This window comes from Onychostruthus taczanowskii, unplaced genomic scaffold (assembly GCF_017590055.1).
Source record: "Onychostruthus taczanowskii isolate IOZ18803 unplaced genomic scaffold, ASM1759005v1 scaffold14, whole genome shotgun sequence".
NCBI classification, from domain to species: domain Eukaryota; kingdom Metazoa; phylum Chordata; class Aves; order Passeriformes; family Passeridae; genus Onychostruthus; species Onychostruthus taczanowskii.
This window is the reverse complement of record NW_024498573.1, coordinates 8,871,560-8,942,627: the sequence shown is the minus strand read 5'-3', so window position 1 is coordinate 8,942,627 and position 71,068 is coordinate 8,871,560. Positions and strand designations below refer to the sequence as shown.

General features: G+C 46.0%; 1 protein-coding gene across 1 annotated transcript; it reads left to right on the top strand.

Annotated features, from left to right (window-relative positions):
• Window positions 1-32,011: 32,011 nt before the first annotated feature.
• On the top strand, window positions 32,012-54,680 carry TGFBI (transforming growth factor beta induced). Its single transcript, XM_041397633.1, has 17 exons — window positions 32,012-32,168; window positions 36,341-36,439; window positions 43,634-43,698; window positions 44,682-44,839; window positions 45,786-45,950; window positions 46,624-46,770; window positions 47,461-47,602; window positions 48,159-48,371; window positions 48,513-48,650; window positions 48,890-49,035; window positions 49,199-49,335; window positions 49,847-49,977; window positions 51,936-52,060; window positions 53,009-53,111; window positions 53,310-53,389; window positions 53,758-53,782; window positions 53,949-54,680. The coding sequence occupies exons 1-17, from the start codon at window positions 32,059-32,061 to the stop codon at window positions 54,002-54,004; spliced, it is 2,040 nt and encodes a 679-aa protein (XP_041253567.1). The 5' UTR covers window positions 32,012-32,058; the 3' UTR covers window positions 54,005-54,680.
• The last annotated feature ends 16,388 nt before the right edge of the window (window positions 54,681-71,068 follow it).

Genomic DNA, 71,068 nt, shown 5'->3' with positions numbered 1-71,068 from the left:
ATTCTATGATTATAAATAGAATCATATTCTATTATTCTATTTATAATCATTATAAAATGAAATATATTTCAAAAATGACTGTAGAAGAATTTACCCCTGCCACTTGCAGCGCAGGCTTTTGTGGTGAAAATCCAGTGGGCACAAGGTAAAACAAATTGCACTGGCTAATAATTCCAGCTTCTGATCGTTGAAATGGGAGGAATTTTGCCCAGGGATCAGCTAAGCCCCGTGCACACGCGGAGGCTGCAGTTCTGGTGCAGTATCAGCAGGTTGTGCTCGCTGACCAGCAAAGGACAGGGCTAAGCAGATCTCGGGCTGTGGCAGATGCATCCTGCCCTTTTTGCCAAGTATGAGCTGAAGACAAAGCTGAAGTTGTGCACAATTCTGCACAATTCTGCTTGAAGGCTCCATCTCAAATGTATTTGCCCTCATTAACAAACATACCTCAGCCTGAGGTAAGCTGGTTTCAGGAGGGTGGACTAAAGAACACAAAATATCTTTTTGCTACCTGTGTTCTGTCTCCTGGGGAGGACAAATCTTTGGCTGAATCCTCCAGAAGTCCTTCAAGGCTTGAGGAAATGGAAGGGCATAGCTTAGATTTGGGTTGCAGCTTTAGGCAGTTAGTCTGGGACCTTGTGATACAAACTTAAAAGGATAGAAGGGAATGAATCTCTGCAGAACCTGTGCAGAAACAAAGCAAACCTGCATGGCTGAGTTTGCTAGCTCTCTACTCAAAAGCCTAATTGTCCCTGTTCCTTCCCCTCACCAAAAACATTTCTAGAACTGTGTATTTTACCAGCTCTTTATTTCCCTCCCAGAGTCAGCTGCACATTGCATTTTCCCTTCCTCTAGACCCAGTTAATTTTTAATAGACTGGGAAGAGAATACTGGATTTCCTTATACTGTTCACCCCAACTGGTCTGTAACCTGAAATAGAAAATTATATTTATTTGTTCTCTGCTGCCAGGTGGCAGCCCCTGCTAAAACTGTAAGGTTTTATGTAGGAGCATCCCTGTGCTGCTAGAAAAACCCTAATTAAATAATTAATTCCTGAAAATGCTTGGGAAACCAGTCTGTGGGACACACTGGAAAAGTGCTGAGCTGTGGCCATTAATGGTGAAAATCTTACTCTGGGAGGGGCAAAACTGGTGTTGCTGGAGGCTCAGAGCCCTGCTCAGTCACAAAAGTCATCTCAGTTCTCATTAGGGTTTGCATGGAAAGGTGGGGGTTTGAGTGGGTTCTTCTCTTCAAGTATAAGCTGATAACTGTGTTAGAACACGGAATTTTAAACAAGTGAATCGTAGGTGGGAGTCTTTCTTTCATAAGGGTAACCAAATTCCTGATATAAATTTTAAAATATTTGTCAACCTGGATAACATGGGAGACTTCTGCTGAAATATAAGCAAAAAAATGAGAAGAAGGAAAAGTGCTAGGGTTTTTTCACAACAAATTTTCTCAGCTCTGTTGTACTGACTTGTCTTCAATGTCTGGTCACTATCTGCCTCTGCAGGTGGGGCTGAACATTTATCTGGACATGCTGATTTTTCATTCATAGCAAAATTAAAGTGGTTCCTGGGAAGGTGAATAAGACACAGCAGGTTAAGCACCTCTCACAGGTGCAGCAAACACCTTTCTGCAGTCAGAAGAAATAAACATGCTGCCAGGACATACACAGCCCCCACAGAAGCACCTTCCCTGCTGCGCTAGGAAATACTTGAGCCTGCAGCACTTGCAGAGCACTTCAGCCCTTGACACTCCCAGTAGCATGTTGGCAGCCATGGTCTGGGAAGCCCTGTCCTGTTAACAAGAGCTTGTTGTCCCAGGAAAGTCTTCAGCTGATTTACTAATGGAAAGAAATGCCTCACTTGGACCAAAAGAAACCTGAGTGTGCCAAGGCAATCCTGAGGCAGGAGTCTGGGGAAAAGGAATGAGTTACTTCATCAGTGCTGTTTTATGGCTCTGGTGATGGGCCCCAGGGAAGATTTGGGTTTCAGCTTTATACAGGTTTTTTTCTCCCCAGCTGCCTTAAAAAAGCAGAACCTAGCCCAAACTCTATGACAGCACCAAAGAAATTCAAAGCAATTTGTAGTGAGGCAACCCTTTAATAATGTGATTTTCCATGTTTAAGCACAAGTGAAATTTCTGGCTTATTAAAGAAATCTTCACTTTTGGCTGAAAGAAAGCAGCAAAATCCAAGAGGAATGAGCTGCAGCAGGGCTCAGGCTGCTGAGCACCGAGGATCCATCCACTCCCACCATCCTCTGTCCCCTCTGCAAGAGCAGGGATGGACTGGACACAGTAACAGCTTCAAGACAGGCGTTGGACCTTACTCTGAGTCTGGTCTTGCTCAGATGAGCACCAGGATTTCGTTCATGGATACATCTGAGGCGGAACAACTGCTTGAGGCTCAGTGGTTTCACTCTGCTGGAGTGACTGCCTGTGCCCAAGCAGTGCCCCTCAGTGGGGGCTGGATGTTTGACCCTGATGTGCACCTCCTGCTCACAGGCTGGGACAGGATCTCTTGAGGCACAGTTCTGGATATGGAACATCCATATATCCATGGAATAGAACTCCTCAGACACCCTTTGCATGGCACCAGGACACTGATTTTCACTCCCTTCCTATGGGGCCACTGTACTCGATGGGTTTGATGTAAAACCTCTTCACACAGAATCCTGTCAACACAGGAGAGACACAGGGAGAAACTTCCTCCCATGAAATGGTTTCAAAACTTGCCAAAATTGTAACATTCAGTAGCAAAATACAAATGGCAATAAAATTATAAGAGATTTAGCACAAATGCTTTAAAAAGAAGCAAAGAGCTGACATTTGTGTGTGGGAAGAGCTCAGCAGGCATCATCCCCTTTGGGCTCTGGGAAGAGGAAGGGAAAATTACATGCTGGCACTGGAGGTCTGACCTAAAAGAGTGCAGGAAATCTCTAATGCCTTCCCTAAGTAAAAGAGCCCAGGTCCTAGGCAGTCCTCATTTATTTTATGAATTGTGTATTCTTTGTGAAGTCAAAGGTGCTTGCATTAAAGACAGAAACATCTCTGGACACACTCTACTGATCATCAAGTAAAAGGCTTTTAAGAAGTCAGACATGCTGGTAGTAATCAATACCAGCCTCAGCTGATTCTTGCTTATTCAATCAATATTATTTCTTCAAGAAAAATTTTCCACAACCCTTGACCAGCTGATGATGGGCTGGAATTGGCTTCAGAGTCTGATTCAGCTCCAGACAGCCCCCTGAGATCAGCAAGATGAGAGGGGGCATCGTGCTGGTCCTGTTACTTGAGGGGTTTTAAGCCCCCACTGTCTTTCCACTCCCTGCTCTCCCATTTGTATCCCTGAGTGATTTTTTCCTCAAGAAGAAACTGTCTTGGTGTACTGTTTTCCTGCTTGTCAGATGTCATACATAGAGAGGGGAAAATCTATTTGACAGTAAAATTTTGGAACAACATGTTTAGACAGACTATATAGACAAAAAAAAAATATGTAGTAGTTACTTCTGTGCACTGCTTCCCATGCTCAGGGCTCAGCTAAACCAGGCCAGATAATGTTGCACCATCCTAAATTAATTTTGTTAGTTACCAATTTCATTTGAGAGATCAAAGAGGAAAAAAGAATGAGTGAAGTAATTTTATGTTTTCTCAGGAAATTAGTAGTTTTTTTCCTAATTCTTCTAATAGACATCATGAGGGCTAAATCCTGTTGGTTTCTTGTTGCACACTCAGTTCAGAGCAGTGGAGGTGAATGCACGGTGGTGAGAGGCCACATGAAAACCCAGCAGCTTCAAGGGCATCCTTCAAACACAACAGCAAGGTCACCAGCCCATGACATCTCTGATGCTCCTCTGGCCCACAGGAGAGCAGCCACCACAGATGAATTCTGCTCTGTCCCCAGAGAGGGGGTCACCAACACACTGGGCTGCAGAAAAGTGTGCTCCAGCTCTTGTGCCACACTGGGATATCTAGGTTAAGAGCTCTATGGAAATCTGGATTTCCATTGGCAGATGGGTTTGTCTGGGGTCTTTAATTAAACTTCTGCCTGGCTGCCACTAGTGTGGGAGAGGAGAAGATGGTGAGGGTCTCCAAGGCATGGCTCCTGGCACCCCTCTGGGACAACTGTTGGCTTTGCTTTGATTTTGCTAGCTGAGAAGAGAGGTGTTTACACTGAGTGAATTAAACATGGAAAAGACCAAATTACTTGCTGACATTTTGCATTGTACCCTGAGATAAAGATCAGGGAGGTAAAGAGTGATTCACAGAGGTTTTGGGTGAGCTGTGCAAGAGCAGTGGATGCTTTGCTCACCTTCTCTGCCCCCACCATGCTGCATCTCAAGGGGGTTTGGCCTCATTGTGTACATGAACAACATCCCAAGGCTTGGAGCAATGCAGCTAACCAACCAATTTCTTCACATTTTGCTTATTCCTAACTGGGCCCAAAGGTGAGTTTTTTAAATTTCCAGAAAAAAATTTTGGCAGACAGGTGGCAGATCGGCAATTACTGAATTTTGCATTGATGGTAGGAGTGTGGAAGAGATAAAGCAGGACAAGGGGAGCAAAGCAAGGGTAGCGGTTGTGTGGTGGAGAAAGTGAAGGGTCTCACTGGCAAGGAGAGGGGGGAAATGTGTGGGAGGTGAGTGAGGCAGGATGGGATTTTCCTCATCTCTAACAGTGTTGGGAGACACTGGGCAAAGGGGAAGGTGTGTGTGAGGTACAGGCAGTTCTCTTTAGCTGTGGCTGCAGAGCCTACATAGTTTGTATGTCTGAAGGGGGAAAAAAGTCATAAAAACCCCAAACTCTGCAGCTCTGAAGGCTTTGCAGGTCGCCCTGTGGGGCAGGAGTGCCCACTGCTCTGTGTTTGGGGGTTGAGCAGGGAGGCTGGGTGCCTGGCTTGCAAAGGGGTGAAGAAGTAGCAAAATGGTGAACTGCTTATGTGCAAGTAAGCACCACAGAGCAATCAAATAAAATGTAATTCAAGTAAGATTAAATTTAAAAGACAATGGCATTAAATTCTAGCTCTCAAACTCATAAAACTCTCTAAAAGCAATTTCCAAAATCGTAACCATGCTGAGATCTAATAAAGTTTTCACTGAAGAGGAAGTGCTTGACTCAGTCTGTCACTTAGCAATAGGAGAGTTGTTTTCCCCTGTTATGGAAGGGATGCAAATAACTATAACAGTTTCCTTTCTGTTTTACCAAGTACCAAGGCATGACTAAAGTGGTTGGCAATGCTCTAAGGGATGTGAATCCCCAATTTATGCTAAAAATGCTCTTTTGGTAAGACAGGTGTCTGAAAACTCCCAGCCTGTTCTGGCCTTTGACCCAACAGACTAGATCATTGTTTTCTTCCATTCACCAGTCAGTACAACCTGACAAACCTCAATGTGCTTAAAGAGAGACCCAAAGAGAGAAAAATCCCTGGGTGTGGGGAGATGGCAGAGAGGGAGAGAGGGTGATTTGCCTTCCTGAATGTCAGGTCTTGGAAATATCCAGGTTTTGCAAGGTTCTATTTTAATTTCCTACACGAGATAAGCCCTGGGGCACAGCCCTGCAGATGCCTATTAGCCACGTCTTATTTTTCCTCAATTTTTTTTCTTACTGGTGATAAATGCCACATGAACCATATGAGATGACAAGCTGCAATCCCATGTGCCAGCACACTTTTCCTCTGAGTTGTGTCACTTCTATTTCCTAGATGCTGCAGACTGCATAAAAGTGGGCCTAAGTTACTGCAAAAAAGAGCTGGTTATGGGGATAATAACTTATTGTTCCTGTTGATTATGCTTATAAAAATAATAATTTGGATGAACTATAGGGCACTGTGATGTCCAAAGGCAGCTTTTGCCTTCCCTTCTCTGATAACAATTTAGACCTTCAAAAAAAATAGGATGTAGTTTAACATCAAAAAGTCTTTGTAAATTTTTTTTTTCCAAAGGAAATATTGTTGTTAGCATGTAATGGATTCCTGAAATGCAGCGTCCAACTTGTGTAATGGGCTCTGAGGGAAAGGATGGTAATGAAACCCAATTTAACTAATGAGTGTAATTTAGAAAGAGACTTTACTGCAGAGTTTCACAGGAAATCGTTTAGAAACATTCTGCCTGTGGAGAAGAAGGGGTTTGTGGTTCTTCAAAAAGCCTTGCTTCAGTCTGCAGAAACACATGGTGGTTTTTTATTAGTCAATGTGAGCAACGTAATTGCTGTGTGCAATCCTGGCATTGCCACTGTCCCCCAGTGCTGCCCTGGCTGAGGGCACTACTCACTATCACTATCAGTTTAAAATCAGTTACTCCACTATCAGTTTAAAATCCTGCAGTTTTCTGTGCACAGCTGGCTGTTGGTTCTTGCAGAAAGGAATTTCTTTGGGCTCCTGGGTCCCCATCAGCGTGGCAGGGATGAGCTGCACAGCCCCAGGATGTCCCTCATGTCCCAACATGTTAATGGTCACTCTCTGTGGTCCCCATCAGTGTTCTTGTCTCTGCTCTTGTCCTGTTGCTGGGTTGGGGACTATTTCTGGGCGCTTTTTTCTCCCAAAGTACTTGTTGAGCAAGAGCTCACCTTGGCACATCAAGGCTCATCCAGGACAAGCCTGTGGAAACCTGTCCCAGCCAGGACCTGGCTTTGGGCGCTGCAGGGATGGGCAGCTCCAGAGCAGGAAGGTGTTGGTGAGGTGAACTGGGCTGTGCAGGGGACAGTGGAAGTGGCAGGGCTGCCACTGCCCTCTGATGGAAGGCAGGTGAAGGCAGTTCCACTGAGCAGCCTGTCCTGACCTCCCTGGAACCTCCCTGGATCCTCGTGTCTGTGCATTGGCAGAGATAAAATGTTTCTGGTGTGTGTGTGTGTGTATGTGTATATATATGTGTGTATATATATGTGTATATCTCTATATATACATATATATGTATGTATATATTTGACACCTATCCTGCTCCTTCCCTGGTTGAGGGGAGCTCAGCCCCAGTGCTGGGGTTTATGGGGATGTTTTGTGTGTGCTGAAGGGCTGTGTAGTGCAGAAGTCCCTTTGCCTCCTCTGCTTTTTAATCTGACATGAAATGATGTCCTTGTGCCTGCTAATAGCAGATGTTTGTGGGCAAAATGGAAAAATTGCCTTTTTTCCCCTTCATTTCAACATCTGTTTATCCCTGCACCTCCTGGCATCCAAGGTCATGCTCTGGCACCTTTGTTTTCATCTGGAAGAAGGAAGATATATTTATCTCAGCTCAAGTAGTTTAAATCAAAATCATCAAACAGGTTTTATGTTGCCCAGGATCCCAAACCTCCCCTGTCTAGGTGCCTCAGCTTCTGGGATCAGTCCACAAACAACTTCTCAGAGCTTTGGCATTAACAGGGTGGAGAACTGCAATATACTGGATATCTAATTATGAAAACACATAAAGGAGACTGTAAAAATAAGCCATGCAGCTATTGTGGTGACTGCTACTCTTTTGTGTTCAGCAGATTTCTTTTACCCTTTAAGAGGAGCTGTTGATGGATTTAGAAAAGCTGCAGACAGAAATGTGGTGCTGCAGTGGGGCTGGTGTTGCTGACAGGCAAAGACAGATACCACCTCCCCCCTCACCTTCAGGCTGGCAGAGCCCTGTCCCCACTAAAATACAAACTGTGTGGGCATGGCCTCCCGGAAGGTCTCTGAACAGAAACCATGTCATTATAAACCACTGTCTAGCCTGCAGTACTGCTAAATGTTTGAGCTATCACATTTCCATGGCTCATTCAGGGGTATTTTTAGTGCTGGTGGAGAAAGTTGCTGACTCCAGGTCAAGTAATCCCTCCCAAGGTCTATGATCCTGATTCAGGGAAGATTTGGTTAAATGTTTGCTCTGGTGAAGCCTCTCTCCCTGCCCCTGCCCAAACCTTCCCATGGCAGGGGACTGGGCCTGGATTGCAGGCATGAAGAGAAAAGATCAGCTTGCATTGGCATTCAAAGCAGAAAAGTCTGATACTGCCAAAATCTAGATCTCTGTCTAAATGTCATTTCTCTTACCTATTCCCATTGCTCATGCCAGATTTTCCCAGAGTGGAGGCAAGCAGGGGGGAGCTGCCTCCATACCGAGTGCCTGGGGCTGTTTGGGGCTCATGAATCCAGCTGTGCAGCACAGCTGGCTCAAGAGCTTGGATCTGTTTGCTTTACACAGAAGTCTCTTGGTAAGACAATGGAGGGAAGGCATTGTTAATCTGTCACTCACACAGCAAAGCCAAGAGGCAGAAGCTGGAGCCTTGCATGGCATTTGTGGCCCTGTCTGTGCCCAGTGACTCCCGTGGCCACGGCTGATGGTCCCCAGGTGTCCCTCTGCTCCCTCGTGGAGGGATGGGTGAGAGCCACACCCAGAGGGGACTCACAGGGCTGAACCACAGGAGGGACAGAGCACAGGGACATAACGGTGGCCAGCAGCAAGGGAAGGGCTCAGCTGCCTTTTCCATGCAGGAGGGAACTTCCAGGGGACAGCTGAGGAGGGTTTCTGGGTGGAGGAGAGCTCTCCTGCACAGGAGAATAGCTGGATGATGGAAAGGAGCTCTCCTGCAGGCAGCCAAGCAGGGGACAGGCTGGAGTTTGCCTTTGGCAGTGGAGGTGAGTGGGGCTGGCAGCTTGCAGTGGGTGTTGATGGATTGACAGCACGTGGGAGAAGACCAGTGTTGGGATGAGCTGAGGAGCTGTGAGATGAAGATGAATCGACGTGTTTGACATTACAGGGGAGCCATGGAGAGAGAGGAGTGATGTGGTTGTGCTGACAAGCCAGAAAATGAGCCTGGGCTCCTCTGACTGAGGAGATATTCTACAGCAGAGCCACAAATGCTGGGACCAGAGTGCATTATTGAAATCATCCAAATTCTAGTTTAATAAAAAATAAATTCTAGAAAATACATACCATTCACTTTTAACCTGCCAATGAGTATTCAGCAGCAAGTCTTTTTTGTGGGCAACAATCCCCCAGAGTGGAGGACACGAGCAGGGTCTCCCTTGATACATTTGAGGGGTCACAGCTGCTTTGTGACACCTTAAATGCCACTTCCAGTGGTATCAGCTCCCTGCTGCTGAACACGTGCTCCAGGTTTGATAACTACAAGAGAGGGTTTGCTAATAACTCCTTGTTGTGCCATTAAATTCATTGATCATTCCCTGTGGTTTTATTACCTTTGTGCTGATAACTTTCCTCTATGAGTTCTCTCTGAAAACAGTATTTCCAGCTAAGAGTTTCCTTTCACTGGTGGGTGAGGATTAATAAAAACATCCCTAGGATTTGGTGCTTTGCTGCAATGAGGGATAGGCGAGGGGTTTTTCCCTTTTAAGAAATAATCAATTGTCTGCAGGTAGTCTGCATTCTCCTGTGTCTCTCATAAGAAATTTCGACATTTTTGCAAGGTCCTTCCTGGGCACACAGCTTTGGATTAGTTGATCATATTGTGAAATGGGGAAGAACTGTGGCTCTAGAAAACCTCATGGATTAATGGTTTGTAGTGGAAACTAGGAGTGCTCTGTCTCAGGCCATGGCTGTCCAGCTCTGGAGCTCGATGATGCCTCTGGTTTGTTCTGTTTCCCCTCAGAATTTGGCCATGCCCCTCCAAGAGAAATTGGATGTGATCAGGGGCTCACATGGGGCTGAGGACCCCCAAAACCTGTTCAGGTTTGGAGTATGCCCTGGGCTATTTCAGCTGATTTGTGGGTGCTCTTCACCCCAGCAGCAAGGGCTGCCTGGCCCTTCTCCAACATTTCTGACCCAGACATTCCCAAACCAGTAGTGTTGCATCTCCCCCATTTGCTCCTGGATGCTGCTGCAAGTCTGTCCCTGAGCACTTTGGGTACTCAGGCTAAAAAGAGGTTTAATTATTGCTGGAAGCAAAGCTGTCTGCTGCCCTATTACCTTGCAGGTGCGGCTGACACCGAATTTATAATCCCTCTAGCTAGAGCACAATTTGCACCACTGTTCATCCCTCACTGGGATGAGAGCTGCTGTGGGCCATGCTGTGCTTTCATCTGTGCTGTACAACTGGAAAGACACAGTCAGGAGAAATTGATTTCTCTTGTACAGCACAGCACACAATGTGTGCAGCTTTCCTGAAGTGTCTCAAGGAGTCCCCTCCAGGCTCCAGCAGAGGGTGCACTGGCTTTTTCTGTCTCCAGAGCCAGCTTTTAGGGAAGGTTGTCTTCCCTCACTTCTCTTGATCCTTTTTGTTTGATTGCAAGGTCCTTTTCCTTCCTGAAAACTGAAGTTGTCTAATGGCCATAACAAAAACAATCTCTACTTAATATTAGAGAAAAATATAGCAGTATTATAGTCCATTCAGCAAACACTGATATCCAGCTGTCTGAAACCTTTGTCAATAGGCAACAGATGGGAGGTTTATGAGTCCTTTTATATTTAATCTTACATTTTTTAATTAAGCCTTTATCTATCAAATTGTGTTGCAGCTGTTGCAATTTTGTAATACTCTTTGGGATGTGCTGATCAGTGTCTGTAGTGAGGGCAGGATATTTCTTTCCTCATATTACCAGTTCCCAGTATGACAGATGCCACAGGAGAGCATTATCTAGTGCATCATCTGAACTTTAGACTCTTGCTTCCAAAATGCAAATACTGTGCAAAATTAGCTTTCCTTTTCAGCAAGTATGAAACCTCTCCCAGTGCTCAAAGGCTGCTCCTTCCAGTGTCTCTATAGACTGATGTCAGCTTTTCCCCTCAGAATAGCAAGTTTTAAACGTGTCCATGCTCTAGGCACAGCTGGGTAGCAGGAGCCTGGTACCACAGTGTGAAGCCCTCCCTTGTGGTACTGGGTTCAGAAGTCACTTTGATGCTTTAAGATTTTAGCCTTTATATTTTTGAAATCCTGTACTGCATTAGTGCCTAAACTCCATACAGAGTGTTAGCTACTGTCTTCACATTTTGGGCAGACGAAACAATGCCTCTGAGCCTGAAGCTCAAGGACACCCTACAGCCTCAGGCCCTGAAATGTATAAACAAATGTGAATTGGGGGGAGTGAACTGCGGGAATATGACTTCATCACCTGAAGCTGTAACTGGAGGATTAACCCCTGAAATGCAAATAGACCAAACTTATAATTGTCTGAAAAACTCATGACCATTGTCCATCTTGGGTGTAGCCTCTGGGAGGTTTCTGAGTGCCCAAGGTGTACCTATTGAAGGTCTTTAATAAATTCCCACTTTATTCTCTTAATCTTGTCTAGCCTCTGTTCTAGGTAGCCACTCCAAGGCATCTGCTTCGTTATGATCCTTACATCAACCAGTTGTGAATAATTCCACTGCCAACAAGGGTCAGCCAAGCTATGCTAGAGAACTGCTGGGGGTCAGTTTTGGTCAGCAAAGTCTGGTTCCATGCTTTTTTAAATGGAAAAAAAATAAAGAAGAACAAAAGAGCAAAAATCTCCAAACACTGGTACTCCAAAGAGCCTGAAGGCCTTTTGGCCCTGGTGAGACAGGAACAGCCGTGGTGAGAGCTGGGCACACACTTGCCCGGGCGGGCTGTGGCCTCTGTGTGCTGGTGCTGAGAGGGGGCAGAGGATCATTTCCCTAGATTACAGACCAGAGTTTGAGGCTGCAGGCAGTGTTGATCAAGGCCTTGATATTCTCATAGCAAGGAGCTTCCTTGCCAAGTTCCCCCCACTGGCGAGCAGTGTGACATGAGTGCCAAGTCTCCAGAAGGTTCCCAACCTCTTTGCAGCGGTCTGGGGGCTTATTTATTTCACAGTGCCAGTTATGATTGACAGGAATTGGCATGGGGATAATGAGGACTGCTGCAGAAATGATCAGTGGGTTTGCAAAATCTGCTCTTTGAGCACCCAGCATGTAAACTGTACATCTCCAGTGGGGTGGGGCTTTTGTGGTCTCTGTAAGACCTGGAACATGGCAACTCAATGCAGCCTAATTGGATTCAGCCTCCTAATTTAAGTCTATATTCTCTTCATAATGAGCTACAGAGCTTACAAAGATTATTGATGGGATATCAGTGTGTGTGTTGTGAGCAATGCACCAGATTTTTTCTTCCTGCAAAGGCAGGGAGAGCCAAGACCTCAACAGTGCTGCGTGTGCTGGTGCACCCAGGCAGAGCCCCCTCGCTGCCTGGCTGATGCAGCAGCGTGGACATTGATCTAATGAGGGCCAAAGAGTGATCTAATTCCTGCAGGAGCCTCACTGAGCACTTCAGCTTCCATATTCAGACTTGCTGCTCCCATGGACAGCTCAGCTCAGGTCCAGGTACAGCCTGGGACCACATGCTCTTCGTGCTCTTTGACTGATCTCTTTATTCTGAGCTGTCTCTAGGCATAACTAAAGGGCTTGCTAATTTGTTTGAAAAGCCTATTATTTCTCTAAATTCCCTCATTTAAATGTGACATTTCTTTTTGTTTCTATGTGCCAAAATGATCCTTGTTTTTAAACCAGGCTTGGAAAGTTTCCACAGAACCTGCTCAGATGGGGTGGGGTCAGATGATTCAGCTGCAAGAAGAGGCACAAATTCAGCAGCTCCATGTCACTGTTCTCCTGGTAGAAAGAGAAAATAAGAAATTCCCCATCCCAGTGAATAGTCTGAGAAATTGGGTAAACTTCCTACATCTGTCAAAGAGGAAACCAGCCAGGTGCTGGTCAGGATTCCAGTTTCCCCATTACTTGTGCTGTGGGTCAAAGCTGACCTGTGTGAAGCTCGGCATTTTCATTTCTGGAGGTAATTTCTCTGTGGAAGGGCTGAGACCCCCCACCCCCCCCCCCACATTTGCTGTTGGGGCTGGCCTGGAATGCAGTAGCAGAGCAGAAGAGATCTCTGCAGGAGGGTGGTGTCTGTGCAGGTTGGGATGGATTGATATGGAGAGCAAGATGAGATCCTTTCACATATTTCTGAAATTAAACCATGGAATGGTTTGGGTTAGAAGAGACCTTAAAGCTCATCTTGTTCCAACATCCCTCCCACCTTCCACTAGATCAGGTTGCTCCAACCCATCCAGCCTGGCCTTGGACAGTTTCAGGGATGGGGCAACCTGTGAAGAAACCTGTGCCTCACCACCCTCACAGAGAAGAATTTCTTCCTAATATCTGATCTAACCCTCCCCTCTGGCAGTTCAAAGCTATTCCTCATTGTCTTCCATCTTCCAAGGGTCTCCAGTGGCCCCTTGGTTCAGGGTGGAGACATGGTGGGTGAGGGACTCAGCTACACTGTTTCAGCAAATTTACAATGGAAAAAAAGGAATAAGAAATGAAATAAAAGGAATAAAAAAAGAAATAAAAAAGGAATATAAAATCAAGTCCCCTGATACACCTTCCTGTGGCATTGCTTAAACCCTTGAGTAAATTCAAAGTCTTACTTGGACTTAGGGGGAAGAGAAGGGGAGTTGCTCAGGCTGCTCTGCAATGAGCAGGGCTTGTGAGCTTGCCCTGAGCAAACAGCTGCCCTGTTCTGGTGATAAACAGTCCTGGAAAGCTTTCAGCCAGCTCTTGCTGGCAATTAAGAGGTGACCAATTAATATGATTCCATAGTGGGTGTTTCCAACAGGGTATTGAGTTCAGTGCTCCATTAGGGTATTTCCCTGATGACCAAAGCAAGCTGAAGCCATGGTGTGCAAGCTGAGCTGCATCCTGTGCTCTGCATCCCTTCAGGGAAGGAAACTGTTCCCCCAGCTGGACATGCTTCCTAGCAAAAAGTTCAAATCCTAACCTAGCTGTATAAATGTTCTTCAAAAATGATGAAGCAGTATTTTCCTACTGAAAAGTTATTCCACCTCCCCTCTCCCTTCAAGTGAGCCTTCATTTTCACTCTCCTTGAAAAAAAGTACATCTTGTTTCAGCTTTGTCCTGGTCTCAATTTTTTTGCATTTGCAGTTAATTTCCTACTTCAAAGAAAAACAGAAATGTCTTTGATTTACTAAATTGTCTAAATTCAATATCTTTTCCAGAAACAGTGGCTCAGTGTTTCTTAAAAATAAGTTCAAACATTTGAGTGATACAATTTCCTCACTTCTGACACTCATCAAAATCAGCATATTGCATCCAGTATGGGCTCCTTCATCTCCCTGTGGCAAGCTTAGCATAAATTTTATCCACTTTAAACAATAGCTGTGTTTGCCACACAGTGTCCTAAAGCTGCAAGGTCTGATTCGTGATACAAATAACATGCACAGTTGGATACCTACATTAAGTATGTATGATGAGATCACTTCCAGTAAAATCCTGAAACGCAGTAATGTGAAAAACATCTGGTTGTTGTGCATTTGATTTAAAGCTGGAAGTCTTGGACAAAGAGACTATACATTTATTAATGAGTTCTCTATTTTATGGAGGTTTCCATGTAATTTACTCATTAGACTTCAAAAGCACGAAATTATACCACCTCTTGATTGAAATTAGCTTATTAGACATCAAAAGTAGGAAAATATATGACCTTGGTGGAAAATAATTATTGCACTGGTTTGGTTTTTAAAAAAAAAATATTTGAATTTAGCATAGCAATTCCTTCCTACGAACCCTCCACTGATGCAATATGTCTGTGTTTGTTTATGCATATGCCAAAAAAAAAAAAAAAAAAAGATGGGGAAAAATATTTGGATGCTGGCAGTTGGCCACCCTGAGCTGTGCTGATGCCTTGGCTGGAGGTGCTGCATGCACAAGGGGTAATCCCAGAGCAGGGACCTGAGGGTCAGACCTGTGGCCTTGCCAAATGTTTAAAGCCACAGCAAGCAGCCACATCATGTCTGTCCCCCAGAGCAAGGAGAAGCAAGGACAGAGCACCTTGTCCCCATCACCTGTGGCCTGGGTCAGTGCCTGCCACCCCCTCTGTGCCCTCACGGGGACTCAGCTGCACGCACTGCTCTGCCCTGGGTGTCTGCACCCCCAGCAAAAATGCACTGTGTGTTTGAGTGCTATCCACAGCAAGCTGTGGTAACCATGGAAATCCCACTGTTTAGCAAATTGTAGAGAGGAAAACTCAACAGAGATGGTTAGAGCTGCCCCTTGGCAAGCACAGCAGAGAAACTGGTGGGTTTGGGTTAAAAAAAAACAAAAAAACCCTCTGCGCATGTGACATTTCTAATTTTTCATTCACTGCTGACTTCCTGCTCTGAGAAGTGGAAAATACTTGCAGGGGCATTGCAAATTCTGCCACATTTCTCTTGTGGTCCTGCCCACCTTGCTGGATTGGCCTCTCCCTGAGTGCCTCTGGGCTGAGGTGTCCCTCTGCCCCCTGCGCCCTGCAGGAACGTGCTCTTGATGTCCCCAGAGTTACCTGTCCTGAGGGAAGGTCCCCAGATATGTGGGAAACATTGCTGGAAATGTTGCCAAGAGCCAAACTGGCAATCAGCTGGCCCTGTGTGACCTATTCATTTGCTCATCACCTCTCTTTCTATACATAAATCTTTGTATTGGACCTCTCTGTTGGTCTCCTGTTGTGCCCAGTTCCTCACAAGTACCCAGTTATGGTGGTTTTTTAATAGTTTGGGTTTTTTTTCAAAGATGGAAGCTGTGTTGGCAGATTGGAAAATTCTAAGAAATGTGTATTATGAGGTATCTGTACTTCTGGAATTGCTTTGTGATACAGTCTTTCTGATGCTGCTCAAAGATGCATTTGTTTCTGTATTTTATTTGCTGCTGCTGAGGATTTTGCTGCATTAATCTTCAGTTTCTAATAAACTTCTATGTATCTATAGAGAGAATTATTATTTTAGTCCCTACAACCTCTGGTGTAGGGAAACTGGGATGGCAAAGCAGTGTATCTCTGCAGCAGTCCCTGTGTTGCCCTTAGAAATATGGGCAGTAAGCCAAGCAGAATTTAAACAGTTTATTCAGAAAAACAGTTATTTAGATCTTGCCTCAGGCTGCATATTTGGGATGTGGATACACAAATCCTTTGGCTTGGGCACAGTGGAGATAAATACAACCAGTTTCCACCCTATGTGCAGTTCCCCATGAGAAAGAAAGATGGAAACCTCAAGACTTCACAATCTGTAAACAGTTTTTCTGACTGGTCATTTTTAACTCGTTTTGTTCTGGCTACTCATCTTTTGGGCCCAGCAGTGATTGAAACAAGACCATGCTTTGCTGCATGCCCCTGCATGGGCCAGGAAATGTCTGAGGAAACCTGTCTTCTGGATGTACAGACCATTACAAATGAGCAGTTACTGGAAATTACTCTTCTAATGAAACCATCTGCGTGCAGCCTGACTCATCTAGGAGCTGACCAAGCAGACAAGCCACCTCTCCTGTTTCAAAAACCAGGTTAGCCCCATGTATAAATGCTCTTTTCCAGTAGCACCATGACTTTATCCAGCAGGCATGCTCTGCTGAGCCTGCTGTGGGTCGGCTCCCAGGAAAGCACAACCAAGGCACGACAGCCCCACAGGCTCAGCACATCTGCTCTGTGTTTTCACATGATTTATGGCAACATGGTGAAAATATATGTGCAGATGCATGTGTGTATAGATATGAACAAATAATACCTTATCACTGATCAAAAATCCTGCTTACTACTCTAATGCCAACAAACACATTTTTTAGGCTTCTCGGATCACTTGCTGCCAAAATTCCCACATAGCATGCTTGCATAATAAAGTAAAATGAAAACAGCAACTGCATTGGTCTTGAAAACACACTGCACTTCATTTTTCCACATGAAAAGATAATGGAGAGATTTATGTATGATATTTCTATATTCCTGCAGTTAAGACTAAGGTACTTAGGAGTACGGTTCAGCTTTGGACTGTATGGAATCATTTATCTCCATGTAATACCACTGAAGGTCTCTAATTGTTTAACTGCTTACAGGGTTTATAACATTAGCTCAAATTCCTCACATTAGGCTCTTTATTGGCTTTTTATTCTGAAAAAATGTGATAGCCTTTGGAAGGAAGAGAAACAGGGTTTTTTTTCTAGATAAGCAGAAATTGGAGCTATGACTTGGCAGGAAATTTTCTTGATGACTTTTTTACAGACTAGATTTCACTCTTTCAATGCTTTTGTGTTTTCTTCTTCCCACTCTGCCTTTCTTTTCTTTTTTTTCCTTTAAATGGGAAGGACCCTTTCTTCCTTCTTTTCTGCTTTTTACAGACTGAGCACAACATGAGGCAATAGAACTGGGGACTAATGTTAGTGCCAGACATTTCCCTGTGGGCAGACAAAACAGGAAAGTCGAATTCTTACTTGAAAAATATGAAAAACCCTCAGTGCAGATGCCCAAGGGCTTAATGCAGTGCATGGGCCAGGTCTCAGCTATTAGATGTGTGGATCTGTGAGCAGCAGTGAGACATCCCTGGCTCCTTAGTGCTGGGATTACACCGGGATTTACAGCCTGGGGAGCACGGAGAGCTCAGGGCTTGCAGGTGACAGCTTGATGTGCCAGGTTAATTCCAGATGTGGCACAGCAATAAGCAGCTGTGCTGTTTTCCCCTGGCTCCTCTCGCTGCTCCTGCTGGTGAGTTCATCCTCCACAGGTAACAGCTGGAGCTGCAGCCCCAGGTCCCCTCTGCTGGCAGCTGGGAACACCAAGGAGCCCCCGTGGCAGCCAGGAGCCTTCTGCAGGCAGCAGGATGGGGTGGATCATGGCCTGTGATAATGTCAGACTCTGCAATCTATTTCTCATTTGCTGAACTGAGGCTTTTATGGGACAGTAGTGCAGTGTGTGCTCTGGAAAAGCCAAGGGAGTGAAGGACAGCAGGGAAACCAGAGGAACGAGAACAAAAAAGCCCATGGCAGGTATGGAGCCTGCTTCCTTCTCTGATTTTTGTTTTAAATTCAGTACTTAGATAGCATTGGACCTATCCTCTACTAAAATCAGTATTGCTCCATATCCTCCTTTCTTCCTTTACCTTACTTAGAGTCTTCCAAACTTTAGGGAAAAAAATTATTAATCATTATTAAAAAATAATAATTTAATGCAGTTGTTTATTAATCCACTGATCAGGATATATAGGAATATCAAGCTCTTCTTACCACAACCAAGCAATCTGAAACCTTTGCCTGGTGGATGTTACCAGCCCTGTTTTCAGTGTTGAGGTGTGGTGCAAATCAGGGGGGTTTGCTCAGGCTCCCCCCAGGGCTGCCATTCCTGGGGGCAGTGTCCCCATTTGGAGGCTGTCTCCAGGCCATGGAGCAATCACAGCCACTGCAGGACGCTGCACACATGAGTGCTCTGCCATAAACACTTCACATAAATCCTCCAGGGCTCATAATGCCATTTTTTTGTAATGACTATTTTGGCTGAGAGCAGTATAGACTTACTGGAAAATGAATAACCACTGTTACGAGTGTCAAAACTAAATACTTGCTTTGCTCCCCACTTTCATCCGTCTCCTTTTTCCCTCAAGGTCTCTGTTTCCATCCCACCTTGCTTCCCCACTGGCTGACAGTGCCTGGGGGTTCCTGGGTGTTCTGGACCAATCCTGTCACTCACTGGAAAATAATTGCCTGTTTTTGTCCTTCATGGGGGAGGAATGAGGTGGCACTTGTGCTTTCCAGCATCCTGTGTGCACCTCAGGAGAGTTGCAGTCAGGCTCCAGAGTCTCCATCACCGAGATGAGCTGTGGGAGGAGGAGGAGGAGGCAGCCTGAGGTGGGCAGGAGGGAGGTGCTGGCAGGCATTAGGTGGCAGGTCTGCTGGGTGCAGCCCTGGGGATGCACAGGGCTCAAGGGAAAAGGAGGCATGCTGTTATATTAGCACAAGAGACCCCAATTTTGTGGGTTTCTGGAGTTTTGGTGAGTTTTCCTTTATTTCCATTTGCTTTAAGGAAAAATTTCTATGAGGCAGCTCCCCAGGGCACTGGGGAAGGGAACAGAAAGCAGGGAAAGGGTGGGCAGATGGAAAGCAAAACCACCTTCCAGGTGGGGAGAGGAGGGACAGGGCTCTGGGAGACAGGTTTCCCTGAATTTCTTCAGAGAAAACCTGAAGCACCCAACTTATGTGATCCTGTTTTGGAGAGAGCCAGTGGTCTTCTCCTAGGGCCAAGGATCTGACAGCAGTAGAGGAAAAGGGAAATAAATCATCGCTGGGAGCTGTGTGAGAGGCAATGAGCTGAGTCAGCACTTGTGGGCTCAGTGTCACACAGACACATCTTCCAGTGGTTTCATGTCAGGAAATTTGGAGGACTGGTTCCAAGCAGTGTTGACCATGCTGGGCTCCCCTGGCTGATGTGAATCTGGGAAGGGTTCAGCCTCCAGCTGCTTTTGAAATGGATGTGATGTGAGCTATCCTCTGCAAAATTAGTGGATTTGAGTTAAAATGAGGCACTAATGTCTCTGAGGAGGTATCTGTGTTCTTTTACAGCACATGGTTGTGCTGTTTTGCAACCAAACCTCGTTGTTTGGGATTTTTGCTGAGTTGCTCTATTTTCTGCTTCACCCATTTATGATACATTGCTGTGGAAGTGATGCTGGTGGTGAAGCTGGTTTCACACCAGGCAGTACATCTCCACCCATGACATCTCTGCAGCACAAATAGGAGAGCAAGGGCTGATTTTTGGTTTATCTAGCAAGTGTCTGGTGCTTGTTCTGAGGCTGCACCCAGTCTCACACACTCAGAAGTGTTTGCCCACCTTCCCTGGTGCTTTGTGTGCCCCCATTGGGCACCTTGTACCCCACCACTGAGGGTCCTGTTGAGCTCCAACACAGGCTGTGGGCTGGGTCCTGCACAGGTCAGTGCTGAAGCCCATGGACAAGGAAAAAATCTCCAGGAGTTGAACATTTCATCCTGTCAACCTGGGAGAGATTTTCTCAGATGACTTACATTAAGTTTAATGGAAACTGTGTGCAGAAACCACAAGCTTAAATCAAGAAGATTATGTCAAAAGAGCAGACTTCATATTCATAAATCCAAATGACAGACTCCAAGTGGGTTTTTCTGTTCACTGCAAAGAACCCATCTCTATTTTCAGCTTCTTAGAGCTGACACAATGCCCAGCCTTCATGAGGATCAAGTTTTGGAATGGTTTTTGTAATTCAAAGGATAAAGGAAGAAATCTCCCCAAGTAGGGTCATGTTAATAAGCAGCTGCACTAAAGGAACAGTTCTCAGAGACTTCAGCCCAAGTTCTGGCTTGGCATCTCACTGCAGATTCTGTGCCAAGGTGGGATGGGCTGCTGAATTACATTTCCTTGTGGTGATGTGGTTGGGAGCATGGCAAAGGATGTTGCATCAGTCCTGCCTGCCTGCCCATCCCAGTAAGGAGACTGGCACTTTCCATGGAAGAAACAATCTTTCCTGTCCAGCTGTACTTCAAAAATTCTATCCATTAACTGCAATGAAAGGAAGGGAAAATATAACCTTCAGAAATCTACACAATGGATAGTATTGATTTTTTTTTTGAGGATAATTTAGCTTGACAAAGTACCTCTTGATCTTGTGTGGAAATGGACGTATAAGACAAATCCAACACAGCAGTCACAAACTGATCAAAATGCAATTGAAGAAAGGGATGACATTTGATGCATCACAACAGGTCAAGAAAACCATGACATGTCTTTGGTCAAAGAGAAGGACCTGGCAGGCAGGTTTGGAACCAAAATCCTCTTGTGTTCTGTGCCTGAGAGAGCCCCTTGTCACAGCCTTCTCCATGAACAAGACAATAACCCCAACACAGGGCTGTCCCTGCTTGTGTGGATGGAACAGTCAGAAGATTCCCCTCTCTTCTATCCTGAACTGCTCCCAGCCAGACCTCCCACCTGCTCCTTTTCTCCAAAGCCATCCTGACCTCAGTGCCTGCCTGGATCTCTGGGGCTGGCATTACCAACACAGAAGTCTAATGCCACCAAACTTTTGGAGAACCTCACAGCCTGGGGTTGTCAAACCCAGGCTGGAGACAGATCTGCTACTTGTTTCCCCTCTACAGATCCTAAAATGCCTGTGCAATGTGGTGCCCTGTGCCAGTGCTCCAGGAGCAGCTCTAGGGCAGGCCTCAAGACCAGCTGGGATGGAGATCTCCTCACAACCCATCAGACAGCAGCCCTGTTTCTGGGGAAGAAAGAAAAAAACCCTCCCTGCAAACCCTTCCCTGCTTTTGGAGGCAGGGCAGAGAAAGCTTTTCTGCCAGGAAACAGTAGCCATCACTAATGAACAGGGAGCCACTTGTCATTAGGCTCCTGTCAGTGACTGACATGTTTGTGGCTCTGGACATCTGGAAGGGATTTAGCAGAAAGGTCTGGATCCTGTGACACTGCTAATCTCCCTGGCTGATGGATTGAAGGGAATGAGGTAGAAGGAGAAAACTGAAGATCCAAGGGCTGATTCTTCCCACATGTGAAATAAATAAAGGACCTGCTCAGGGAAGAGGGTAAACAACACCATCCTGCAGCATCAACCACTTTCTCTTGCTTTTCCATTCTCCAGTTATTTATTGGAGTTAACTACAATGTGCCAAAAGCAAAACTCACTCAGACCCACAGGGTGTGGGTTTCTGCAGGGTAGTGGAGCTCAGGGACTCTCCCCTCTCCGACTGCCCAGCCATCTTCCCCCTTTGGACAGAGTGTTTGGGGCTCAGTGATGTTTCCCTACCGAGCTGGTGAGCAGAGCTTGAGCAACACCCCAGACCACCTCCTGCTACAAACTCTCACCCAGATTTGGTGAGTACTTTTGAGCTCAGCCTGTGACCCTGCCTTTGTGCAGGATGACCCCAGCAGACCCCACTGCTGACCTGGGACAAACGTGGGAGTCCTCCCACTGCTGCAGACCTGGGGGAGAGACACGGGGACCCAGAGGTTTTAACTTCCTGTGATGGAAGAAAGAAGAGTTATGGCGAAAACTGCAGAGAGATTTCCCAAAATCAATTCTGGTGGCTGGTGGTTGGGACAGATCTCGTGGGAGACCTGAGCTTGGCTGCAGGTGGAGGGGCTGCTCTGGGTTAGTCATGCCCAGTCTTACAGAAAAATGCACAGCTAAAGTCTGATTCAAAACGAGGGACATGATCTGCCTTTACAATCTCCTGGACTACTTGGTTGTCAGGCTCTTATGAGTGACTCAAATTTCATCTTGACTGAGGTTTGGGAAACCTTTCCAGCTGCAAATGCCACCCACAATAAGTTGGTTGTGTTCTTTCCCTTGGTTCAGTCCTGCTCAAGATAACCTCATGCCTAGACATGGTGCTGCTATACATTGTGTACTGATGAGCAACATATTTTGTTTCTAGGAGTATGACACATTATTTGGACTATTATCTTAAGCATGGCATTCCAAAAATATACCATTGGATGTCTCATGGTTTTGAGATGATCTTTTTTTAGTACCATCTGGGCTAAAATAATAAGGGTCTGTCCAGGACCCATGAGCTCAGACCTCAGTAGGATTCACATACAATTCCTAATTTGGACAATTTTGGATTCAAGCAGTCACTGGAGGAAAATGGTCAGGGAATTCCCTGGTTCTTCAGTTTAAAGTGTAAATCACCAAAGGCCACTGAAAGCTAATGAGCAAGACAAAGATACCTCAGCCAGCTAAACAAATATTCCCAGCAGTAATCAGCTCAGAGAGCCTTTAAATGACCTTTAAAAAAAGTTTTATCATACTATTCACTTTTGAGAAGGATTTTTGCTTAAAAGAGCTGTCAGGGAGTTTGACAATTGAATTTTGCCAAGTTCTGGAAAGTTAGAGCAACAGGTGCCCAGAGCTGGTGCTGGAAATTTAGTGTTGGCAGCCCTGATGTGCTCTGGAGCAAGTCCCTGTGCGTGTTCATAGGTGTGTATTTGCACATCATGTCCCTAAACCCCTGTGGTTTTTTTTTCCTGGCCAGCCCCAGGCAGGGATAAGTGTGCTCCATCTTCCACCTACCTGACCTGGCCTCTAGAAAAAACAGGAGAGTCTGGGATTCAACAACCATGACCTCATCCAGGGAGTTTCACATTACTGCAAGGATTAGGACCATATGACTGGAAAGCCCATTTGATAAATATTTGTTCCTGCTCATGGATGAAGCATCTCTCCTGCAGCAGCTGGAGGAGGGAATGTTGTCCTCCTGCTTCTCCTGGCTCTGCCAGCACGCTGGGCTCCTGGTGTAAATCAGCCCATCCCTGTGCTGTAATAAAAGAAGCAAATGTGTCCACTTGCCAGCTTCAGAGTTGGAGAGTGATGAGTGTGGACAGTGCCAAACCATTGTGAAAAGCAGACTTAGAAGAATCAAAAACTAATAATGAAGAAATTAGTCCGTCTTGGTTGTGTTAGAACTGCCAGACTAATCCTACTGGAATCCTCCCAGGCCAGAGCATCACTTACTCACTTTCTCAGTAGCTGGCAACTCTGCTTTTTAAAAGTAGTGGTGGAAACTACTTTGGCTTTAAGAAAATCTTTATTTGTAGTGAGGTTTTGCTTCATTTGAATTCCAGATTTCCAGGCACTTGCGGCTAATGGGAATACAAACTCCTATTGCATCACACCAAAGAAATCACTTCTCTGATTCTTCCCGTCAATGCCCAAAGCTGAGTTTGTTGACCCTTTCTGAGTGAGAAGCCCCACCAAAATCAAGATCTCCGTTCACCTAAAGAAGAGGAACTGGATTTTAGCCCAAGATGTCTTGCTTTACAATGTGCTATGTCTCCTATAAAATCCATGTCTTGAGTTTCTCACTGCCTTGGCTATGCCAAAGTCCTGGTGCATGTTCAGACATCCTCTACAAGACCTATTCCCACACGTGCATCTCTTGTAAAAAGCCATAAACCTACGTGCATGTGAGCTCAGAAATGTGTGTGTGCTTTGCAGGACAAATCAGTGTGTGCCTGCTTCAAATACTTGACTGAAACCTGTAGAAAACGCTGCTCCTCCTATTTTATGGAAAATAAACGACATGGCCCTGGCTGGCTGTAAAAGTGTTTTATCCAGGAACATATGTCTGTACATTGAACTTGCATAATGAAGGCAATTATTTTCCATTCAACCCTCCTGACATATATTGCAACGCTCTTTCTCAGCAGTGGTGAGGAAATGGATCCAAACCACTCCAGCTCTGCCTGGCCCTTTATCAAGGAGCCTCTGCAAGCACTGCAGATTGTGTTATTAAATCATTCCCTCCTAGAAACAATCACTAGCCTTGTCATGTTATCTGCTCAGCTGTAACAAGAAAACCACTGCATCTCAATTAAGGCATAAGTCCCCCAAAATTCCTCATGGTGATGATGGACTTGCAGTGTGGAATTGAGAAGTGTGTGTCCCGATGGCTTTGGGGTTTCTGGGTGCATGTGCATCATGGACTGGGGGAAAGCACTGCTTTTCAGGCATGCAGCCCCAAAGCAGACAGTGGTGAATGGTGTGTCTCTGTCTAAGGAAGCAGAAGGAAAAGGTGAAATCCAGACATGAAGGAGCTGGTGAGGTACAGAATCACCTTCAGGGTGTGATGTCAAAGCTGAAGGAAAGCCTGAGGAGGTTTTGCTGCCAATGGTGTGATGGCAGGCAGGAGAGCACATGAGGCTGTTTTGCCCTTTTACATACACAGTGCAGCCCTGTGTAGGTGGAGGTGGCCACTGACATCTTTCCAAGCTGTCACAGAAAGCAAGAGGAGAGATCTGTCAGTTTTCTCCTTCCCAGTTGTGCAGGGCCTCTCCAGTGTCAGGTCTGTATCAAACAGAATCATTAAGGTTGGAAAAGACCTTCCAAATATTAACGCAGCACTGCCAAGCCCACCACTAAACCATGTCCCTAAGTGCCACAGGGCCACATCAGCACATTTCTTGAACACTTGCATAACTCTACAGAACTGGGATATCAGGGAAGTGCAAATACAACATCTAACAGATACCAATCATTTTTTCATTTTCATTATTATTTCAAGCCCCATTTCTTCTCTTAGATGCAGCATTTCTTCTTAAAGTGTGACTCAAACAAGGCAAGGCAGCCCTGAGAAACACTCCGTTGTTCTCCAGTTTCTTACCTTCCCAGAACTTAATGATTCTAAATATTTTAATATGCTCCTAATTGCAAGAACCCACAGGGCTTGGATAAACCTTTGGGGTTGCTTCAGAAGTATGGATAATGTACAGTAGCACTTTTGTGCCTTAAGACTCTTTTTCTTCCCTTCCATAATGCATGTAATGCATGGAGAGATTCTTGTGCAGAGGCCTCATGATCTGTGAGCAATGCCCACCTTGCCATGTTGGGTGTAGCATAGTAAAATGTGACAATCTGAAGTTATTGTTCAGAGCCACAAAGGCACTTTTTGAGGCTGGCCTTGAAGCCAGAGTTTTGTTATGTTTTCAGGGAGCTGAACTTCATCCAGAGTCTGTAGGCCAGCAGGAGCAGCCCTGGCTACGCACCTCCGGTTATGAGATGGTCTCTTGACATAATGGGGTTTGTGTATCTTTTTGGCAGGCAGTGCCTTCTTCTGCCTGTTCTATTTTACCAGAATTAATGAGTGCCTTGGGTTTTGTTTGGTTTTTTCCTTTTTTTTTTTTTTTTTTAAGGAAGTTCCAATATATCATAATAAACTAAATGAATTCAGATTTCAAAGCTTAGCATCCCAAAATAACAGTCAGTTGTAATTTGGCTCAGGATGCTCCAACGTTTGCTCTCTTCCTGCATTACAACATGGCCTGGGGCCAACCTCAGCAGATTACTGTGCTGATGCTGGGCGTCTATCAGACCTTTAAATCAGATGGACCAGGCCAGAAAAAACTTGCTTTTATCCGTTTTAAGGTCTGCAGACTCTGCTTGTCAAGTGGTTTGCTCTCCAGTGATGCCACAGACTCTCCATAGCTTATGCAGCTATGCATGGAAATGAATATTCCCCAGAAAGATATGTCAGAATAAGATTTCTTAGGGGTTTTCTACTTCATTGCTGGCTTGCTGTAAGGAAGAAGATAAATTGCAGGATAAGGAATAAAATGAGAACATGCAAGAGCTAGAAATGCCTTGTGGGAGAGGTTTTCTATCTCTCTTTTTTATTTTTCATATACATGGATGATATGAATAAGTGACACTGAATTATTCCCTGAAAGTTGAATTGCCACTTCTTGTGACTTTGTGCTCTGTAAATCTACTGTATCATATATCTACAATATTGGGCAATGGGAAGGAGAGGAAAATAGAAAACAGGTGATGAGATACCAGCTGGGACCACAGCTCTACTCCTGAGATTCAGTGGGTTTGTTTTGTGTGCGTGCCTGTCAGCAAATGAGAGAGCAACAGCAACAGAAAGTGTTCTTAAAAAGACTTTTCTCAAAGCATCTAATGTGGGAAGACACTTGCAAGCTTATACGATGAAGTAAGAGAATTGTTTTGTTTACACAAGAGAAGATAAAGCACATATTTAATCCATCATAATGATACATTAAAAGGAAGAGGAATATTGTGTGTAATTGCCTTTTTGGCCAGCGCTCCCGAGGCCCCTGAGGACAGGACAAGGGGTGCCTGTCCCATCCAAATCAGGGCAACAACCCTGCTTAACCTGCTTAACCCTGCTTAAATGCTTGGGGGAGGCACTTCAGCACTGCTCAGTGGAGATTAACTGGGCCAGACCTAACAAGACCTACAACAGTATCTTCACCTTTAATCAGAGGAGACAAACAAACAGTGCTATACATGGGCATGTAGTGACAGGACAGAGGGAAGTGGTTTTAAGTTGACAGAGGGCAGGGTTGGATAGGATATTTGGGAGAAATTCTTCCATGTGGGGGTAGTGAGGGCCTGACACAGGTTGTCAGTGGCTCTTGGCAGGGCCAGGTTGGATGGGACTTTGAGCAACCTGGTGTCAGAGACTGGAATGTTACAATTTATGGCCAAAACATCTTCATCAAAGACTTTTGCCTATTATAGCAAAACTGTATAAGAGTTGCAGAGAAGACCACCATGCTCTGACTAAGGTCCTGGACTGCTCATTGATGGAATAAGATAAAGTGACTCAGGTCTGGGCTGGGGGAAGAAGAACATTCACTTAGGGATGGAGCTGAGCACCTTCAGGGTGAAGAGCACAGCCCTGGGGTCCTCAGCTGCCAGGCTGGCACAGACCCTTACATCAAAGGTGAGGAGAGGTTTTGGGTGTAGCCTCTGGTGAGAGGCAGTGAGCACCCATCCTCTGCTGTGCAGAGCAGCTCAGCTGAGGGGCCCCTGGGGAGAAATCCATATGAAGGACAGCAGAGGGGGTGTCCTGGCCCATCAAAGGCCCCAGAGGGGTCCCCAGACCCTGCAATGGACCCTCAGTGTTGTAAGGGACAGTGCCAAACTGGACCCTGCAAGGGACAAACCTGGGTGTTCCCACTGGCCCAAACATGTGTAATCCTCTGGATTCTGTACTCTGCACCAAGGCAGGGGACCCACACCACCAAGACCTGATGGAGGGAAACTGCAAGATGTCCTTGGGACCCCCAGAAGGGTGATATATTTCTACCTAATACCTGTCAGTCTCTCCCTGCCCTCCCCACCCCTGTACACTTCTTTTTCTGTTTCTTTCTTTTTTTCTTTTCTCTTTCTTTCTCCTTGCCACTTTTACTATTAAATCAAATATATTCACTTTCTTTGGAACTGACATCTAGCCTTGTTTGGTTTTAATCAAATTTTGGAGTATATTTCAAACCTTTCTGTGTTTGATCCATTTTATTCACAGAGATTTAATTTTCTTTGCTCTTTTGTGTTTAAACCAATTTATAACACATGGTCTAGGATCTTCTTGTTCAACCAACCTGCCATGGGCAGGGACACCTTCCACTAGACCAGGTTGCTCAGAGACCCTCCAGCCTGGCCTTTTATGTATGTTGCTGCATGCTACTGTACATAGTTTTATTTCACTATTTTATTAGTATGTTACTGTACATAATAATAACACTTCAGATATATAGAGGGCCTTTTGGACACAGTTTGGAGTGGAGCTGGAACATAAATCCCATTAATTCCCTGCTGTGTGTGGTAGAGGCAAGTGGGATTAGCTCTCTTCCTTTTCCAGCATGCTCTGGACACATCAAATGGAGCTGTCTGCAATGGGAAAGGAAGAGAATTATGTGATCTTTATCAGGATCTTTTTCAAAGCCTGATGTGTGAAAGCAAGAGCACGGTGTGAAGGACCATCTGCCACATCGTTGACACACTGGACATGGAAAGCAGCCCCAAAAGGCAAATGCGGGAGCATTTGGGGTGAAGAAGTTGTTCCAAAAGAATTAGGAAGACACAGAAGGGAAATGTGTTCCCCTGATGTTAGTATGGATAGTGAAAACAGGGAACAAAGTGAGGGTGTGGGATGAGATGGGAATATTTCACTCCAGTGTGTGGACAGGCTTGTGGTTACTGTTATTTCCCACCAGTTACTGACCCCTCTGAATTCCCAGCCCAAACCAGGCATGAGCCACTGGCTGCCACCAGGGAATATTGCTCTGTGATATTCCAAATCCCCTCTCTGGACCATTTGTTGCTTGCTTCTGCCCCATTTGTGCTGGAGCTGCTCTGATGCTGCTGTGTCCCGTGCAGGCAGCGATCTCCCTGCCTGGCATTCCAGAAACACACAACAGGGAATGAATGAAGCATCACCTTCTTATTCTTCCAAATAAATTCTGCTGAGTTTCAAACAAAAGCACAATGAAGATGCTCAGAGCTATTTTCATTGTTTTTTCTCACTGACTTTGAAAACAAGAGCAGAGGCTACTCTGGGGGAAGAGAAATTCAACCTGAAATCACCATTAAGTAGAGCTCTGAATGAAATGGAGATTCAGCCTGTTGCAGGAATGTGAGGGTTACCAAACATCACTATGACTTTTTATTTTGGAAATTAGAGATTTTTCTGAGGGTAGCAGAAATTTAATATGGCACACAAATAAAAAGGAACCAATTTTCATTTTATGCAGTTGATTATTTACCTTGAAAATATTACTAGAGAAGTGGAAAGGTGGTTTTTCTCCAAAAGCTCTCCTTCTGGCCTTTCTGTGCTCCTCACAGAACAACATGAAAAAATATTTATGGTCTTAATGATTCAGTAATTTCAACCTTCAGTTTTGTTTATACAGGAAAAGCTTTTTAAATAATAGATGTTTATTATTGCTGAAGATTTCTTCGTTTGGCTTGGGGTATGTCTTTTGGTTCCTCCCTTTTTGTGGAACAGCTGTTATCTCTGAAATGTGTACAGAAGGGTCTATTTGTGTAAGTGCAATTTTCTACTTGATTGATTTTGGAGTATTTGTATGAGTGTGCAGAGATTCCACTGCCCGTAGATTTCATTTCAAACTAAACATCCGTCTGGAGGCAGAGGTTAAAACAAGTGCAAATCAAAGCACTGGTTATTCACAAATAGGTTTGTCACAGTCTGATAGCCAAGTATATTTAAATATTTCTTTGCAACACTTGAACTGCTCTCAAACAGATTCTAGAAGCTAATTGAAAGCTCAGTCAGTACAGAAAGTCCTGCTGGAGAGGAATAATGAATAAAGATGCACTGAAGAAGAACGAGGAGGCAGCTGGACTGTGAGGGAGGGATGGGGAGGAAGAAAAGCAGCAGCAGTGGATGAAACCAGTGGATTTGCCTGCATGTGACTCGGGGGAGGCAGAACCTGTCAGTGCTGGGCACAGCATGGCAGTGGGGCTGTCCCATCCCTCCCCACACTCACCCTGAGCCCTCCCAGCTGGCTGGCCCTCCTCACTCCCTGCTGGCTTCATCTCCAGGGAAACATTTCACTGGGAAAAATCTTTCTCAAGTTAATTTCCAACATTTCGGGTTCAACAAACTCCTGCTGGATACAGTGTGGGGTTTGGTGTCTCAAGGACATCAACCCTTGTTCTGGAAGGTTGTAATAGGAACACGGGGGTCCTGGTGAGCTCATCCCAGGACAGGCAGCCTGTGCTCCTGGGGAAAGATGCTCTTCTGAGGACCTGGGGTTCCTGCTCCTTGGGGTGTCTGGGGGAGAAGCTCATACATCTATAAACCAGCTTTGTGAGTGAAAGGAACCTTGTGATTCCCAAAACAGCAGTCTAGCACGTGGGGGCAAGGCAGGAGCCTACACCCATGGCTTGGCTCTGCCACCATGTGGGATCTTTGATGTTCTTCTTCACAGAAATTAGAACTGGCTGCTGTTTTCAGAGGCCTCAGCAGTTGGCAATGCCTTTGCTTGATTTCCATCCGCTTGTCATTCTGTTTTTAAGAGTTTTAAGCCTTTCCCTGGCAGAAAAAAAAATTGCAATAGCTTGTGGAGGAGGAGTTAGACCAAGGGGTCTAACTCTGACCTGGAAAAATGCACAACCATCAGATTGGGCTTCACAGCTGAAAATCTTTGCCCAGAGCCAGGGAACCAAGTCACCCCTTTCTGGGCAGAGCATAGATCACTCCTCTCTTTTAAACAGAGAACTGGAAGCTCATAAAATTACCTCCATTTTATAGAGGTGTGGCTGAGGTTCTCAGGCAATGCTCAAGAGGGTTTAAAACATCACCTGTTCCTCAGAAAGACCTGATACCTCTGTTTCTTATCTTTTATGCTGGAGTCATGAGCCTTTGCAGGTAAGCTTTCATTATTTACCTACTTAGATGGAAGAAGTAATGAGACACTCCCTGGGGAGAGGAAACCTGACTGAGGAATGGTTTAATGATATTTTTCCACTAGGCATTAATAGGCTTTATGCAGATCAGGTTTATTTACTGTGGGGGGTGGAAGAAGTAATGAGACACTCCCTGGGGAGAGGAAACCTGACTGAGGAATGGTTAATGATTTTTTTCCAATAAGCATTAATAGGCTTTATGCAGATCAGATTTATTTACTGTGGGGGAAAAATACTTTGTAAATTTAAAGTGTTTGATATTGCTAAAGACTTTTTCTCTTTGGCTCAGCAGCTGCTCACTGGACACGTTTCAATTCCCATCCTTTGCTGAGCAGCTGCCCTTGCTGGCCACTGCCCAGTCTGCAAAGCCACAGGAGGATTTTGCACAGATCTGCCCCTTAGGGCAAGTGGCCCCACAGGACCTTTTTGCTACCCAGGCAGATTTCGGGAGGAAAGAATCCTTTGACTTTGATGTCAGTCCAATCAGAGCAAATCCTTTACAAACACTGGGATGCTGCAGTGAATCATAGAATCACACAAAATTTTGGTTTGGAAGGAACTTACAAGCTCATCTTGTTCCAACCTCCTGCCATGGACAGGGATGCCTTCCACTATCCCAGGTTGCTCCAAGCCCCATCCAGCCTGGCCCTGGACACTTCCAGGGATAGGGCAGCCACAGCTTCTCTGGGCAACCTCAGAGAATTTCTTCTTAATATCAAATCTAAACCTCTCCCCTTTTAGTTTAAAACCATTCTCCTTTGTCCTAACACTACTACCCATATAAAAAGTCGCTCTCTTTCCTTTTGTAAGCCCCGTTTAGGTACTGTTAGAGTCTCTAAGATCTCCCTGAAGCTTCTCTTCTCCAGACTGAACACCCCCAACTTTCTCAGCCTAAGACCTCTGGCTTTCATTTGGTTTGGTATAAAAGCAAAAAGAAACCTCTTGCCAAGGGTGACCCCTGCCAGTGCTGGAAGCGGCTGAGAGAGGGGCGACACCAGGAGGCACTGAGGGGACCTGGGGAGGCAGCGCGGGTGACATTCCGCGGCGTGGGCAGGGCTGGGCTGAAAGCAGGAGAGCCCCCGGGCGAGGGCATCACGGAGGGGTTTATATATTAACATTATATTTATTATTTTATAATAAATAAGGGGTTGGAGCGGGTGGGACACCGGGAGTGTGGCAGTGCACACACCGCTCTGAGTCCCGACTGCGGGCAGGATGGAGGGAAAAGTCCGGGTGAAGAAGTAATTGAAGATGAAACGCTGCTCTGGGAAGGGGGATAGAAAACATCCCTGTCTGCTTCCCCCGCACCGCGGCGGGTCTGCGGAGCACGGACGGAGCGAAGTGCGGGAAGCCGGCGGGATGGAAGGGCGGGTGTCCGCGGGAAGCCGGAGGGATGGAAGGCCGGGTGGGCGGACGGAGGGACGGAGGGATGCCCTTGGCGGGGGGCGGCCCCTCTCCCCTCCCCTCCCGCCGGGCCGGGCCGGGCCGGGCGGCTCCGCTCCCCCCGCGGGGCCGCTCCCGCCCCCGCTCCGCCGCCGCATTTAACGGGCTCGCTGCTGCCGGCCCGTCCCGTCCCGTCCCATCCCGTGCCGGTCCGTGCCGTGCCGGTCCGTGCCGTGCCGTGCCCGGCCATGGCGCGCCCGCTGCCGCTGCTGCTGCTGGCGCTCGGGCTCGCCGCCGCCGCCAAGTCCCCGTACCAGCAGGTCCTGCAGCACAGCCGGCTCCGCGGCCGGCAGCACGGGTAAGGGGAGGCAGGGAGGGGGGAAAAGCTCTTTTAAACCCTTTTACCCCCTCCGCTTGGCCGGGTCCCGCGGGGATGCGCCCGGAGCGGGCTCGCCCGGCCCTCGGGCTCTTTGTGCGGGCACCGTGCGGAGCTCTCTCGGTAACCGCTGCTTTCATTTCCTTCTCTTTCAAGCCCTGGTAACCTTTTTTTTTTTCTTTTTCGGTAACTTTTCCCCCTTTCCACCACGAAACTTAGTATTGCAGATGTCAGTTCAGACCCTCCAATGCTTCTTTATCAGTTTATCCCTGTTAAGGAAAAAGGGGATAAAAATCCCTAGATTTTGAGCCATTAAAGATTTTGTGGAAAGAGTTCTCGTTTGTAAGAATTTGTAAGAAAAAAACCTTCAATGTCTCTGGGGACTCAGCACCAACTTACTCTTTCACTGAAAACATCAGCTAGTCTTGGAAGTTTTCTTAACAAGAATAATCACTAATTTACTCATAAACCTTACAAGATAAGGCCTGTGGAAAAATGCATGTAGACCTCTCTTGCTTGATACACAGTCTATTATAGAATTAGTACTTTGTGTCTTCATTAATAGGCAGAAAACTAACCCAATGTTAATAGTTGTTCCCACTGTTTTTAAAGTTTATTAAGAATTAGGAATGGTGAAAGGATGAAAGAGCTTTCAGCTGGCTTCCATCTCTCGGGATGGTGACAGAGATTGAGTTGAAGCTTCTGTTTAAGTGTGTTGCTGGAAGCAGGGTCATGAAATGTTTTAAATTTAAAAACTCCCAAGATTTAAATATTGCAATTTGATACATTCTCTGGCAGGGATCTAGGTCAGGATTTATGACAAGGGATGTGCTGTTTGTATGCCTGACCAGGGACACAATCCAACAGGCAAATTCTGAGCTGATATTTATTTGTAATAGGTCAATAATGCCAGAATTGCAGTGATTTATGCAGAAATACAGTGAATCTTGTTCACCATCTCTGTGTCATGTGAAACTAAGTAAATAGTTCTGCTGATAGCCCTGAAGTTTGCTCAGGCTGAATAAGTTAGGGCAGTCCTGGTGTAAAGCAGTGCACTCAGCTCTGCAGAGAGAAGCTTGTTACATTACTCCCTGCGCAATTCCCAGAGGCACTGGGTAAGATGTGACTCTGGTTCACTCTGGTGCCTGAGATCTTTGGGAGACACAAGGAACTGGAATGCCAGAACTTCCATCTGGGTTGAGATAAACCCAGTGTAGCTGAGCACGGTTCTTTGTTCACTGCTCCCATTGTGATGGAGAGAGTGATTTTTACCAAGCTAACTTTTGAACATACACGCAATTTTGAGCGTTGATTAATGATGTGCCAAAGAGATACAGCAGCACAAAACCGGCCAAAAACCTCCTGGATGTGGGTTGTGTTGTGTTGCTTTGCAGGAGCCAGCTCCAGAGGGATGTGCAACCAGGACTGCCACCCTTTGCTGTGAGCATCCCCCACACCATCAATGCCCCTATTGAGCCGAGAGCGAGTTGGGAGGCAGAGCTTGGCTCTACAGCAAAACTTGTACGTCTTAATTAACTTTTTTTAAAATGAACCAGCTCAAGTCAGTGAGAGGAGCTCAAAAGTGCATAAGGAACGTTAACATTTGAAGATGAAAATGTAGGAGTGCTCTTCCCAAACCCAGCCAGCTTTGTGGGCACAACGCGATGCTGGGGAGCTCCATGGCCACAGCCATTGCAGGTATCTGGGGCTGTGCATTAACTCCTGCCTTTCTCAGCCTCTTCCCAAGGGCAGCCCCTGTCCCAGCAGCTCCCAGCTGCTGCTGCCAAGCAAAAGGCTTTGGCTGAAGGGGAACAATAGGCAGTTTTATCCTGGAGTCAGCGCGGCTGGCTGGGAACGGCATGGCAGAGGTGATGAACTCCAACGAGGAGAGGGAAGAGTGTTGACAAATTCATTTTAAGCCAGACTGGGCAAGGAACCAGAACATGCAATGCAGGGAGCCGCTACTACAGCGTGCCTGCGGGAATCATTGATAACACAGCCCTGAGTGGGGGTTTTTCCACACTGAGGAAAAACTGGAAAGATGTTTTCCCCCATAAGTCAGGGAGGGAGGAGCAGCCCCACAGAGCTGCAGTCCCGGGCAGGGAGGAGGGAGCAAGGCAGTTAAGTACTGTCCTGGAGGCACAAGGGTTTTCTTGGCAGGCTGCTCCTGGGGATGTGGGGGAAGTGATCAAACAAGTCCTTCAGTAGCCAGGCTTGTCAAGATGAATATTAGAGGGATTGTCCACTGCCGTCAGCCAGATGCTAAAATCGAGGCAAGGTTTGGAATTTCGATGTAATTGGAACCATATTTCGGCACGGCAGGGCCGGGTGGCCAAGGTGGGCTGAGTCAGAGAGCACAGACGTCTCTCTAAGTGATGATTTGGCTTGGAAGTTGCTGAGTCTGGGCCAGTTTGCACCAGCTGAAAGTTTGGTTTTGTGATTTCTAACTTTTTTTCAGTAGGTTTTTGCTCCTTGTTCCCCGCCTTATATACAGAAACTGAATGAAATCCTTTCATGAAGAAACAAGCTACCATTACTGGATGTGGCAGCAATAAGGGAAGCGATGAGCTGAGTCTCCCCGGGTCCCGCGGGTCCTCTCTTTCCCCTGGGGCAGGATGAAGGTGCCTGGGACACGCAGGGTCGGATGCTGCCTCCCCAGGCCCTGCAGCAGCCGCACAACAAAGGCTCATTGAAGGCAAGCCAGGCTCCCGCCGAGGCTGGCACTGGAGTCAGCCAGCTATGGGAGACCCTCAGGTTAATTCATGCTAATGATGGCAGGCTGGCCCGCTCTGGGATGCTGCTGAAAAGCGAGCACGGCCACAGGAGGACTTGGTGGTTGGGCTGCAATCTCTGCTTTTGTTCCTTTTGGGGGGCAAGCGGGCAGAGCCTCGGTCAGACACAGCGGGACACAGGCTGCTGCCTGTTCTCCTGAGCACAGCAACAAGACCTTCACAGGAGTATCTCCAGACCCCATCTGGAGTTTCGTTTGTGCAAATGAAAAATCCACCTTGGACAGCACAGAGCATTTCTGACAGGCTGAAGTGATGATTTATGTGTTTTGCTTAATTATCTGTTTTCCCTTCATCTGCTTGGCAGCCAATACTGTGCATACTTTTAGTGATGCTGCTGCAACTGGGACATGGTGGTGATGGTGGGAATAAAGCCTCAGCTGGGCTAAGCATCCTCAGCTTGCTTGAGCATTTGCTGCACCTCTGGTCAAGCCCAGAGGCAGTTGATGGCCTTGCAACCCAGATCCATAAATCATATCTTTTGTGCTGACCATGTTTTGCCTACACACGTGGCCAGGGCTGCTGGCCACAAACCACAGAGCTGGTGAGCCAGACAGAGCAGGGAAGTGCTGTGCTGGCCAAACCAGCAGCAAAGAAACTCCCAGCTCCAGCTTGACCACATCTCTGCTCATGGTCATACCACTTCTTAGAAAGCTGCAGGGCTGCAGTCAGCTCTCAGCAGGGTTACTCATACATGGAACACCAACCACAAGGTTTTTTGGCTGAGCAGGAGCTCTTGCTACATTATGAGCTGGTACAGCCCCTCTTGATCTGTGCTGTCGCATCTGGTGTGTTGAAACAGGGGAGGGCAGTGCCACTGCTCCTTTTCTCCTCATTCAGGTCCTTTTCCCCTCATGTCCAGAATTTGCTGAGTCTATCATATAGCCAAAGTTTTGGGTTTGGTGCAAGTCGTAGACTGATAAATATCTGTTTTATTTTTTATATGTCCTACACAATAAAATAATGGTTTCTTTTGCAATGATTTGTATTATTGCATAATTTCCCGGGTTTTAGCTGAGTTTTGAAGTAGCCGTTCACTATGGAAATTCTGACCAAAGGATTTTGACTTGATTTCTTTATATTTTGGTGAGCGGTGGAACATGGAAAAAAGTCAAGAATTTGTACTCAGTGAAGAAAGAGATGCTCTGGCAGAGTCAAGAAAGATCTCTTTCACTGCTTCCTCCACTTCACGATAATCACTGTAGGCCTGAATTGAGCAAGTTGACTTGCAGCTCTCAAGGTTTCCTCCCTTGCCATCCCAGTGGGGCTTTTCAGGCACTGTCAGGAGGGGTCTCTCTCTGTGCTGGGGGTCAGCATTGGCAGGAGGGAGGCTTACAGGACCCTCTTGTGCTCTGTTCCCTGCAGCCCCAACGTGTGCGCCGTGCAGAAGCTGATCGGCACCAACAGGAAATATTTCACCAACTGCAAGCAGTGGTACCAGAGGAAGATCTGTGGGAAGTCCACGTAAGTCCCTGAGTGCAAGGGTGTCCCCAAAGACCCCGTTGTGGAGGGGGGTGCTGCGGGGCAGAAGCAGGCAGCAGATGTGGGATGTCACAGCCCACGGTGTGTGTGTCTCGTGTGTCTGTGTTAAAAATCGTTTTAGCTTTTTACCCCCTGAGAAATATTTGTTTTTCTAAAACACTCTGATGTTAAGAATGAAAAGTGCCATGTAAACATAAAGCCTGATGGTTTATTCTAATTGCATTTCTATATATACTTCTATAGCTCTCTGTGCTGTAATGAAGTGTGGGCCAGATGTTTTCTAGTACTGTCTCCATGATCGGCTCAATGCTGTCTAGATTTGAGAAATAAAAAAGGGGGAAAAAAGGCAGCCCAGAGCTGATGGATATTGGAGAGAATGTAAAATTCATCTCCATCTGTTTGCTTTGGAAGGGAAAACAAATAAAAGCAAAGAGGTGTCAGCTTTAGCCAACACTCTCTGACTCCACCAGGAAAGTTAATCAGACTTGCAGGCCAATTCCACGTCTAACATTGCAAACAATAATATTCAAGTAGCTGTTGCATGAAGAATCTGTGTGAGCAGCCTCGGGACATTCTTTTGAAAGATGCAGTCAGCAGATAATTAAGGCTATGCATGCTTGACTATCTGCCAGGCAGTAGAGCAGGAGCAGAGAATCTTTTTCCTTGCTGTAGTCCAGGCTGGGCTTTTGGACTCCCTTGCTGGCCCACAGCATGGGCCATCCCAACACCCAGGATCAGTGCAAAGATTCCCTGAGCTGTGGGATCAGAGCTCTGGGTCAGGTCTCATCCTGGATCTGCAGGGTCAAGAACAGAGAGAAGAAAATCATCTCATTCATTTCCCTTATGGCTCGGTGTAAATTGTAATTAAATCTACAGCAACATGCTGTTCTTCCCTGGAGATTTGGGTTGCCATCACTGGTTTAGCTGTGACACCTGGCTGTCAGGATTCATGTGTGCTGTTGGTGTGGGGAGGAAGGAAGCAAACCAGGAGTCATGGCTGTGCACAGCTTTTGGCCTTTCATTGTACTTCACATGAATTTGCCCCAAGGAGGAAAATTCTGTACTTTAGGCGGATGTATTGCTGGCTGTAACATGTAGCGTGCATGTACCATTGTTTTCCTTATGTCCAGTTGTCTTTTCAGGGAAAAAGAAAAGGAGAAGCAATATTGTAAAAACAAGCAACCAGATCCCCTGCCCTCAATTATGCAAACAAAATTTTGGGCAGGCTTAGCTTGGATGATTAGAGTTCAGGCTGTCATCTTGGCTGAATAATGGCGCTTCTTGACATGAAAAGGACAAGGTTATGGCACAGCAATATGGTCTCATCGTTGCCTTTCCTGATAACAGAGTAGCTCACTATGTCTCCAAAGAAAACACTACTCAGCTGTGGATGTGGGAGGGTTTTGCTGCTCTGGTCACTGAAAGGCAAAGCATCCAGCCATGGATTTCTTTAGCTCTGAAGCAAGTGAGAAACTAACCTTACATAAACCAAGTGTGCAGCTGTATTTGGCACAGACAAACTCATGCACTTATCTCGAGGAGGAGGTGGAATAACTGGGATCTGGCAGTATTTCATTATTTCATTTGAGGAGAACTCTTTCATTTGGGGTGAACTCTGCTACCTCATTTTCTCTGCTTTTACCCAAGTGTCTCACCCAGTGATGCATCACTGAGAGAAAAGCACACAGACCATTAACCTGCCTGTTAACCTATGAGGTAATCTTTCCATTATCCACAGAATTTGCTCACTATTCTTTGCTTTACATCATCTCCACAATGGGTGTTATTGTCTTCTCCCAGTCATTCCTGAGCCTGGGCCCTGCTTTCTCCTTTAGCAGTGCTGGTGCAGAACAAAGGACACGTGCCTTGACTCAGATTTTCCAGGGGACCATGGGACAGCTCTGATTACAAATGTTTGCTTGTGATGGCTCCCACTGGACGTGGTGTGCCTGGCATATGGAAGCAATCAGGAGTCATTTGGGCTATAAAGGACAGGATGCATTATGCTGTAGCAGTCAAATTCCTACAGCAGTGTCAGGAGTCCGATGCTGCGCTCAGGTGTCAGAGCCCAGGAGATCAGGTGGGCACAGCTGATGGTGCTCAGCATGAACTCCAAACTGGCCCCTCCTGTTGGACTGAGCTGGTCCTTTGGAACCAGCTTTGAGAGGTTTCAAGAATACTCTTAAATCCTAGGAAAAAAACAGGATTTGGCAAATTTATCATAAGTGGCTGGATCCAGCCTTTGCTTGGGATCTGTAGTCAGCTGTTCCCCCTAAAGCTGTGTGGGTGCTCCTCTCACATGCAGGGGGATCCCCCATCAGCCCTGGGGGAATGGTGGAGCTGCATAAGCATGGTCATTTTCTCCTCCTCCTGAAAGGTTTTGGTAATCTTTCCATTATCCACAGAATTTGCTCACTATTCTTTGCTTTACATCATCTCCACAATGGGTGTTATTGTCTTCTCCCAGTCATTCCTGAGCCTGGGCCCTGCTTTCTCCTTTAGCAGTGCTGGTGCAGAACAAAGGACACGTGCCTTGACTCAGATTTTCCAGGGGACCATGGGACAGCTCTGATTACAAATGTTTGCTTGTGATGGCTCCCACTGGACGTGGTGTGCCTGGCATATGGAAGCAATCAGGAGTCATTTGGGCTATAAAGGACAGGATGCATTATGCTGTAGCAGTCAAATTCCTACAGCAGTGTCAGGAGTCCGATGCTGCGCTCAGGTGTCAGAGCCCAGGAGATCAGGTGGGCACAGCTGATGGTGCTCAGCATGAACTCCAAACTGGCCCCTCCTGTTGGACTGAGCTGGTCCTTGAGAGTTTTCGAGAATACTCTTAAATCCTAGGAAAAAATCAGGATTTGGCACATTTATCATAACTGGCTGGATCCAGCCTTTGCTTGGGATCTGTAGTCAGCTGTTCCCCCTAAAGCTGTGTGGGTGCTCCTCTCACATGCAGGGGGATCCCCCATCAGCCCTGGGGGAATGGTGGAGCTGCATAAGCATGGTCATTTTCTCCTCCTCCTGAAAGGTTTTTCCCACCTGAGAACAGCAGTCCTGGGGAGGAGACACTTGAGCCATCTCATCTACTTCACTCTTGACTGGGCTGTTTTCCTCTGTATTTGCTTAAAATGTCACTGGTGCCAGAAGCTGTATGTGTGTTGCAGGTGAAAATGCCTGGCTCTAGGACAATAGGTTTGACTGCTTTGGTTTCTTTCCCTTTCCTGCTCGGAGCACCTTTTCAAACAGGTACTGGGAGGGAGGTCAGTGAGGGAGCAGGAACTGCTGAGGAGCGAAGCCGAGCTCCTGCAGAGCTGGCTGTGAGCAGAGAAATTCACCCCTCAGCAAGGAAGGCAGAACAGTTGCTGCACACCTGCAGCATAACTTCACTCCTTGTGGAAGGGTCACATCCTGCATCAGGAGGCTTGGAGTGACTGGAGCAGCAAGGAAAGCCAGCCTGAGAACCACAGCTGTGCTTGGGCTGCAGCCTTGGCTCAGCGTGCCTCACCTTTGGGTGCTGCACAGGCACCTGGGGAGCAGCAGGTGCTGTGCTGAGCTCCTCCGTGGCTGCTGGCACAAACAAAGGACTTACACCTCTCTGGGGAGACTGGGGGCTTTCTGGATTTGATGCTTGGGAGGCATTTTCTGGCCCACAGAGGTGGTGTAACTCCAGTGAGGCTGTTTGTGCACAATGGAAATTTTAATTCATGCATTAGAAGAAGACTTCTACCTCTTTATCTCTCTTTATCTGCCTTTTTTTTTTTTTTAATTTGTTTTTCTCTGCTCACACAGTATTGGCTCACACAGTTGTGGAGAAATTAGGTAGAGGATTTATGTAGAGTTTTTATCTTTGCTGATGAAATGAGATAAGATAGTTGGCAAGAAGTCTGACACTGCTTTGATTTCAAGGAGCCCTGAGACAAAAGTGTTTTGGTAATTAGGTAACTTTCCACTGTTGGTTATTCCAAAGTTAAAGAAGTAGTCCATTCAGAGTATATTTTCATTATTTTGCCTGTGTATTTTATATTTTTCTCCTTCCCTTGTGCACTGGACTCATTCTTCCAGAACTGGGGTTGCAATGGAACACATCCCCACACATGGTTTTGTCTTGGGAATGAAGACAACTCATAAATTTTAGTTTAGATTATTTTTTGAGGAATAACCCATTAATGGATTCCTTTTTTTTTCCCTTTTAAATTAACTTTCCTTTTTTTCATGTGTGTTGTACTTTCCTCAGTTTAGAAAAAAACTATTGGCCCTTATTTTACAAAAACAAAACATATGGGCTTTATTACAGGAAATTATTACAAATGGATTTTTTCCACTAATATATGCCTAAGCTTATTTTTATTACCTTGAAAAATGCACTTTAAATTTAATTTCAGCTCCTAAGAATGCAACAGCAGTGGAACAATGACTAATAAAAGCCTAAACTAAAGGAGCTTGCTTCTACAGGCAGACACAAATACACATTAAAGAAATAGTGTTTCAAAACCAGAGGCAAAAAAACTATAGATTTGACTTGAAATTACTCATTGAGGAGGTCAGGAAACTGTGGTTGAGGCGTTGCAGAGTGGATGACAAATGCTCTTTGTGTGAGGGCAGTGCTACCCTCACCCACAGCATCCGCCGTGTCCCGGTGCAGGGGCTGGGCCAGGAGCAGGCCCAGAAACAGGGATGGACTGGGCAGTTCCAAAGGCTTCTGTGCAGAGCCCACGGTGTGGAGAGTGTCTGGGAGGTGCTCAGGGGAAGTTCTCCTCCCTGGGCAGCAGAATGTGGCTCTCAGCCAGCTGGAGCAGGACGAGCCCAGAGCAGCCTCCCTGCCCCATGGATGTGGGGGAAGGCAGCACTGAGATGCAGAGCATCCTTCAGCCACGGCTCTGCTGCTCCTCTCTGAGGGCTGGAGGTGGCTGCAGGACCAGCTGGGGACATGCCTTGGGCCCACTTCTGAGCAACTCCTTCAATGGTGCCTTTGGGTAGGCTTCTGTTTCCACAGGTCCACCAGCCATGGGAGGCCAAATGCCTGAAGCTGAAGCTGTGAAGCTATGTTTTATAACCCTCATCTCTGGCTCCTTGTTGGTGCCAGCCCTTGGCTGAGCACCTCGGTGTTCTCTGTGTTCCTCTGGCCTTTGCAGCAGTTTGCCAGAGCTCGGGATGGTGATGTGCCAGAACTCTAGGTGATGCTGGAGGCCACCTTCAGTGCGAGAGTGAGACAGGGGACTTGAGGGAGTCCCTGCCCAAGTGGAGCTGGCCCTGTTTCTGCCCTGGTGCTTCTTGCCATGAGCTTCCCTTGCTGCTGGAGATGCCCACAAATGCAGTGAAAAGCAGGAGGTGCAGTCACAGAATCACAGAATGGTTTGGCTGGGAAGGGGCTTTAAGCACCATCCAGTTCCATCCCCCTGCCATGGGCAGGGACATTTGACCAGGTATCTGACCCTTCCCAGTGCCCTCCCCTCCTGGCAGGCACCAGGGGCAGCTCTGAGCCAGTGTGCCACAGGCTGTGTGCATCCACGTCCTGTTCCTTTGGAGCAGCTCATTAATCTCCAATTGATCTATAAGTGAAGATTTTAAAGCCTTCGTCAGCACTTTGGAATGATTTCTCTTTAATCAGCTCTTCATCTTTGATTACAGGTCTGAACCAAGGGAACTGTCTAGACTGGATTAAGTTTCTAGGGTGAAAAAAAGAAAAATTGGAGGTAGGGCAGGGAAGTGGTGGGGGAAGAAAGTGTGTGTTTCCAATGAACACGAGACAGGGGGGCTGGGAAAGCAGAGCAGCAGGGTGTTAAGATCTCCAGTAGTCAAAGGAAGGGATTGCTTTAGGCAAACTCTTTCCCACATGGAATATATAATGTCTAGACAATCAGTCTGGGTTTGGTTTGTAATTCTCTTAGGAAACCATGACACAGAATTTATTTGCTTCTGTCACACAAAAGCAGGTATTTGTTTCACTTTCTGGCTCTTAATTACCTCGAAGAATTCCCTATTAAACCCCAGGCATTTCTACTGTTTGTTAAAATGATGACAAATATCTGAAGCTGGAGGATTTTCTCCTCTCTTTGGGTGAGTGTGCTGACCCTCAGCAATACAGCATCCTACTTGTCTCAAATTCAACTAGGAGCACAGAGGAAATGCTTGTCATTGGGAGCAACACCTATTCCCTGGCTCTCTCAGCCCATCAATCAGGTGGCCTTGTTACTTTCACACCAAGCATAGAGCAAGAGGTGAAAGAATCCCCTGGGAAAAATAAGCAGGCAACTTCTGGATTGATCTTTTTTCTCTTTTCCTTTTTTCTTTTTTTTTTTTTTTTTTTTCCCTCTTAATATCAAGCCATGTTCCCTCAAATGGCCACCTTTGAGAATCAGATGATTGTTTCCCATTGAGCTGCAGCTGATGGATGCAGTTTTCAGGCAGCTCTTGCTTATTTAGGGTATGCACATTGTCAGGACAGCCCAGGGTGGTGCCTCTGACCCCCTTGGTTTTACAGGGGGAAAGTGCTGCCAGTCAGAAGGAAGTGCTGCTCTGAGGCTGCTCACAGGGACACAGCTGTGCTGTGCTACTGCCCGGGCTGCCTGTGGATGCGCATCCCACCACTGGTGGAATTTCTCCTTGCAGGGCTTTTCCCAAGTCCTTATGCCAATGCACATATCTGAGAGCAGGGTTCTCCTTTCCCTCCAGGTCTGTCTTGTGGGTTTTACCATAAGTTAGCAAATAATTTCTGGTGGTGGACAGAAGCAGGGTGAAATGAGAGGGAAATGCTTGGCTGGTTTGGTCAAACAGCCACGGTGGAGCTGCGGGTGTTGCCTGAGCAGTGATGAGATGTGACAGCAGCAGTCAGCCGAGGAGATCCCCAAATCCCATGGGAAATGGGCCCAGATGAACCAACACTGGCAGTCTTGTTGGGGCTGTGGAATCAGTTTCCATCCACTGTTTGTATAAAGTCTCCTGGAAAGTGTATTTTTGAAAAGAAATTGTGTCTGCTTTTGTTCTGTGGAGAAATTGGCAACATGCAGCCCTGAAGGCGATAAAAGTGTGGTCAGTCTTTTGTTGCAGTCTGTATTTCTAATGAAGAATCTGCTTGGAAACAACCCCAATATGGATGGACCCAGAATGTTGTCAAATAGAGAAAAAGCTGTGAGACACTGCTGGTTAATCTGCTGTATCCATCTCTTATTGCAGAGTAATCAGTTACGAGTGCTGTCCTGGATATGAAAAAGTTCCTGGAGAAAAAGGCTGCCCAGCTGGTAAAAACATGTTTGACATTTTTTAGACTTCTTAAAATTATACAGCTGCCTAGTAAAGGGAAATGTTAGAAAATTGCCCAAAGTGGATTTGATTTTTTGCAATTTCTGCACAATATTGCCATGAACAAGTCCAAAATGGACTCGGTGGAGCACCAGCCAAGAGTCAGATCAGCTCCAAAGCATGCTAAATGTTCCAAACAATTTAGAACCTTGGATGTAATTGAACTTAATCGAGCATGGGAAGGCCATAGGGAACTACTTATTCCAGCAAGTAATATATCTGTATTGGAAAGTCAGTTCAGAGGAATGGCAGAGTAATAGCCAGCTCTGCCAATCTCTGCTCATTTTTATTTTCATAGATTCATAGGGTGGTTTGTACTGGAATGAACCTTAAAGATCATCTGGTTCCAACCCCTGCCATGGGCAGGGACCTCTTCCACTAGACCAGGTTACTCCAAGCACCATCCAAACTGGCCTTGAACACTTTGGCAAGCATGGGGTTAGCAAACTTTTATTTAGGAGAAAATGCAGTTGATATTGGGGGGGAATAAACTGGGTTAATTGAAGAAAGCCATATTCTGCTTTTGCTTTCAGAACTTCCACAAAAGTCTAATGGGTCCAAGTTAACCACATGGGCTGGTACACATGGTCAGTGGACACTGAGACCAGCAGTGTCCAACACCAAATCCCAAAAGCCTGAATACAAACAGGATTGGCTGAAAGCAATCAGTATCTTTGCTTGCCTAAATCACAATTGTATAAATGCAGAATAAGTCCATTCAAACTTGCAAGAATACAGTAGATCCTGGATTACACTGCTGTAATTGAGGGTGAAGCTGTCAGGCTATGATTATTTATTATCTAATTATTGAACAGACACCAATCCCCTGGTGTGCTTCATTTCCCAGTTCTCACCAGCTATGCTTTAATTCAGACAGAAGGAGGAATGATGTTTTTGGGAACTTAACCTTCTCTTCTTTCAGCTCTGCCACTTTCCAACATCTATGAAACCCTGGGAGTAGTTGGGTCTGCCACCACACAGCTCTACTCCGACCGCTCCAACCTAAGGCCAGAAATCGAAGGACCTGGAAGTTTTACAATTTTTGCTCCCAGTAACGAGGCCTGGGCATCCTTGTCTGCTGTAAGATAATTCCTCTGCTTTCTCCTCTTCCTCTGATTTTCCCTAGTGGAGATCCAGCTCTGCAGGGGTCTGGCAGGATAGGGATAGTACTGATAGAGGAAGGACTGTGGATTTCCGGGATGGTTTTCATTGCACTGGTCCATCAGCTCCAGGACTTTGCTTCTGAAGCATCCCTTCACCAGAGAGATGTGGATGTAGAAATCCCCTCATTCAGTTTTCCCTGCCTGTTGCCATTAGAGATTGAACTGAAACCTACAGCAAGAAGCTTCCCATCTCTTACCAGTTTTCTTGTTGACCCTTACATCACCATTCTGGTTGTTCTTAATTTGTACAAATAGCCAGTCCCAGCTGGAGCCTCAGTAATTCCCACATAACTGTGTCCCATGCTCAATTAGATATACATTTCTTTACATTCATTTTGATTTTCTCTTTCCATGTCTTGTGATATTTTCACTCCTGAAGTGGTCACTGCTGTGCTGCTGCTGCTCCCATCCAGTTGAACATCCCTGTAAACAAGAACACTACCAGGGCAGGGAGGGGGGATATTTATAGATCTCTCCACTGCCAAGCCTCTGCCCCAAATGCCCCAGCAGAGCCCCTTGCAGGGATGATGCTGTTGCGAATGGTCTTTTAGTGTATTTGTCAGTGGCCCTTTTGCCTTACTGCTCATTTCAATGCAACGATCCCACTCTGGAGATGCAATCATCCCTTTGTGTGCCAAGGACTGGGTGTCAGAGCTCTTGGCTGCTTTTGTATGGCAAAAGATAAAGATTTGAGAAAGCTGAGCTCTTAATTTACACAAATGGCATGAGGCTGAATGAATCACTTAATATTCATGCCCACACCCCCACCTTGGGAGCACCCTGGGAGCAGCCAGACCTCCTGGTACTCTCTAAGAGATGCTAATTGCACTCAGTACTGAAGAATTGATTTTTCTGATTTTCAGGAAACTCTGGACTCCTTAGTGAGCAACGTTAACATTGAGCTGCTCAATGCCCTCCGCTACCACATGGTGGACAAACGGGTCCTCACAGACGACCTGAAACACGGCACCACACTCAACTCCATGTACCAGAACCTGCCCATCCAGATCCACCACTATCCCAACGGGGTAAGGCCTTCACAGAGCCACGCTGGCTCAGGCTGGGAGGGACCACAGTGGGACACCTGGCCTGACCTCCCTGCTCAAGCAGGGTCATCCCAGAGCACATGGCACAGGATTGTGTCCACATGGTTCTGGATGTTTCCGGTGAGGGAGGCCCCACACCCTCTCAGGGCAGCTTGTTCAGTGCATGCTCACCTGCAGTAAAGCTCTTCCTCATATTAAACCTACCCACAGCAGGCTTGCTTTCCAGCTGCCTTCCAGCTCCTACACTGTCCTGGGACCTCCAGGACTCTCTAATGCTTAGGCTGACAGCTATTGAATTAAGATACATACTATGAAGGAGTTTGAAATTGATATTTTTAAACAGATGGTTTCCTCAATGCTGTTGCAGCCCATGCTGCTGTGTAATTCTTCTTGCCCAAGTATTGGTTCTGGCTTATTTTCTTAGTCTTGAGGGTAGAAAAAACCACTGATGATTTTCAAAGCTCTTTAAACTTTAAATATTTCAAATATTCTTGATAGAACATTCTCACTTTTGGTGGGTATTTAAGGAAATACAATTCCTGCTCTTGCTGACTCAATGCACACAGCATTTGAAATAGAAATAGAAAAGCAGCAGAGGCTGCTTTACCTTCTGGTTTTAGTGCATGTAACACCCCATGGGTCTTTCCTTCTACAGATTGTGACTGTGAACTGTGCCAGGCTGTTGAAAGCTGACCACCACGCCACCAACGGAGTGGTTCATGTCATCGACAAAGTCATCGCCACCACCACCAACACCATCCAGCAGATCATTGAGACTGAGGACAGCCTGGAAACCCTTCGGGTCAGTCAACACACGGCTGCTCCAGGTCTCCTTAAAGATGCTCAGGCAGCCCACCCCCAATGAATTGTCCTGAAGAGCTTTGCCATTGTCTTGGGCTGTGACCTTGGAGCTGCTGATGAAATCCTTCTACCAATGTAGCTCCTTTTGATTTAGGAATAGAAGCATTTGCTATCAGTGCAAGTAGGGTTTTAAATAAATAATTGCCACCCTTCTATGGCTGCTCAGAAAACAGAGACTAAATCTGTCTCCTCACTCTTGTAGGGGAGTCTTAGCCTTAGGAGATATTAACTGTTCCAATTTGATGTGTCCTGATTTATTTGCCTTGGTATTTGCCAAATTAAGGAAAATGCACAGGGGATTTGCAGTTAGCCAGATGTGGGTTCTGATCTGAATTATTCACTGGAAGTACTGTGAGCCTTTCCAGGCATATCTGGGTATTTGAACTAGCTCTCAGTCTTGCCAAAAAAAGGGACTCTTGTACTCAAATTTCTGGAACACCAGAGAACCATGGTGCTGGATCAAATTTATAAATGGACCAAAGTGCTGAATGAAGCTATTCAGGACTTTTTCTAAGTCCTCTGAAATTATAAAAGCTTAATAAGTCTGGCCCTTAGTGTGTCCCTGGACAAAGTTTCTGACCTTTGTATTCTGGCTGAATGTGTTTTTCCCTCTCTCCTCATTTTTGTGAAGACTGCTGTGGCTGCATCTGACCTCAGCAGCTTGCTGGAAAGTGAAGGCCAGTACACACTCCTGGCTCCGACCAACGAGGCCTTTGAGAAGATCCCACGAGAAACACTGAACAGGATCCTGGGAGACCCAGAAGCCCTGCGGGGTAAGTGCCTGTTTATTGAGGCCATTGAGAGACTGAAGAGTATTTTTCAGTTCTTCTCAATTTTTTTCTCAAGGACAAGTCAACAGCTCCTTGATACGCTCTGACAATAGTTGCAGTGAACAGATGTGACAGAGTCCATCTTTTTGAGCTGGACAGCCCAGCTCCCTTTGCTTGGAGATGTGTAGACATGGCAGGAGTGGCATCCAGATATGGATGAGGGAGTTGAAGCAGTCCCTTTCCTGAGTTTTCTTTATCACTTTTTGAGGTGGTGATTTCTACTGATCCAGCAAGATGCAAGAAAAGTAAAATCTAATCAATGTAACTTCCCCTGACAAGTGAGTCGAGTAGGCATATGAAACCTTTTGGAGTTGGCAAAAGTGTATAAAAGTGATTCTTTAGGCATTTCTATTTCACAGGCTGTGGAATTGAAATTAGCTCAATTTAAAATGACTGCATTTTATGGAGTACACCCTGGCCATGGAACAGGACCCCTGAAAGCTGCAATACTTTCATAGCTGGTTTTTGCAGCTCAGTAAGGCATGCTTCTGTCTCACAGACCTGCTGAACCATCACATCCTGAAGTCAGCCATGTGTGCTGAGGCCATCATTGCTGGCCTGACCATGGAGACCCTGGAAGGAACCACCTTGGACGTGGGCTGCAGTGGGGAAGAGCTGACCCTCAACGGGAGGCCCATCATTGCCAACAAGGATGTCCTGGCAACCAACGGCGTTGTACATTTTGTTAATGAGCTGCTGATCCCAGACTCAGGTACCGGTGCCTCTCTGCAGTGTTCTTTCAGCTGCCTGTCTTTTGTCTGTTTTGCCAAGGAAATCCTGGATTTAGAGGGCATATCCATGATGAGTGGATAACCTTTAATGCAAGGTTACTATGTGTTGCTTTTCTTTTCAGCTAAGACTGTGTTTGAGTTGGCACAAGAATCTGAAGTTTCCAAGTCTACAGACCTTTTCAGACAAGCTGGGCTCAGTTCTCATCTAACTGGCAGTGAGCAAGTGACCCTCCTTGCCCCAGTGAATAATGTGTTCAAAGGTAAACCAGGGATTAAATCCCTTTCTTCCATCAGTTTGGGCCACAGATCTCCTTCAAACAGTTTTCAGCCAAATTTCAGTGCACAAGTATGCAAATCCTCTCTCAAAGGCCTTGAGGCAGTGGCATCCAGGTTTACAATTTAAAACTGATGTGGATAATGCTCTGTATTTGAATGGTTTTTAGTGTCTCAATAGCCATTTTAAATTAATCACTGGTTCTTTCCACACTTTCTGCTGCAGATGGACTCCCTGTTATTGACAGCAACATGAGAAACTTGCTTCTGAACCACATTGTTAAAGACCAGCTCTCCTCTAAATATCTGTATCATGGACAGAAACTGCAGACTCTGGGGGACAAGGAGCTGAGAGTTTTTGTGTACCGCAATGTGAGTCCTTCCTGTGCTGTGCTCCCCGGGGCTGGGTGATGCTCAGCATTCTGACGCTACAGCTATCATGTAAAAAGGGCAAGTGAGCACTGTGGAAAGCACCAACATCTCTCTTTTGAAGCATATTCTAATGAAGCCTTCTTTTCTGCGATTGTGTTTGCAGAACCTGTGCATTGAGAACGCCTGCATTGCTGCCCATGACAAGAGGGGAAGGTTTGGGACCCTCTTTAGTGTGGACAAAATGCTGACTCCCCCGACTGGCTCAGTGATGGATGTTCTCAAGGCAGACCATCGCTTCAGGTGACCTTTCTGCTCTTCCCAAGTGCCAGTTATAATCAGAAGAGCTGCCAAAGCAGTTCCTATTTATTATGGGTCGTAGTCATGAAAATGTATACTTTTTTTAGCATAGAAAAATCATCCAAAACCATGGTGTCTCTAAATTATGAGGGGTGAAACTTCAAATAACCCTCGATCAACTGTGAGCCAAGAGTAAGTGGTTTCCTTAATACCACAAGAATCTGGCTCTGAAGCCATCTCTGCCCACCAGATCCACTGCAGCCAGACCTCTCTGACTCCCCATACCATCTAGTCCCCATGGAGTCAGCACTCCCAGGTTGCTTTGCCACTTCTCAGGTGTTCTGGTTGGACCCCACAGGTTCATTTCCTCCCTAATCACCATTTTGGCTATTTGATTTTCTGGACCCCAGCAGGATTTCACAGTTGTAACTCCCCAGCTCTCTCTTGAGCCCAGCACTCAGCTGACCAGTGGAGCGGTTTGCAGTAAAGCATTTGATGCATGTTTGCTTTGCAGTACCTTGGTGGCTGCAATCCAGTCTGCAGGGCTGACAGAGAACCTGAACAGGCCGGGAACCTTCACGGTGTTCGCCCCCACAAACGAAGCTTTCCAAGCCATGCCCCAGGGGGAGCTCAACAAGCTGCTGGGTGAGCATCTCCAGAACATCTGAGTGATGAGCTGCTGTGTGTGACTGCTGTGATACCAGGAGGAATGGCCAAATTTCTCTGTTATATGTCATTCCTTGGCTCTGTCTGTTGGAAGCATGAGCTTCCTACCCAATGGAGTTGTGTGAGCAGAAGCTGAGGATGCAGAGAGGCACTGAATTCCACAAGGGGGGTTTATGCTGCCTGTGTTCTTGGAAGACATGTTTGTAGTGTGTGTTACAAACTCACTGTGATTTTAATTTGGCTGCAGTGGTGGTCTAATTGAGATAACTCCCAGATATTTCTAAAAGAACCAGTGAGGCCCCTGCCTTTTTCAAGCATGAAAGAAATGAGAATGTGACTCTTGACAACACAGGATCAGGGTGTCTGCAGTAAATTTTGCAAAGAGAAGACACAGTCCACATACAGCCTCAAGTTACGCTGTATGAAATTTAAGTAATAAAAGGCTGGGGCTGTTTCTCCTTCTCCATGTACATGGACAAAGCAGGAGGTCCAGTCTAATCCTGGGAAGCCAACAATGTACATTCTAGCTCAGACAAAGACCAGTATCCTGAAAAGCAAAGGCATGCAGGCTGGGTGTGGAAAAAAGCACGGGAATGTTTAATAACTCCCTTCTGGATAAGCAGCATGATCTTTTATTTTGTTCATGTTGAGAACTGGTTGTGGCTGGAAACAATGTCAGGTATTTGAATGTAATGTCTTCTTGTCATTAAAACCCAGCCAAACATTGACATCATAATTTGGGAAGCATTTGCCCATGGTAGCTGGTTATCCTTTTAAGTGCAGGGATGAGGAACCAGTAATATCAATCCAGTCTTATGCTTAACATATAAATATTTCAGAAGTGTTTTGCAGCCATTGCAAATGGCTGCAGGAATGAAGATTCCCAGATGCAGACACTTCAGATGTTCTTTTCTCACACAAATGTTTAGCTTATGCCTCTGATGAAGAAGTGGATTGTGCTGGCGAGGATGTGCAGAGTGAACTGTGGCCACCCTAAGGAAAACCATAATGGAAAAAAGCTTGCATACAATCTTTGAAAGCATTGAAAGAAAAAGTCCCCCTTGCTGAGGGAGCTGCTCTGTGCATGGAGACCACCTTTGCACTAGCTGTCTGTGGGGCTTGTCAGTGACTCTGTCTGTCTGTGGGGCTTGTCAGTGACCCTGTCTGTCTGTGGGGCTTGTCAGTGACCATGTGTCCTCTGAAGGAGAAGATGAAGAAGTGCTACTGGCCTGAGCTGTGCATGTCACCACCTCTTCTGGAAAGTAGATGGTGCAGGGAAAGCACCTTATCGTCCTAAAATCTGCTTCAAAGCACAGCTGTATGAGTAGAGACTCCTTGGGGTGGTATCAGGGCATCATCCATGACACATTAGTGTCACTTCTCCTGCACTTGTCCCCTTCCTACCCAGCTGTGAGGATTGTTGCCAAGTGACACTGGCCTTGGTGACATTTGAAAATACCAGAATGCCCTATCTGCTTCCTTATTTCACATGGGTCTTTCCCACCCCATCCCAGACTTCCTTGGGAAGTGAAAGCAGCAAGAGAAGCAGGTTCATTCCGAGAAGCAGGTTCTCACTTGGCACATTGAGAGAATGAGGGATGAGAAGCCAGGAAAGAGAGAATTCATGTGTAGGGCAGGCTTGGTAGGTACCAAGGTGGGACACTGGGTGTGTCTTTCTGGGGGGCAGGCTTGGTAGGTACCAAGGTGGGTGTGTCTTTCTGGATTTGGGAACCTGACCTGTCCAGGCAGGAATGGCCTTAATACCCTGACCAGGTCCTTTTGCCTGCTTTTTGGTTTGGTTTATTTTTTCAATTTTACGTTGTTTCTTCATGCTTCCAGGAAATTATGCATTTTCCAAGTAATTCCATTCCAGCATGTGAAATATAGGACGCAAGTGCTGGTGCTGGTTTGCAGATGTGAAGGTTTTCTTCCCCCAGGTAATGCCAAGGAGCTTGCCAATATCCTCAAGTTCCACGTGGCTGACGAGATCCTGGTGAGCGGCGCGGTCACTGCCCTGGTGAGGCTGAAATCCATGCAGGGGGACAAACTGGAAGTCAGCATGGTGAGTCCCCTCACATGGGCTTCTGGGGTCAGCAGGGCTGCCCAGTGCTTGGCTGTCTGGGCATGAACCAAGGCACGTCTGTGCTCCTTGGGGTGGTGTGGGATCCATGGTCCCACCCGTGTTTTCTGGGCTCCACTGGAGGGACTGTTGCCGTTGTTCAATTCAACAAGCTGGAAGTATGAAATGTGGTTTGCTTCAGCTTTCTCCCCAGAAGACCAGTTGTGAATGATTTCCAGGAGCTGCTATAAATTTAACCCTGAGTCATGGGGGTAAAAACATAAATAAATGAAATGAAAAGGTTGTTCAGCTAACATATCTTTTTGTGTGATGAAAATGATCTCTGCATGGGCTCCCTTAGCACAGCAGAGTTTATTTAGATATATAATTTCATTTCAAAAACTCTGCACTACATAAGAGAATGTAGAATCCTCTACTGAGGAAAAAAATATTTCAGAAAATAAGCAGTCTATGCACTCTGTGCATAAGAAAACAGGACAAAAATGGAAGGGACTGTGTTTCCAGGTGCACTGAATTGGCCAGCGTGCACCCTGGACTCTTGCCATGTCCAGTCCTGCTCTGCCCTCTCCTGATCCCATCTCCACAGCCATCCTGCTGGTGGATGTGCTCTGCTGCCATGGGACAGCATTCCCAGCCAGTTGCACTGAGGAAGTCCAAAGCCTGCCAGCCATTCCAGGACAAACTGCTCAGGCTATAATTTGTCTTTATATTCTCCTTAATTGGCAAGAGGAATGAAAATGCCTTCAACCATCCAGTAAATGAATGAATGCAAAGTGAAGGGTTTTTTTAAACAACATTGGAAATTACAGAAGATTCTCATCTTCCCATCCAGTAAATGAATGAATGCAAAGTGAAGGGTTTTTTAAATAACATTGGAAATGACAGAAGATTCTCATATTTTACATTTTTATATTTTCTTTTACTGAACAGAAGAACAACGTAATACATATCAACAAGGAGCCTGTTGCTGAAAGTGATATCATGGCCACAAATGGTGTCGTTTATGCTGTGAATTCTGTCTTACAGCCACAGGGTAGGTCCATGGTGAGAAATGTCCAGAGCAACCTTGTCACAGCAAAACTGCTTTGGGAGGGACTGGGGACACGGGGGAATTGCTTCAGTTTGGTGAGGAGAGATTAGTCTGTAGTGGGATTTTCAGCAGAAAATAGTGGAAGGAAGCAGCCTGCATGCTCTGACAAGCATTTCAATGCTCTCCATGTCCCACCCTTAGCTTCAAGGCCACAAGAAAGAGGTGATGAGCCTGCAGATCCCGCATTAGAAATCTTCAAACAGGCATCTGCATTATCCAAGGTAAAAACCTCACACTGCAGAACTGCTGAAATTGCATTTTGGTAATAATTATTGGAAGATCATGTCACATTCACGTGCTGACTACCAAGGAAAGTGAGTGTATGTGTTTCATGGAATGATCCATCCTCTGGTCTTGCATGATTTAATAATATAAGAAATAATAATACATTTTGCAACACAAAGATTCAGTTTGCAGCACACTGTGAATGTAACCTTGGCATGGTACTATTATATATCAGCTTCCAATAATGAAGACTCATCCATCCATAGCTTTTGGAGACTAAGGATAACTATATTGACATACAAACTGTTCTTATGGCTGTTGGAGTGTTGCATTTATGCAAACCCTGTGCTTTCTTTCCATGCAGGTTTCTCAGAGGAATCCTCGACTAGGTAAAACAATTTCTCCAGCTCATCTCTAATTTCCATTGTGTCCTCCCATCCCTTAAAGAGGTTTCTCCTGTTCTCTTGCTCTAAGCAAGATGTAGCATGACTGAGGGGAGAGGGGCAGGGGGATGCTTTGTGTCTGCCCACCCAGCTTTGCTCTTCTCCCTGGCAGCCCCTGTGTACTCCCGGATACTGGCGAGGATGAAGGAGAACGCGGGGGGATTCTGAGCCTGTCGTGAGCAGCCACAAGTCAGTGCCTCCATCCCATCCACTCCAGCTGACAGCTGAAGAGAAGGACAGAACCCTTTTCAAAAACCAAATGCCACCCTTAAATTTATTTTTCTTTGCAATGAAATGGATAAGAAAAATGAAAAGCCATATATATGTATATATTTTAAGACCATTTTTTATTTGGTTTTGAGTTCCCAGACCAATTTGTTTGGTTTTGACTTCCCAGACCAATGAAATGTTTTGAGGTTTTTTGTTTGTTCTGTTTAATTTTTGTTTTGTTTCTTTTTTAAATAAAATTATTCTCCAACTTTCAATGTTTTGGGCTTGATAGGTACATCCAAGGGCCTTTTATTTTTTAAACAAGCATGTCCTTCCTTCTTCCCTTGGATTGTAAAAGTCATCCATGAAATTCTGATCTGCAGGCTTTTAACAAAATTCTCTCTATTGACATTGAGAAAATTGCATAGTTATAAGCTATGGTTTGAAGTATTCTTTTTTTTTTTTTTTTTTACTGGGGTCTTTTTTTTGTGCCTATGGGTTATAACTGTGCTGCATTTTGTTTATGAGATTTGAAATGAGAGTTCTCCCTGGCTGAAGCCTTCCAGTAAATGATTCATTTTTAATAATGGTTGTTTTTTAATAAAAATTAAAAATAAAATCAAAAATATAAATACGAAAAGTGATGACAGTGCTTGGTTGGGTTTTTGCTGGGCTTGAATTCCCTGATGGCACCAGGTGATCAAACCTGAGCACGGGGAAGGAGGGGAATCAGATTTGGCTGGATCAACATTGATAGGCCCAATAGTTACTTGAGTGGAAGGGCAGAACATTTCTCTCTCTGATCCTGGCCTGGCATCATTTTTTGCTGGTGCTTTCATGAGCAGTCACTGTCACTCTCCAAGGAGCACAGGGCAGCCATGCACATCCTCCCAGCCACTTTTCTGGCAGCTGGAGCTCAGTGCCACCTTCTGTGCTGCCAACAGCATTTACTCCCCATCTTTAGAGTCCCTCCCTGGTAGTTATTACCTTGGTGAAACCCAGGAGCAGGAGGCAAAAAAGAGAAAGAGAGTGTCAAGGGCAGAACACAAAAGACTCAGGTTGTTTTGCTTGCTCTGGAAGAGAAATACCCTGATAGTTCTCCTTCTATTAAAAGCCCAAACTGAAATCCCACATGCTCGGAGTCATCTGCATAACTCAAATGTGTGAAAAATACCCAGCTCCTCTTTTAGCTCTTCTTTTATTTCTCTTCTTCACTACCCCTCGCCCCACCCCCCTAATTTTTCTTTGTTATTTTTTTGGCATGATACAGTCCTGGTATTTCAGGCTGAGGAGGAACATTTTCAGCCATCTGATCCCAGCAGCCCAAGGCAGAATGGTTGTATCAGGGGATTGGATTTTGGGGGAGGCTCAGCTTCTTCCTGTCAAACTAATTACTGTTCCTTCCAAAGCCTGAGAAAGAGGGAAAGCCATGTCAAATCTGCTCTGTTTTATTTTCTCTTCCTTGATGCTTCATGATTGAGAGATATAAAGTCTTCAAAACTTGGAAGGGTGAAAAGTAGGTCTGCTCCTCATCTAGGTGAGTGCCCCTTGTTTATAGCTTCTTGGCATCTGCCTTGGTGACTAATTGTTTCATTGCAAAATGAAGCCACTTGAGTAGACAGGAGCAGGGAAAACTGCTTAGATGAGCTTAATACACAAAGCAGTCCCATCTGCTGAGACAACAGTTTTCATCTCCTGGAAGTTCAGCCCTGGCTTTTCACTCCATGGTTCCTGGGCAGCTATTAGGATGTGTGGTGATGGAGTGATGGTCTCCTTTGTGCTTTTTGTATGTATTTGGCTAGGCTTTTGCGGGATCACCAGGTTTATGAGTCCTGGCTGTTTCCAGTAGATAGAGGTGCATTATCCTTTCAATCCAATTCCCTTTTTGCTCTCTCCTGTTGCTTATGCTCCCTGGTCCTTTGGCAGTGCTCCCAGGTCCTTTGGCCTCACTCCTGCTGCCTGTCCTGTCCTCTGAGCTGCTGTGGGGTGCCAGCAGCAGCCCCCACAGTGCTCTCCCTGTTGTGTTGGCTCTGTCATTTCCCTGGGATCCTACAACCTGGGAAGCCATCACAGGGTGCCTTCCCACAGGATTTTGGTGTATCCAGGTTACAGCTCATGGTGGAAACTCTTGGGAGTTCTTAATGCTTAACCCTGCTCCAAACAGATATCTCACCCCTCTGTGTTCGGGGAGGGATGCACGGATGGATTTGATCAGTGGCTGAGCTGTCTGAGCTGATCAGTAGGGACTGTATCCATTGCTTCCATTCACTGACACTTTGGGGATATTTTTCCCCATGGATTTGTCACTGTGCCTTATCCAGTGATGTGAGGGTGAGTGCTGCCAATAATTCCACCAAGGGGAGCGAGATGTTAATGTTTCAGCCTTCACGGGGTGCCCAGGGATGAAGCAACAGGAGAGCAGCTGAAAGATGGGGAAATGAGGGGTGCTGAAATGATGGGAATAAAAACTTATCTGTCATTTTCTAAATAAATATTTTAATTTTTTTTAATATGATAAAAGGTGGAAGTGAAAGGAAGAAGGAAGTTTCTGGTGCTGAGGCAAAACATAACTTCCCTGGGGAAGTGCGGGCCAAGGGGCAGAGAGCTCCCATGGGCCCAGCTGGGTGTGGGAGCCTGAGGGATGTCCCAGCCAAGGGCTGTGGTGTGATGGAGGAGCTGGAACCCCCCTGGGTTCCTGTCCCCTCCCAGAGCTGCAGGAGTCCTCAGATAACAACACTCAGGGAAGGGGAGCAGCAAAGCCCCCTTCAGAAACTGCTGAGTGAGGGTCGGGGCAGCCTTGGGGTGAGCAGCATTTGGGATTGGCCTTCAGTGACAAACAGCACTGGGGTGCTCAGCACAGAGCCATACTGCACCAGGGGATTTTTGGTGTCTCTGTGTTGTCAGAGTATTTCCACATGAAACCCAGCCTGTGGTTGAACGTCACCATGACCTTGAACCACGTCTGTGCTCCACGGGAACTCCCTTCAGGACTGGGGCAAAAGCAGTAAACGGAGACCAAATAAGAGTCTTCTGGAGGAAACTTTTGCTTTCCCCTCCTTAAGAGTCAAAAGTGTTTTTCAAATGAAAATTTGCAGGGATGTGCAGCTGCCCTTGTTTATTTTTTAGAATAATGATTCCTTCATTTGCAGCAGTTCCAGTTAAGCAAAGTAATTAAATGCATGCAGAAGTCCATTTAGGAAAAATACAGTTTTAAGTGTGTGCTCTCTGTCCCAAAATGATGCCAGCGTGGCCAGGCTGCTGCTCGTGGGTCGCTCCTGTGCCAGAGGAGCCCCAGTGCTCTCCAGGGCTGGAGCAGTGAACAGAAGGTGGTGCCTCTGAAGGGCTGGAAAAGCAAATGTTGTCTGCAAAATCCTGTGTTTTGAAAAGCTTCATGTTGTGGTTTTGCTCATTTACATCTTGAGATATGAACCAGAGGTGCTTTTCTTCTAGCAAACTGCTTTGCTATCTGGCAGCCTTCTGCAAAGATATTTAAGGCAGGAGGAAAAGCAGCGCTGAGCTTTGTTCCGAGGGAGATCTCACATGCAGGGCTGTAGTGGAAAACACGTGTTCCTCCAGTGTCAGGGGGATCTGGGAGCTCTGTGTGCTTGGCTAAGGAAGGAGGTTTGGAGCTGACCTGCCCCGGGTGCTGGTGGGGGAGCCAGGCTGGGAGGGCTGCGGGGCGGGCGATGGCAGCTCTGTGCCTCGGCGTGGGAGCATGGAAAGGCAAAAGCCTCTGCTCGTGTCAAAGGCCAGGCAGAGCCTTGAGTGAAGCCAAGGCAGCTCAGCCAGATGTGCTGACCCCTGGAAGGGGTCACCTGGAGATGGGGGAAGCCACCCATAGGCTGTCACTGGAAAACTCTACTCCTGCTCTTCTGCTGTAGGGAAATTCTTGCTTCTACAAGTGATTTATTGGAAAGTTAGCTGGTGTCCCAGGAGGAGCAAAGAGAAAAAACAATGGTGAAAGACAAGCTCAAAGGAGCAGTTGGGATCAGAGGCATTCAGCTGTGGCTCAGGCAACTCTTGCATTATTTTGTTTTTCTTTGGAGTCCATTTTGGAGACACATTTGAGAGATTTTTCAGAAACCTGTAAATTCTCCAAAGAAAAATATTTAGGGGGACCTTCTTTCCAACAGTGAATGATCCCTTACTGTTTTGTAAGATTTTTATGATCACTTTGCAAAAGCTCAGCACTTTTCCTAGAAGAAGTCAGTTGGTGCAGGGGCAGAGGGCAGCAGGGCCTGGTGAGCCACGCACTGTGCCACGTGAAGGCATCTCCTGCTAAGGGAGAATATTCTCAGGATTTGTTTTCACCTTCTGGAAAGGAAGGTGACAGGAAGGGCTGGATTACTGGATGATGCCATTCATGACACTGAAAAGCTCTTTACAGAATTGCCATGGCTGACCCATGCACATCTGTCCTGCTACGCTTACCCTTGACTTTTCTGCAGCTTTTCAGAGGGCTTGGCTGCCTCTGGCTTTTGACTTGCCTGTTCTTTCTCTGTTCAGCATTTCCAAGGGGACTTCATCTGAATTTGGAAGTCACCATTTCTTTCACATGCAGCTTGTGCATCAAGCCCTATTAGCTGGCAAATGCAAAACTCATTCTATTTTAATTGCTCCTTCTGGGAGAAGAATCAAGTCCTCCTGTTTGGAAAATAGTTGTGCAGAAGCTGAAGGCCGTCTTAGGGCATTTGTTAAATTTCGCAGAGGCAGGAGGATAAATTTCTGGATTTCAGGATTTATACCAGTGTTGCTGTGTAGTCTTCTAGCTTTCTTCCTTTGTTTCGAAGTTTGCAGTTGGGATAAACGACCTTTCTCAGGAACTTTTAGGTGGAGATCCCAGATAATCCCCAAGTATTACAATACTATCTTTGCACATGTAGCACTTGGGAAGTTACCAACAAGAGGATTGCTCTGAAGGAAGATCAAGTATCACGATGACCATGACAGCAGTCATGAATTTACAATTAAGGCTGGTTTTATAACAGCAACCTGAAGATACATCCATTTGCTGTCAACTCTAGGCATCCTATCCCGTGCTCAGCACAAGTGTGTGTTCCCCTACCAATGTGTCTGGGCACCACACACGCTCAGGTGGTAATGTGGCTTCCAGCTTGGAGCTGGCATCTCAAAGTTCAGGATGTGTGACTGGACCAAGCCTGGCTACACCTGGTCCTCCTCATAGCCAGGCAACAGATCCTCACCCTTCTTATCACAGAGAACACAAAGTTTTCAGACAGAAATATTGACAGGCTTGTCCCTGATGATGGTAGATCCATCATAGCCTTCTGGGAGGTTTCTCCCCCCCCCAAGAGGGTTTGGAACTGCATGATCTTTCAGGTTCTTTCTGACCCAAACCATTGTGTGGCTCTGTGATTCCTGCCCTGGAAGCTGAAGGGAGCTGATTTTGCAATCGTGGCTCATGTGAATGGCAGGGACACACCCGCCATTGCCCGCGGACGTGCGCTGGCACCAGTGAGGGACTGGAGCAGCAAAAGTGGCTGGTTCCTTTCTGTAGCTCGTAACTAAAGAGCAGGAAAAAGTGGAATAAACAAAACCAAGCTGCAGAGTAGTCACGCAAGGCAAGGGGAACTGAGGAGCATCAGCAGAAAGTGCTCCAGGACAGCAGCATCTGCGAGCACTTGAGGCTCAGGAAATGCTGCTCTTTAAGGAGTTGGTGCTGCTGCGTAGGACAGGAAACAGGCTGGGGGTGAGGCTGTGCCATTCTGCCTTTTATTTGCTCAGCATATTTTGCCTCTTTTTACGTAACACCAGCAAATGAGGAACTTAAAGTCACTTCTCCCATGTTTTTTTTTTTAAAGCAGAATTATTTTATGGACTTTCCTCTCCTGGGCTGCCTCTGCCTTACATTCCTGAAATAAACAAGGCAAACTGTAATAAAATGACCTGTGCTCTAAAGTTTTCTGAAGCTACAGAGGCTTTGAGTTAAGGACCCAAAGGATGGGACAGTGAGGAGGATCAGCACTGAACTGTCAGCCACAGCAGGGTGGCCTGGACCATTTCCTGTGCTGTAGAGCTCCTGGTGCACACCTGGGAGATGCCCTCCACCAGGAGTGCAGACAGGGCAGGAATGATGCTCATTCACACCTGACTGCCCGAGCTTGGCCATGGGAAACTCTGCTTGCCACGGCCCCAGCTGGCCCTGGCTGTGACTGGTGTCACTGGGACACAGCGGAGAGGCTCTGGGCTGCCCTGGCTTTACACCCTGGTGTAGGTGTAGCATCAGGGAGGTAACAACCAGAGCAGGGGGGAAAGCAACTCACTGGCACATGTGTCCTCTCCACCTGCCACTCCTCTGAGCATCCTCCCTTGCTCAGCACCTTTGCAGTAAAAAGGACAGCTGATGCTTCAGGTTATGGTTTCTGGGGCAACACTACTGACTGTTTTCTGGGTTTGCTGACTCCCAAAGTGAGCCACGCTCTCCCTCTCTGCCCAGCACAGAGCACTGGGACACCCAAGGTTCAAAGTGTGTCCATGCAGGATGATGTGCATCAACTGCACAAAAAAATCTTTCTGAGTCCAAGGAGATGTTGAGATGTTTGGAGGCTTTATTTTGTTAAGGACCAAATCAGTTCAGATCATACTAGAGGCTATCTAAAAAACATGAGAAGAAATTTGTCCTGGGAAGCCCTGAAGGGAGGTGGTGGCTGCCTGAGGGGCAGTAACCTGCCTTTCCTTCTGCAGAGGTGAATGCTTCGGAAAGCTGTGGACAGACCTGCCAGGGAAATCAAAGGCTTGTCTTCATCTGGGCTCTTCCTTCTGCCCTTCACTCTGACTTGGTGATCTTTTGCTCATATTAATGAAAACTGGGGGGGAAACAGGTTGGTGTAGCAGGGAGAGGATGACACTGGGATGTAAGGAGCTGCCAGGCTGGGAGGGATGTTTGCTTGGAGGAGTTTCTGCTCTGCACAACCTGGGGATGCCTGAGGGCACTGGGGGAGGGAAGCACAGTGAGCAGTGCTCAGAGTAGGTGGTCCCAGGCCTGCTGACCAAATGTTCCTCCTGAGCTACTATATTTGGATACCACAGGCAAGTGATTTCACTTTCCTGTTTGAAAACAGACTCCCCTGAAGCCGGGCTGCTGGCTGCTGACACTCTCCTTGCAGAGCACACAGCTCACTCAGAGCAGCCCCTCTCCTCCTGCCTGGGAGTGAGGGACTGCACAGCCCCATCACTCACTGCTTAATTGCAACCACATTGCCCTAGAAATGTCTGCTGAAATATTTATAAATACTATAGCCAGCAGCTGCTGATGCCAAACAGGAAATTTTAAGCTGAACAAACTTTTCCACGTTTCTAAGTGGGGAAAGTAAACTGTAGCTAAGATCAGTATTTATTAAAAAAAAAAAAAAAGTCTAAATAGCAACAGGCTTCCAGTGTTCCATATCCTGAGGGAAGTTCATGATTTCTTGAAGTCTTGGTTCTTTCAGCCAGGCCATTTTCTATCTGCATATAAGCAGTGTGTCTGCACAGTGATATAGGAGGTAGCTTTAAAGGAGAAAATTAAGTTATACCTCAACACAGACACAGTAAATGAAATTTCAAGGGAAAAAAATAAGAATACACAACTTAAAACCAATGGGCCAGGGATCAGGCTGGGGGGGGCAGTGGCCACCTCGGGGAATGGAGCCCTGTTTTATCTTGCACTTCATGTTTTGTGCTTTCCCCACTTTTCCCACTCTCAAGTTCTTTTCTAAGACTTTCTTATTCCTACTCACTCATTACTTGGTATTGAAACAATATTTTTGAGCACTAAAATATGGAAAAAATGTAACACTAAATCTTCCTGGAATTAGCTGTTTTAAACAACTTTTGCAATTCATGAATTCATTAAACACAACTTCAGGCAAAAAGCATTATTGGGCTTTTAAAAACCTATTCATGTCATTTCCTAGTCAATGATATTGAAATAGAGATGGAATAAAGCAAAGGTCCTCAGTGCACACATAAAATCTGAAATTGTATTCTTCAAGCATCTTCAAAATGAGGTGCAGATCAAAAACTTTGATTTTTTTGAAGAATAAATTATCAAAATAACTCAGTTGATACCATTCCCCACAATTACCTCCACATACAGATATTTTTCATCTCTTTTTTCCAATTAAATTCTGTTCACTATAGTACCTTAGTGGAAAGAGAAGAGCTCTCTGATGCTGAGAATTTGTTTGTTTGGTTTTAACTTCTGGCTGCTGGTAGCAAATCCTTATCCACTTTCTCTTCGTGAGTTAATTTTCTTTGAAGCAGGTCAGTGGTGCATGGTGAGCTGCAGAGTGCACAGACTGAATTGCCCTGCACCCTCTGGGTGGGTTTTGATGAGCAGAATCCATCTTAAGAGGCAAAAAGATTGTCCAAGGAAATGAAGTTTTGAGAAATCTTGTAAATTTTAGAGACTAATGGTAGTAAGATCTCAGGAAGCCTTTATTGCAGTTTAAAGTGAGGAGTTCAGCAGCAAATTTATTCATAGCTTTTCTACTTGAATGGATCTGTTTTAATTCTGGGTGGGAAAAGCACCCAGGGGCAGCCCTGGGAGTAGAGTTTATTGTGAAATTGTGATAAAGGAGGGTCTCAGCCTGGTGTGGGATGAAGGGGAGTGATGCTCTCTGAGCAGTCAGAGACACTGAAGGTGCTCAGAGGTCCCTGCCAGCTTCCTTGGCCATGGGGTGTGCTACGCTGCCAGCTCACTATCCAGAAATTCATGATGTGGGAAAACTGCAGGAGTTTCCTCTCTAAAATCCCACTTTCCTTTCAGCTTTTAGGTTTGGTCTCTCTCACTTGGTACCCAAGCATCCTGGGAGATCACATGGGGCCAAAGGAAGGGCTCAGTTTCCATCCTTCCAGAGAGGTGGTACTGGCAGAAATCCTGTCCATCCTCTCCCCATGCATGACAGAAAACTTCCCATTGCCATTGCTTTTAAACACTCTCACTCCAGACACTACGTAGAAAACTATCACTGAAGGGGTATTTGGCACAGCCAAAGGTGATACAGAGACTATCACCAGAAGGTATGAAAAGACACCTTAGTACTAGAAATCTACAGTTCTTATAGAAACAATGGTGGACCTAAGACCTGATTGGTCTCAAAGTGAAAACCTCTCACACCTTTGGTGAACTATGAATAGCACAGTCTGGAGAACCATATCTATAAACAATGGTAACAGAAAGAGAGATAATAATTGTTTGAATTCTTTCATCTATGTTTCCCACAGCTTCCCAGGATTTTCCTGGGAGAACCATGTCCCTCTCTGTTCAAAATACATGTAATTATTACAGAAAACAGTGGAATTTTTCATCAGCCTGAAAAATGGGGACCTTTGGATCTTATTCCCATAAATGTTCTCAGTCACAAGGTTTTTCATAGGATACCTTGCTAGTTCTCTGTCACCACAGAGTCAATCCTCAAGTTCCCTTGAATGCTGCATCTCCCAGTGCACAGGTTTGCCAGGCTATAGTCTGTCATGCCTAAGTGACATTTCCCTCAGGAACTGTTTGTTCTGCTGTGGAATGTATCCATCTTGGACCTTAAATCACCTGCAGCAGGGGCTTGACTCCTGCTCTCAAACAATGTAAGGATTCCTTAGCAGCTCCCTGTGTCTGCAGCACCCTCCTGCCATACCCTTTAAAGTGTCACTGGGTCTTCCTTTCCCTCCTTGACAGGAGGGACCAGGATCCCCAGGGCCAGGACTGGCATGATGGAGCATGAGTCACGAGTTCTCATGTTTTGGCATTGGGAACAAGTTCCTGAGTCTAATTCAAACCAGACAGTGCAAAAGAAATGTGGCTTTGAGCCTCTGCAGATGTGTGGGCAGTCAGGAGGGGCATCTTGTAGCAAAGGGAAATGTTTTGTCTCTTTCTTAGTTAATACTTAACCAGGAATTAACTGTGAGTTAAGCATTAGGAGCACCCAAAGACACCAGGAGCCCCAGTTGTTACAAAGTGAGGCTTGAAAAAGCAGCTAAGGATTTCCCTGCCCTCGTGTAAGTCCCTGAGCTCTTTGATGCACTCCTGCAGATGTGACAGTGTCAGTCTGGGCACTCAGCTGGCAGCTCTTCCACACCCACCTTCCCTCCAGGTATGGCTTTTCATAATCCTTCCAAAGGTTTTACCCAAGGGCTGGCCAAAGCCTTGATGTGGATCTTGCATACAAAACCAAGGAGACTCAGACCTGAGCCTGGCTCTGTGCTGTTGTGCATCAGCAGTGCTGGAGCAGCCCCAGCCCTTGCCTGTCTGCTGTCCTGTGGCTCCTGCTCTCCACGGTCAGTGTCTTCCTGTGGCCACAGGGATTCAGCAGCATCCCAAACACACAGACACAAGACAAAGCAACTGAACTGTGGTCAAGTGCTATGGCTGTGACAAGGAGCTCTATTTACAATTCCAGTTTGGAAAGGCCAGCAATTAAATCTGTTCTGCATAACTGATGAGAAAACTCTGGCTACCTACCACTAAGCTCTAAACTTGGTTCAGAAAGAACTTTACTCTTCCCAGAACAGGCTGCTCTGTGGCTTTGGGCTGTAGTTACTTCTCAGTCTGTGCCCATTAGCTTGGATGGGCATTACCTGATTCCTACCCATTTTTTGTAATTCTATTTTAACATAAATAGGTACAAAGGCTCTATTCTGCCATTCCTCTCCCAGACTCCATGGATTCACAGGGAATGGCAGCACCAGAGCAATGCCAAGAGTCTCTTTGGTGAGGTTTTGTGGAGAACACCTCATGGGAGCAGAATGCCATGTCCTGGAAGGCAAGGCTGACTCACTGCAGACCAAGGCAAACACTGAATCATGAGCACGTGGGTCTGCACCAGCCACAACCAAACACAGGATTCCAGATAGCTCAGAGCAAGAGATCACCAACAGCTGGAACAGCAACACAGGGGAAAAAGGAGCAAGTTACAGCAGCTGCCCACTGCAAATTGGGTTATTCAAGGTAAACTGGGAAGTCCCTAAAGAGCAAAAGGAAAACAGCTGGCCAAAGTACTGTGTGCCAGGTCACTGCTGAGGTGGCATCATTCCTCCTTGCCTCGGGCATTGGAGCTGCAGCACTTGAGGATCTGGTCTGGAATTTTTAATACGTTTAGGAGCAAATTTGTTCTGGTTTAGGTATTTTCCAGTGAAATCCTTCTTTGCTGGGAATTGTTGGTTCACTGAATGTAAAACTTCTGCACAATGAAATCTTGTTCTAACCTGGGTGGGACTTTTGGTAAGAGACAGAGACAATCACAGCATAGCTCACACTTGGACTGGAGAAACTGAGGTTGGTTTTTTTGGCTGGATTTGGGCAAAAGGAAACTCTCCCATCCCTCAGGTGCGGCTTGGTGCTTTTCCTCACCTGAGAGATCCAGGAGATCATACAAGGCCCTGGGAGGACTCAGTGCAGTGAATTAATGTTGGGCAGTTCCTGAGCTGGCTGGCTCCTCACAAAGCTCCAGGTGGTTTCTGGAGTCTGGAGGAGAGGATGTACCCTAATCTGCCCCTCAGTGCTCTGTGGGGCAGTCAGGAGGCATCCCTTGAGCACACAGAACTTGCTGGGGTTTTAGGAGGAAGCTCACGTCTGTTCTTGGCTCCACAATGTAGAGAATTAACTTGTCAGGTTTAAGCAGGTTTTGACTCTTCCTGGCTGCAATAGTGGAATAGCTTGATTAAATCCTCCCATGGATTAAAATTCACCCTGCCTGTTTACAGTCTGCTTCTGGTTCTTCATCACAAAAGCAATGACTATAACTTCAAAATTTCCATTAGGCCCTTAAAACTGGATATTTCAGAAGGACTGAGGCTCTGAGGCTCTGCTGTATTGGAAGCTGTGGTTGAACTTACTCACATGCAACAACACACAGCTCAGGCTGTAGCACAATGCCGGGCTCAGAGACAAGAGCACAGTGCCCAGCAGCCTGGGCACCCACCTCTGAGCAATGCTGGGCTTGTTCACCCCATGGACTGGGGCACATATGACTTGTTGGGCTGACCTACCCCTTACAGTCCCACCCTTTCATGACTTCTATGTGCCACACACTGATTCAAAAGCAAAGACTTGTGTTGGAGTTCTAAAAGAGCTTCACCCACCAGGGATCTATTCATAGATGTACCCTTGAGTTATCTCCTTCAGCCCACACCTTTCTGGAAACCTTCTGTTGTCCTTGCTATTTTCAACCATTTAGAAAGAATGTCCAGAATTTAAATGTGTGATGGTGCAGCACCAGCTCACAGCCCTTTCTGTGATGGCCCCAACACCTGCCTGCCCTGTGTGCTCCTGGTTTGGCCCCTCCCTGCTTCCATGGTGCTGGGAGGATCACAGATGAGTTTGGGCTGGAAGGGACCTTTAAGATCACCTAGTGCAAGCCCTGTGCTGCTGCAGCTCAGCCCCAAAAGTGCTTTGGCTATAGCTGTCAGACCAGCAAATCACAGAATGGTTTGGGTTGGAAGAGATCCCAAAGATCACCTGGTTGCAACTCCCCTGGGCATCTTCCACTACAGCAGGCTGCTCACAGCCCTGTCCAACCTGCCCTTGAATGCCTCAGGGATGGGGCATCCACAGCTGCCCTGGGCAATCTGCTTCTCCACTCAAATAAACTTCAAGTAAACAGACACCTAATCTATGTACTTCAGTATATAATGTATATTCCACTGCTGTCTCTGGCAGCTCCATCCATGTACACAGTGCATGTTCACATTAGAGTAGCCTTTCAAAGCATGGCACAAGATCTCTTTGGGAAAGATTCCCCATCCTTCTGTAACCATGTGCTGATGGGATGCAGACACTATAAAGGCTTGTTCTCCAGTGGCTGCAATTGCTGCTAGCTCAATCTGGCAAAGACTCTGGAATTTGTTCTGTGTTTCATCTGTTGGATTTTAATGAGGATTTTTTTCCTCCATCACTCTACATTTTGCACAGACAGATGCCTTGCATTTTATGAGCCTTATGTAGAAAACCTACCACGAGTGTAAGGTTGTAGTGTAATGATGTTTACTATAAACTCCATCCACATTCTTCTGGTTCTTGTAATTGGTTTCTGGAGAATAGATATCCATGTCTCTGGCAGTTAGAAATGTCCTAACTGTGTCACACCATTACTGTAGGAGCAGAACTGCTGTCACTTGCAGCAAGCCTGTGTTTTTATTTGTTCAAGGGTGACTATAATTGGAACCTCCTGCAGCCACTGAAGCCAGGAGCCTTTTGGCTTTAACACAGTTTGCTGAAAAGGCTAATGCAATTACTTATGTGAACTAATCTGTAAAGGATGTTTTTCTGTTGTCTCTGCCTTAATTGTTTCCAGCTTATGGCATGGAAATGTTACTGGCCCTGGGAGGCCAAGGGAGGAGAAGGGAAAGAAAAAATGTCAGAAGGATATGGAAGATTTGGATGAATATAGGAGCTACTTGGAGTTTTTCCTGCTACTCCCGAATTCATTAAATCATGGGAATAAAGGTAAAGCTATTTAAATCACACTTGGTAGAATAGGCCTTGGTCTGCCACAGGGCAAGCTGAGAACTGTTTGTAGCTGTAAAACTTTCTTAAAACAGGTCATGCTGGTCTCCAGGTATCTCTTGCTGCTTAGGAGCAGGTGCTCAGCCTCCCTTCTGCTGCTGGTGCAAAGAACTGGCTTTAGTAAAAGTGTCTGGGATTCCTCTCCCCCAAGAGAGCCCACAAACAGGCTGGCCCAGGTGGCTCCTCTGGGATTCTGTGGATTACCTTAAGCTGATCTGCTGCTCTGCATCTCTGGGTGTTTTTCAGGAGAAAACACTTAGGCAGAAGATTTGTCCATTTTCAGCACTTGCACTGAGTATGCAGGGTCTGTAAGAGGAGCCCGGAGCATTTGAACTCCCAGTTTCTGAGGGGATGTTGGAAACAGTGTCTGACTCTCCTGAGTCTCTGAAGACTTCAGCCATGCATGCCAGCACTCAGATCTGAAGGCAGCTGTGCTGAAGAAACGTTCCCAGATGAGAGTGACTCATTAGCAGAGGCTGGGCTGAGGCCATGAGACTTTGAGTCCAGCTCCTCTTGTCTCGTCTCCAACAGCCAGGCTGTTCCAGAGGCTGTAAGGGCTGGATGACCTTTGCTCATTAATTACCACACGGACATCTCTTCCCAGCAGTAGCCTTCCACATGCTGAATTACTCACTTGACATCTAAATTTTAATGGAAAATGTCTTTTTAATACTGAAAGCTATTCCCTTCTTGCGTTCACGTCCAAACTGTAGCCTTTTGGATAAGCTTCTGGCTGGTTTCTCCAACGCAACCATCCCCTGCAAAGGGTAAGCAGCTAATGGAAAGGGAATGTTCTTTTGAAGCACTTGGAAAAGGAGGTCAGGAAGGGCTGCACACAAAAGAGAAAATTCTAATGACAGGTAAATAAACTAGAATTTCTCATTGGAAATGCCTATTGCTTTGCACTGGCTGTTCTTTCCAGACATTGAAGCTTCTCCTACAGGAGCAGGCCAGGGGAGGTAGCTGTTGCAGAACATTGCTTGTCACGGGGTTTTGCATATTTTTGTGCTGTTTACCTGGGATGGTCTCTCACTCTACCTGTTCCTCTTTTCTGTTCCATTTTGAAAATTATAACAACTTGCTGTATCAATGCTCACAGGTCAATACCATCAAATATGGCAGCTTTGCTAAAGAAAATATAAGCAAGTTATTTGCTTATTTACATAGGGTTCCTTCAAGCACATCAAGTATTTCAGTTGTAGAAAGAGCACAGCAGTTTTAATACATTCAGACTGTACATAGACAGTCTAGGGATCTCACAAAACATTTCCTTAAATTTATTGCTGTTTCAAGCTTTCATTCTGTCTACAATATTTTGTGTCCAGGGTATTCCTTTGCAGACAACTCACCATCCACAAAGTTGTTTTAGATATGCTACTGTACTGTGATCCACTTTAACCAACTATTAACCAATGCTTCATAGCAAGTAGAAGTGCCTTTCCTTTCCCCTGTAGAATCAGGACTGATTTCACCGAGCCTCAACTGTAGGAGCTGTTGAGCTGTCAGTTCCCTCCCTTCAGATGTGGCTAATTTTTAATTAAAAAAAATAAATTGATGGCACATTACTTGAATAGTAATTCTTGCTCAAAACCAAAACCAGGGTAGTGCCACTAGGTGCCAAACCCATTAGGATTCCTGGCTATTGCTCTACCATGTGCCATTTTTTCCCTTGGTTGTAGTCAACATGTTAAACTCTAAGCATGACTCTGAGGTCTTGAAGGAAGCATTTCACTCTGATTTTATTCACAAAATATTTTGTTTCTATTGCAACCAAAAAGCTCAGGTCTTTGCCTGGGCCCTGTGGTTTTCAAAGACTGTGGCTCTCTGTGTGGTTGTGTTATTCCACTGTGCAATCTGGAATGCTGATGCAGATGGAGAGCCAGGCAAGGGCCATGCACCCACCAGCTGGCTCCTGATTTAACATTTCTAGCAATCACTGGTCGTGATGTTAAGGCACGCTGGGGCCTCAGTCTCTCTGGGCTGAACTGTTCTGGAGTCAGCACTGACGGTCTCGTCAGGAAATCCTTCAAAAATCAACTACAAATCTCAAGTTTCAATTTCTTTATCATCTGTTAAACATCAGCACAAATATGTGTCTGCTGCCATGTAATTAAGATTATTTCAATTTATTAAACAGTGTCAGGACTTGGTGGACTTTCTGTTACTCCATTGAAAAGTGGAACAACCTGGGTGTGGGCTAGTAAAGGGAAAAAGTATTCTCTTAAGTCCTTTAAATCCTTCCTCTGCCACAGTTCAGCAGCACCGTGTACATAATGAACTGTGGGGGAGAAATCGAGCTCCAGTGTGGACAGAGTAGGTCTCTGGGCATCACCCTCTCTGTCTCTTCTTGTGGAAAACAGCCCAAAGGTATGAACCTCCTCAAGTTTTGGGGGGTTTATTTTGGGCTTCTGTTTCTCCTCTGCACCCTTTTACATTTTAATAATGGGGTTTTAGCTTTAAAGGCTGCTCTTGAGCTTGTCTGTCCTGCCATTAGTGATCACAAATTGAAAGTGCCTGTGTTCTTGTGTGATGGTAGAAGAATTATTTCTGTGTTCTCCTCTGAGCACTCAGCTTCTCCTGTAACCTCTAGGGCTTTTTGCCCTGCAGATCCCCCAAATCACAAGGAATTTCAGGCTTAAAGAAAGGACTCAACGTTTGCTATTCCTCTGCTCTTCCACACAGACTGAGGAGCTGTCCTTTGGCACAACCTGCCCTTGTTTCCCTGAACTTTCAAACAAGAGGTTACGGCAGGAGAAATTGAGGAGAGAGAGAGACAAATGAGGCTTCCTTAAAAATAAAATTAATGGGATGCTGAGAGGATGTAGAGATAAATGTCAAATCCCCCAGCACTCTTGGAATTGCTGGGGCTGCACAAGGTGAGTAGAGAATTAAAGATGAATTTAGACATTGGCCTCCAGGATGGATTTCTCTCTTGAGGGTCTTCTGGCTTCTTGCTCCGTTTAACAAACTTCCTTGCAGGCCTGTTTCATGCAGCAATAGTCTCTCCAGCTAAAAGTGATGCCAAAAGCTTCTCTAAGAGTTGAAAGACATGCAAAATAAGATTATTTCTGCATATCTGTGCTGGTCCAAATTCTGCTGAAATTAGAAGTGTTTTACAAGGTTTCAGTATTTTGTTTCTATGTATTTCTATAATTCTGTTCCCTGCCTTGTGGAGGAATTAGAACTGTTAAAATATCAAGGGACTGGGATCCTCCAGTCTTCTCCTCTAGTAAAATGATCCCACCTTTTATATGACATTTGAATTGTCCAACCTTTTCCTATGATGTGAAAAACATGTTGACAATAATGAAATCTGCTTAGTTTCTGCAGGAATTATTGCTTTAGTTTGGTGCCACTGTAAATTCTGGCATGCTTTTACAAGGAAGATGTCTGGAGTTTCGTTTATAGAAGAAAATTAACAATAAGCATGTAAGACTGATAAGAAAAGCTCTGCTTGCTTTTGAGCCAAGCAATTTAAAAAGCGGAAGAATTGTAAATGAAAGGAAACCTTTCCAGCTATC

What these genes read in the sequence shown, in the direction of transcription:
- TGFBI (XM_041397633.1), top strand. Translation starts at nt 32,059, where the DNA reads ATGGCGCGCCCGCTGCCGCTGCTGCTGCTGGCGCTCGGGCTCGCCGCC. An exon ending in AAGGCAGACCATCGCTTCAG is followed by an intron (nt 49,336 to 49,846) that starts GTGACCTTTCTG and finishes TTTGCTTTGCAG; the next exon opens with TACCTTGGTGGCTGCAATCC. An exon ending in AGGCATCTGCATTATCCAAG is followed by an intron (nt 53,390 to 53,757) that starts GTAAAAACCTCA and finishes CTTTCCATGCAG; the next exon opens with GTTTCTCAGAGGAATCCTCG.